At 41.9% G+C, this 72,089-nt stretch overlaps 4 protein-coding genes and 1 long non-coding RNA gene across 12 annotated transcripts; 2 read left to right on the top strand and 3 right to left on the bottom strand.

Annotated features, from left to right (window-relative positions):
- The first annotated feature begins 5,952 nt into the window (after positions 1-5,952).
- On the top strand, positions 5,953-16,242 carry adra1d (adrenoceptor alpha 1D). Its single transcript, XM_042105491.1, has 2 exons — positions 5,953-7,371; positions 14,642-16,242. The coding sequence occupies exons 1-2, from the start codon at positions 6,411-6,413 to the stop codon at positions 15,193-15,195; spliced, it is 1,515 nt and encodes a 504-aa protein (XP_041961425.1). The 5' UTR covers positions 5,953-6,410; the 3' UTR covers positions 15,196-16,242.
- Positions 16,243-18,157: 1,915 nt separating this feature from the next.
- LOC121719736 (5-hydroxytryptamine receptor 4) lies at positions 18,158-25,651 on the bottom strand. Of its 8 annotated transcripts, none has more exons than XM_042105507.1 (4): positions 25,205-25,651; positions 22,988-23,125; positions 21,706-21,827; positions 18,158-19,912 (listed from the first exon to the last, which is right to left on the bottom strand). In XM_042105507.1, the coding sequence occupies exon 4, from the start codon at positions 19,894-19,896 to the stop codon at positions 18,838-18,840; it is 1,059 nt and encodes a 352-aa protein (XP_041961441.1). In that variant the 5' UTR covers positions 19,897-19,912; positions 21,706-21,827; positions 22,988-23,125; positions 25,205-25,651; the 3' UTR covers positions 18,158-18,837. The 8 variants fall into 8 exon arrangements, 7 of the variants coding, with proteins under 7 accessions (XP_041961441.1, XP_041961449.1, XP_041961433.1 ...); XM_042105515.1 differs by having other exon boundaries at positions 21,716-21,827; XM_042105499.1 differs by lacking the exon at positions 21,706-21,827 and having other exon boundaries at positions 23,966-25,651.
- Positions 25,652-26,542: 891 nt separating this feature from the next.
- si:dkey-37g12.1 (atrial natriuretic peptide receptor 1) lies at positions 26,543-42,421 on the bottom strand. The gene is made up of 27 exons (XM_042056796.1): positions 42,310-42,421; positions 41,855-42,037; positions 41,298-41,419; positions 41,029-41,118; positions 39,801-39,946; positions 39,544-39,653; positions 39,281-39,427; positions 39,019-39,173; positions 38,770-38,905; positions 38,590-38,678; positions 37,986-38,124; positions 36,233-36,311; positions 35,720-35,819; positions 34,220-34,318; positions 33,913-33,990; positions 33,320-33,424; positions 33,096-33,167; positions 32,751-32,916; positions 32,383-32,535; positions 32,041-32,215; positions 29,969-30,112; positions 29,427-29,550; positions 28,271-28,339; positions 27,899-28,073; positions 27,659-27,757; positions 27,427-27,518; positions 26,543-26,921 (listed from the first exon to the last, which is right to left on the bottom strand). Exons 1-27 carry the CDS (start codon positions 42,329-42,331, stop codon positions 26,874-26,876), a joined length of 3,117 nt encoding a protein of 1,038 aa, XP_041912730.1. The 5' UTR covers positions 42,332-42,421; the 3' UTR covers positions 26,543-26,873.
- A 1,998-nt stretch (positions 42,422-44,419) lies between these two features.
- smox (spermine oxidase) lies at positions 44,420-57,825 on the bottom strand. Its single transcript, XM_042104890.1, has 7 exons — positions 57,713-57,825; positions 53,649-53,883; positions 53,157-53,383; positions 50,937-51,110; positions 49,406-50,114; positions 45,650-45,810; positions 44,420-44,996 (listed from the first exon to the last, which is right to left on the bottom strand). The coding sequence occupies exons 2-7, from the start codon at positions 53,854-53,856 to the stop codon at positions 44,844-44,846; spliced, it is 1,632 nt and encodes a 543-aa protein (XP_041960824.1). The 5' UTR covers positions 53,857-53,883; positions 57,713-57,825; the 3' UTR covers positions 44,420-44,843.
- On the top strand, positions 45,423-64,399 carry LOC121719378. Its single transcript, XR_006034258.1, has 3 exons — positions 45,423-45,437; positions 55,751-55,762; positions 64,219-64,399. It is a non-coding gene; the product is annotated as an uncharacterized LOC121719378 (long non-coding RNA).
- Positions 64,400-72,089: the final 7,690 nt, after the last annotated feature.

The following is a 72,089-nucleotide window of genomic DNA, read 5'->3' as shown; positions in this document are numbered from 1 at the left end:
AACCAACCACCACAAATGGAATTCAATTCTGTGGGAAACACTGTAACAGTTCTTTTCTATATGAACATGTATAAGTATACTTGTTTATTTGTGTGTGTGTCTGTGTGGGCCTGAATGAGGTGTGACATCTGCTATCCCAGCATGTGATGATTTGTACACACTCAGTGGAAGCGGATGTTGCCTGCAGAGAGGGATCTGTGAAACGTGTGACCCTGTGGACCACAGCGTCCCACAGAGGGCTGCTCTGGACCACTGGTGACCCAGCGAGCGGGACCCAGCTGCACATCTGACGACGTTTCGGCGCTGGGGGTGACATCACATGACACACGTCCAGGGATTTTCAAACATGCTCCTCCAATATGTTTTGATAACAAATAAGTCTCCATGGTGAAAGTGCATACATTATCTGCTAATTCCACAAAATGTGATTACATGTGATGTCAACTTTGATTGCTATCTGTTTATTTCAGCTTGTGTTGAGGAATTTCGTTGTAGCAACCAACGTTCCTAGTACGCTTTTTCTGTTAAAATTAAAAAAAAAAAAACGTTCTGTCACTCTACAAGGAGCTGAACTGAAAGCTCAGCTGGGTGGAGGGTTGAGGTGGCCACTGCAGCTTGCCGAGTCTTGCATACAACTGGAGGTTCTGTGGGGCCTAATTTTGACAGTTTGCTGCTGCAGCACTGATAGGGGCCTGACCTACTGGATGTCTGGGATGATCAGCCAGAGCCTTGCACTGAACTGTGAAAATAGGGCAGACAAGTAAGCAGTGGTGGAGGAAGTACTGAAACTCAGTACTGTACAAATACACAGAGAAATATTTACTTTAGTAAAAGTAAAAGTACCACAATGACAACCCTACTTAAGTAAAAGTAAAAAGTACCTGCTTTTAAATGTACTTTAAGTATTAAAAGTAAAAATATTTGCATAATGATTTATTCTCTTAATATCTATATTCTAAAAGGAAAAATCAGTATGGGCTGTGGCATTTTAATTAAGCTAGTTTTAGGTTATACTCGACTAGATAGTTTTAAGTTAATGCAATTGTGCTTACCATCTGTGGCGCAGTTTACATTCTGACCTACAATTCTAGAGACTGTAATTCTGGTTATCTACTAGGGTGATCTGCTGAGTAATATCATTCAGCAAACCACGAGAGCCTGAAGTTTAACGGGGTAGACAAGGGAAACGTCGGGTGGATCGTAATGCCAATTATGCTGATTGAACAGAAACGTTGCTGAGAAAGGTGTCTTTATGATTAAGTTCAGTTTCACTTGCGCAGACGCATAGACATTGAATGAGCGCTCACGTTACTACCCCCCAATTGTAGGCTATGCATCTTTATTTAATCACACACAATTAAGGAATATTTCCTAATCTGGAAAATGTTACGTTTTTTCCGGCCACCGGTTCATTAATAGTCTACCATTCATTTGTGCCGCAAATGATCAGACGTGTGACAGAAGCATGGGCATAGCCTGTAACTTCGCCTGATCCGCGGATAGCAATCTCATCGGAGAGGAGGCCCTAACGCTGCAGATAACAGACAGAGAAAGGCACAGAACACAGTTGCATGTACACTGTAGCCATGGGTCTGGTGAATATAGCCTACCGAATGCAGATGGCTACAAGCTCACGCTTTGCCTGGTCTAGACTAGAAGCTTATGTTTCTAAGAATGCACGTAGCGCTCCAGAATCTTTGGTAGCAACCCCCCGGTAAAACAAACGTGTTTGTCAGAGAGAAAAAAAAAACTGATCATAAAATGTATCGTAAAAAGGAACGATGGTGTTGTAGAAATGTAGTTGAGTAAAAGTACAGATAATTGCTGTAAAATGTAACGAAGTAAAAGTCAAAAGTATGCACTATAAATTTTACTTAAGTACAAATACGTGGAAAATTTACTTAAGTACAGTAACGAAGTATTTGTACTTCGTTACATTCCACCACTGCAAGTAAGTCACACAGTATACTACACAGTCTAGGTACAACCCAAAGGATAACTTTGACGATGCAAATGACAGTAAAATGGTCACACCTAGAAGCATGTAGTTTTATGACATATGACTCACTGGTCCAGATGTTTATGCCACTGACTGCAGACTTATGATCAGGTGTAATAGACTGATCCTGAAACGCAGCATTCAGTGCCAAGTGTTCAGCTCAACTCTGCTGACAAGATTCATGCCATGTCTCATCATAAAAGTGAGCTAATTTTCTCTGGCTGTTTTTCAAGTCCCAAATCATTAAACAAATAATAGATAAAAAACAATAAACATCTAGTGTACGTGCTTAGATCTCCTGCATCTGGAGGACCAGAGGGGCCGTTGGCAAATGTAAACATCAAGAGGCAGGATGCTGCACTTGTACTGAGCATAGCTGAGAATGTGCCTGGGATCTTGTCTAAGCCCCCAAAAGACACAGATCATCTATCAGAAAGGAAATACCAGGAATTACTCACACAAGGACACCCACAGTGGGCCGCAGGGAGTCAGTGAAGAAGAATCCAGGACACTCGACTGGATGTGTCGAAGGCATGTCTGTAATTTGCATATAAATCAGCCTCACCTACAGGATAGTCACTTGTGCTCTAAATACAGTAGGCCTTAAAAACTGAGAAGTTCTTTGATCCATGAATACATGCAGGAGTACAGCGCAGTTACAGATAACCACCGTACTTGAACTTGTGCCATGCCAGAGCAGGATGTCTTAAAGCAACATGTTGTAAGAATTGGCATTTACCCCTTTGGCATTAATTTCCAATGTGCAGGGTTCCATTAAAGTCTATTGGACTGCCCTGCTACATTGTAGCTGTAGCAGCTTCCACTCTTTTGGGAAGGATTTCCACAGGATTTTAGAGTGTCTATGGAATTTTTTGCACATTCATTCTAAAGAATATTTGTGAGGTCAGGCACTGATGTTAATATGAAGGCCTGGCTAACAATTTCTCTTGTAGTTCATCCCAAAGGTGTTTGAAGGCATATAGAAACCTGTTCTCAGTGGGCAAGGCACATTCTTCCACACCAAACCCACCCAACAATGTCTTTATGGACCTTAAATGGGATATCACTGAAGTTCCTGTGGGTGCAATGGCAGGCTTCTCAAAACTTTTGTCTATATAGTGTATTGTTCTCCCTATTATAAGTCAGTGTGCAATCAAAATCAGTTTGAAATAATTATTATTATGTTGACCTTGCTATTATTATATCTCCACGGTGTCTGAGCAAACACTCTCACTGTCACAACGATCTCAGGTATGCACACAGAGGCCGAATTACCCAATATATATGTCTACAATATTAGGGCTCTGTCATGGGAAACTAGATAAGATCAGGAAGCAGCGATTGTGGATTTGTAGCAGAGGCTTCCTCGGCCCTGTAATGCGCCAGGCTTTGGAGAATACAGAGGGCAGGCAGAGAAAACTGGTTTAGAAAAGGCCAAAAATATAGCTCATCTCCCCACACCGCTGTCACAGATTTAACTGATTTTAGGGGATACCCCTTAAGGCTTTTCAAATAGAAATGCAATAACTGAATGATTAGCGCGGGAAACATTTGAGGGCATCTTTGTATCATCTGTTTTAGATTGTCCGTGTCTGCTGCTACTGCAGCAGAAAATCACAGTCAAAATAAATAAATATGGAGAGATTTGCTTGTGGTGGTGGTTGTGGAGCGTGAAGGCTGTGTGTGTGTGTGTGTGTGTGTGTCGGGAGAAGGGGACTGTTAGGTAATTGAATGACAAATAAAAACATTACAGTTGATGTAGACATATATGCCATTCCCTTTCAAGTCATGCATTACAACAAACCTGAAGAAAATGTCATAAAACAGTGGAAACCAAATATAAGAAATTGAGTTAGTCTCCACATAAATCATACATTAACTAATATTGATAAATCAAACTGAGAGGTTTCGTTGGGGATGGAATAATGGTCACAACAACCACACAATAGAAGATCAATACAGACTGTCCACTGAGAGTGTGCATCAAGAGCTATAATATATGGGAAATGTCAAGCCGCTCTCAAGGTCAACACACTATATTCCACCAGATGGTGAAAGGCATTTTATATGTTTCCCATATACAACTTCTTGGTAAGGTCTGACCCATGGGTCATATGGACCCACTTCACACTCACCCCTGGCCTACACAGCTGACTATCCTCAAACAGATTGGACTCCAAATGGCAATGTCAGGATGAATCAGGCCCAGTTAGTCCTACCATCAGCCTCTCTTTTGTGCACTGAGCTCTTTCGTGTGCAGTCTGATGTGCGTCTTTAGGGGAGAGCAACATATGAGTGACCAAAGGGGGCTTATGTAACAACTCAAGTACTCATTTCCACAGGGGGTCTGAAACTCTTGGGTTTGATCTTCCTTTGTTGATGGAACTCGGTTCTGCAGCAGAAATGTGTGTAATGACCGCTGCAAGACCACATGTTCACACAAGAGTGCTGATCAGTAATTACTGAAATATGCTTTTCACAGTGTACTTTTTTATTGCCTTACATGGTTCATCAAGTACTGCTTTGACTTTCCAGAGTTTATCATATTGTTTGGTAGTTACAATAAATGAAATGTAATAGCAATGAATGTCCCTATAAGGCCACATACAGTATATTGTAGGCTATGCTGAATGTCTCTTGTGGAAATAATTTCTCAGATTATTTAGCCCTTCCTCAATTGACTAAAGGCAATGTGATCGAGGGAAATGTCAGAAGTAAAATGAAACTGATAGGACGTTTGATTGTTCTGATTCTAACAGATTTATTATCCTATGCAACTTGATGTTCTTAAACAAGTACACATTATTTCTGAGATGTGTTTTGTTAGTGATGGACCCAGAGTTCAAATTACACTAAGACAATCAGGGGGGTTGGATGTGTGTATTAAAAAGCAGTGTTTTCTTTTTCAACTCAAATGTCAGCAGTGTAATACACTTGTGTGTATTAAATGTACCGAACACCATGAGTCTAACTAAGGTATGCTGCATCAACACACACTCAAGTAAGCATGATTATTAATAGAGAATGAGTAGCCAACAGTAGGCATTTTTACTGACAAAATTGCATGTACATATTAGCTGCTAAATACACCATTTTAACGCAGTTTGGGAGGAACAGAAATGCAATGTACATTACAAAAGAACATATTGAATAGAGTGCATTCCCCCCAGACTGTTGTTTTTATCACTTTTTGGGGGGCCAGAGGGGTCAGGCCCCCGTAATTCGAACTATGGATGGGCCTAGGCTACTAGAGTTGATCTACCAAGTGTCATCCTTTTTAAAGACATTCCCTGAACATATGTATCATTCATGGTCTCAGAAATCCATTCACGATCACAGAAATCCTTTTAATTTGATAACGATCACCTCTCCCCTCCACTGAGGTCATCCGTGAGTGTTGCACTCGTCTCGAACATTAAATCTCTCTGTCCATCGAGGTCTCTTCATCAATTGCGCTGTTTTTTTAAGAGATTTGCGGTAAAACAGATTTTTTCAACAGGACTGTCAATCATTAAAACACTGGAAAACGGCCTATGCAGAGTGAATACTGTATATGGTATGACGATCATTCATGTAAACTAAATATTTGGCGAAGTAATGCTATAGAAACATCTACTGAATAATTCTTCATAATAATTAATACTTCTGCGTTCCAAAACCTTGGCGCACCATGCTGCTGTCCTCACTGCAACAGATCATTTGTAGGCTACATGGAAGCAACTATTAGGCTATACAGATTTCCCTCATCAACACGAAATTAAATGACAACTAAATAAGATTCAATAAAATTCAAAACTCTCGAAAATGTATCCTGAAAACGCGTACCTACAAAGCCACTTCGCCATACAATACAGAACAAGAAACACAGCTCTCTCCTGTGGACATTGTTGGAATGACAATAATTACACCACGCGTCATCGAATTCACTTGCAGCGGAGGAGGGGACCTTACTCAGTCAGACTCCAAACAAAGACTTTCTAATCCAGTTTCTCGTAAAATCACTGAAGATGCCACCAGTGGAGTATCAACAATCTTGCGTTGCGGTGGGCTTTAAATGAGCTATACAACTCCTAAAGCTTGAATTACGAGGATTGTGACTACCTCAAATGACAGAGCAACACTGATAAAGGTATGCCAAGAAATTACCTTTTAAAATGAATAAGAATGTTCATCAATTGTCAGCGAAGATCTTGAAACAGTTTTTTTTTCATTAATATTTTGAACACGCACAATGTTCTTGCCAAACTGCGAAGGAATTGCTTACTACAAATATTTAGCCTACTGTAAGAGGACGTCAGTGACTGCACATTTTTATATGTATAAATACGCAAGTATATGTTAAGGATGTCATGAACTGGCCAATATTTTATGCTGGAACACACCTTTAAAGTTTTCTGTATGGAGTTTCAAAATGACACATTCTAAGTTACGGAACGCCAGCAATGAAGAAATTTACTCAGTGGAAGCGGGCAACACAACCATTTTGGACCACTTCTATAATAACACCAGCAACAGTACCTGTAAGAACGTTACCCTGGAGAACGTTACCCTGGATGTTATCGGTGTTGGTGTCTTTCTGGCAGTATTCATTTTGGTGGCAATTATTGGAAACATATTGGTCATTCTTTCAGTTCTTTGCAATAGACACTTGCAGACTGTCACAAACTTCTTCATAGTAAACTTAGCCATTGCGGACTTACTCCTCAGCATTATTGTGTTGCCTTTCTCTGCATCCTTGGAGATCCTGGGATGCTGGGTCTTCGGCCGGGTTTTCTGCAACATCTGGGCAGCCGTGGACGTGTTGTGCTGCACCGCATCCATTTTAAGCCTTTGCATCATTTCTATAGATCGATACATTGGTGTGAAGCACTGTCTGAAGTATCCGACCATTATGACAGAGAGAAAAGCTGGAGTGATACTAATAGTGGTATGGGTGTCATCTATGGTCATTTCGATCGGTCCACTCCTGGGATGGAAGGAACCGCCACCTTTGGACGAGAGCATCTGCAAAATTACTGAGGAGCCGGGCTATGCCATCTTTTCCTCTTTGTTTTCGTTCTACCTCCCGCTCATGGTCATCCTGGTCATGTATTTCAGGGTGTATATAGTAGCCCGCAGGACAACCAAAAGTTTGGAAGCGGGCGTAAAACGGGAAAGAAATAAATCGATGGAAGTGGTCTTACGAATACACTGTCGGAGTGTGCCGGAGGACCCTGTCACGAGCGCAAAGGGTAAAAACCACCCGTTCCGAAGTTCACTTTCCGTGCGGTTGATGAAGTTTTCCAGGGAGAAAAAGGCTGCTAAAACTCTGGCCATTGTGGTTGGGATGTTCATCCTCTGTTGGCTGCCATTCTTCTTCGTTTTACCCGTTGGTAAGTTTTCATCCTGATTTTCTGATCTGATCTGAAGTTTCAAACACGTGAGCTCATGCAAGCCATGACAGATGCATCATATTCTTTCATTTAGGGTTCCTCGATTTAAAGATAACTGTTGCTAAAATGTAGTATGGTGTGACAATAAACTAAAAATGCAAATAGGCTAATGATTGATTTTACTCTTGGTGCAAGCATGTGTAAAATGTTCTGTGTTATTTCCAACCTAGTTTATACAGTATAGCTTTCTACAACAGGTTTAAAAAGCCTTTCTCATCACTGAAATCTGACTGGTAAAATATAATGCCAGCTATCACAGTACTATAATTTAACTGGTTTAATAGTTGTCAACTGTAGTGATTGTTAATAAATGTGCAGTACAGGACACTGCACTGACCAATAATGGACTACTGCGCAATCACATTTACTGGGAGAAATTGATGATGATCCAGGAATGGCATATTTAATGTGTGGTTCATATTAAAAGTGATAGAATGAATATGTGAATACAGATGCTATTTGGTAGGTATGGATTCTGATTATTTTACATTTCTTCATCCATCATACTTGTGCTTTGCATACACAATCCAGTGCAAAGTTGCCCTATAGTGTAAATCACCAGCATGAAGCAAAGGACATAAACATAAACAAGGCAATGTTGTGCTTCACACAACTAGCTATAGAAGCATCATGAGGTGACATTGGTTGATGGCTAAATGTCATGCAGATGTAGGGCTAACGAGGTCTAATCTCTCACATGTAAATGCATGAAGAAGTAAGCCTACACCTTGATGTATAATTTTATAACATCATCAACATTTCCACCCCTGGTCAAAATAACACAAAAATAAAACACCATTTCCTCAGACATTTACATATAAAGTAGATTAGCTTTTAGTTGTTAGTTACAGTATGCAAGATCAGTATAAGATATGAAATTCCATCTAAAATCAATCAAACAAACGTGTTAAACAAAATGTATCTTGTGACAAAAATGTCAGTAGCTTCTTATCAAATATTCAACAAAGTTTAAATGTTTAATCATAACTATTCTAAACTAACTCTTAACTGACTAATGATAACCCTAAACCCCAGCCTGACTTAAACACCAACGCTGCTGAAATCTAAGGCTCTTGGTATTCATCACTGTCATTGAGTGAGAGCATGTGCTTTTTGATCTACAGTATGATGGCTTCTTAAAATAGCACTAAAATCTAATATCGGCCCAAATTAATTCAACATTATAACATTATATTCAGGTGTCTATAATGAGCACAACAAGTGTATATGCCTGTAAAAGTATTTTCATAATCACCACCCCTCTTTTTTTCTCCATGCTGAAATATGTCAAAAGGCTCCTGCCATAACAGATATTTCCTTTGGTGAACACAGTTGTAACGGCACCCCTAGAGCTTAAAGATTACCGTAAGCGATCTCAATCCCTCTATTGCATTCACCCATAATCATATTCAACCCTTCAGAGTATGCTCTCTGTCTAGACTGACATTTGGCCAATGTTCACAGTTGGAGCACTCAAAACAAGCCCAAACACACTCTCCAATCAGAGCTAATTAACACAGGTGGGCTTTGCTGTGTGTGAAGCGTCATATACTTTGGCTAATGGAGTTGCAGGGCTGAGCATTCAAGGCATTTAATTCTTTGAGAGGGCCAATTTAGATATGCAACAACCCACACACACACACACACACACACACACACACACACACACACACACACACACACACACACACACACATACAAACACACACACACACACACCATTGCATTGTGAAAGGAATAGTTGCATGAAAGATGTAATGTAATCAAATTGTTCTACTTAGCTCATTTGTTTTTAGTTGTATGGGAATATATGAATTCAATGTACAGTATCATGGATAAATGTAGCTGTTGTTTTTGCACTATAAGTATGAGGTAGCCTAAACATAGTGGTTACATAATGGGTATCGGTAGTTGTTGTGTTAATTCACTGAAGGACTATATTAGGAAATGAAAGGCAGCTAAGATGAAAGCAAACATTTAGATGCTATTTCCTCATTTTGGGTACAAATGGAAGACCTGCTTTGAAAAATTATAAGTGTGAGGGTGTGCTTCTCTTGCCATTAGACAAAGCTCTCAGATAAGACTCATTAAAGGTAGACAGTCCATCACTGAAAATAAACGGTAAACAAAGAAAGCTGCCCTAATTCACACTGAGGTAGCACTGATGCTCCGAGTTCTGGGAATATAGTCCTTAAGGCTGGCTCTTGGAAAGATCTAAAATGTTTTAAAAACCAGCATTTTCCACAGTAAAGATAGTTGGTGTCACCTGTGGATTTGCTCACCGCAAATCTGTCTTCCTCTCTGTTATTAGCGATCATGCAGGACTCGAGCCCACAGTGCTTATGACCGTTCAGGCGAATGCCAACCAGGATTCATTGGTTGAAAACAGGAAGGGGGCCAGAAACATCACGGCACAGTGTGTTGGGTGCATTTTGTTTTGCTTGGTGATTCATAAAAACATTCATCATCTTTGAAGTTGTTTAATTCCTCTAGTGCTCCTAGTGCTTCCCTCCTCTGCAAGTTGTCTGAATGTAAACAGGCCCAGTCTTGACAGACATATGCAGCCCTCTACAATCAAGAAAAAGCCCTCCATTAGGCAAATTCCTGCCTTTTCTCCACTCACATGTGCATAGACCATTATGGTAAACCAGATAACATCTCCTGGCTCAGACTTCCATATGCCGTGGGTGAGGGGATCAGCCCCTGGCTTTCCCAAGAAGCCCTTCTGACCTCCAGTGCAGCATGCATGACTGCAGTAATGAGCACTGTAATTGAGCACAGTTAAAGAGAGGTGTTTTCCTTTTCCTGAAGCCCAGCAACATGCCCCCAATCAGCAGAATGGAGATGGCTCGGTTCCACACGTACAATATGGAGGGAGAGATGTGGATATCTATCACCTCTCTCTCTACCTCTCTCGATTCTCTTCTCTCCCTCGCTTTATCTCCGGACTGATGAGGAAGGAAGCACTACAAAACGATTGTCCAAGCTGTGGGGTTTCACAGCCACATGAAGACCTTGCAACAGGAATGTGTAATGACAGATAGCCTTGCACAAGGTTACATTGGCAGAACATCACCTTCTTTTTGGCACTGTTTGTTCATTTTACAGAGCTGTGCATCTTGAGAACAATAGTGTTTGTGTAAGAGTACTAGAAATGTACTCTTTACACAATGTGTAGCATGATTTTGTGTGTGTGTGTGTGTGTACACACACATATGTATTCTATGCTTCCTATTTGTTTATGCACTAAATCAGTAATAAAGTATGAGGGTAAACTGGGCTGGTAAAGAGGTTGAGTGCGTACGTGCATACACGTGCACACGTCAAGTGCAGGCATGGGGCTGATTCAGATGTATTACAAAGATAAATTGTGGTATGAAAACTGCATCATGGTCATAATTACATTGTAAATTAGTACTATAATTATACTCAGTAAGTTTAGGAAATGTTAAAATTCTGACTAATAGACTGAATGATAAAAATGCACAACAAGTTAGTCAAGTTAGTGAGTCAAAACAGCACACAGTCATACTTGCTCACATCACAACGGAGAGTAACAAATAGTGGCCTTTAAAGATTATAGTGTTGATATCGTATGAAATCTGCTACATCTCTTTGTCCTCCCAGGCTCATTTAACAGAACATCTCTCAGCATGCTGTTGTCGGAGAAGTCATACCAATGATTCATTTGTGTAATGTTGCTGTAAAATGCTTAGAGGAAGAGAGGGAGCAATACATAATCAGTGTGTGTAGAATATTGCGATGATATCTTCTATGACTCACTGATGACTCACACATTTCTCGGTGGATTCCTTCACGTTGCACTTTTTTCCCGTGGCGCATGACTAATATGTCTTCATGTGTTTTCCCATGCCACTTAGAATACCCCACTACTCTGTGGTAGGCAGACCCAGCCAAAGGAAACAATTAAGTCAGGCGAAAGCAAGGCCATGTTATTTTAAGGGCTTTTTTTCATTGATTCTGGAAATACGTTTGGTTAATAGAATTCAAGTGACCATAATAAAAATGAAATAAAAATACATAAAATGTGGTGTTTGGATATGTGATTTGTTCACCACTGACAGATAACAGGTCATGAAGACATAATCATTTGATATTTGAAGGGGAAACATTTTTGTAAGAAAACATTAACAGCAGCCTGTGCCCCTGCACTGCTGAATATAATATTATCTATAAACAACCGGTTCTCCAGTGACTGAGCCCTCTTGTGTTACACATTTTTTCGCCCCGTGAAATTTCCTCCTATGCTTCCTGTTTAATTGGATTCTCCATTAACTGAATTTCCTCTTTTTCTGCTTTCTCATTGTTTTAAGTAGCACATGGCAAAGCTCCTATCTCCACCTTAATAGCTTGGCTACGGGTATTTTTGAAGTAAGACCTCCTGGCTGATCCATTGCGCCACTGATCAAATCTAAATGTGGAATTTCGAAGCTGAGCTGCCTGTACTCTGCTGTAGTCTTTGTAGTCTTTCTGAGTCTCCCTGAGCCACTTCTGATCGTCATGCTGCACCCCCCCCCCCCCCCCGGACTCACGTACAGTAAGCTGGCTGGGAGTGTTCATCACAAACTGTCAGGAGACACAGAGCTGCAGCGGGCTTTGATCTCCTGGCTCTCTCGAAGGGCAGGGCAAAGAGGCCCGACGCCAGGGACTATTGTCCTGTTGGTCTTGGACCTCAGCACTTGCCTCGCCCCCTCAGTGGCTCTACAACAGAAGCCGCTGAGTCAGGAAAAGGGAAGGGAGAATGCAAAGATTCAAAGGGTAAAAAAATCCTCTCCAGAAATACGCCCGTTAAGCCTTGTGTGACAAAGAGACGTGGTGAGTTTAAGTGGTTGACAGGATATAAAAGTAGTCAGGCGTAAGTTGGGAGCAAGCAGAGCAGGCAGAGAAACTGGAGGGATCATGTGGCACTGGTGATGCATGTCAAACCTCCGTGTGAGTTAAGTGTGTGGATGTAGCAAGCAGTCCCATCCCACTTCACACACCATCCAGCGCTCCTCATAGCTGGCATGCCCCGGGTCATGTTACTGATCCTACACCTCTGTGAAGAGGCGCAGAGGGCAAGTGATGTTTACGAGCTGACTGACAGAATGACGGCCTGATTGACAGATTCTGTTGGTTTCTGTTGATGAAGAAGAGCACAGTAAAACTGCCATGTCGAGGATTTGAATGATGTGATCCAATCTTACAGAACACATTTCCTGTCCTCTCAAAGTATGGAAGTATGTCAACATCAAAGTATGTCATAAGCCTTTCATTGGAATGATATTTATTTTGTGTGCATAATGTGTTATTTCCCAAGCTGGCACCGTGGATTCTGTTTTCATCTATCTGCTGAGTCACAGTGAAGATTTAGTATACATCTGATAGAAGTAATCAGTCACAGCTCCTGATGCCTCCCTAATTAACTATGACACATCATTACCTCAATTAAGCGAGGGTGCTCAATTTAACAAGCTTATACTGAATAATGTATCAGCGGAGTCTAACAAGGGTAGGTGCTTTCCTCTCAGGAGCTTGAGCTCGCTTGAGAAAGTCACGTATTAAATACGGCTAAGAGTGTTAGGAAAGATGAAAGGCAAGTGGAACAGCAAGGGGTGGGGAAGCTGTCAGGGAAAAAAAGCGGTGGAGGGCACACACTGTTTACAATCAACAGCCTCTGTCCTTCACACCAAAAACAAACCTGCGTGCTCCCATTGGGTGTGTGGGTGATTCCACTTGTTTTTTAGCCTTGGGTAGATGGAGAGGGCCCCCGTGTCTGTGTTAAACTGAAGCATACACATGCTGGGTAGCCTTTTGTTCTGCTTAGAGGAAAGGGGAAATAAATAAACATACAGAACCCAAAGAAGATATGTAGGAAGGAATGCAACTTTTGAAATGTGTAATGTTGCTGTAAAAATAAAGCTTAAATATCACGAATCAAGAAAACAACACATTTGGCGGTTTATCCGTCAGATTATCAGGGCATATTACACTTTTTTTTTCACTTAGCAAGACTTTTTCTATTTTTCTGCCAAATATCCAGAGCTCTAGTGGTTTTGGAGATACGTAAACACCACAATTACTTTGCCACAGAGCATCTCCCTGTAGGAAAGTCGTTTTATCTCAGACAGACAATTACATCTAATTACAGGATCACTCTCTGGCCTGGAGTTGACTGGCCAGGCCCAAAGGCATTTCACTCATTTTCCAGAGTACCTTCCCAGCACTATGTTCAGGCCCCCACCCCACCCCACCTCACCCCACCCCACCCAGACCCATTGCAGCCACACAATTCTCTATTAATAGCAGCCTGGCTGATAGTAGCAACTCTGGGCCGGTGCTATGCCCAAAATTGCAGCCTGGTGTCCGAGGCGAGGAGATGACATCTGTTTCATGTGTGAGATAGTGTCACGCAAGTCCCCTGGCCTCTCTAAAGCGGAAGGAGGGAGGAGGACAGGCGAAGTGGCAGCATACGCTCTGGAGAGAGTGTGATTACATGAGCGTGTGTGTGTAGGTGTGTGTGTGAGAGAGAGAGAGAGAGAGAGAGAGAGAGAGAGAGAGAGAGAGAGACAGAGGGAGAGAGAAAGAGAGAGAGATAGAGGCTGAATGTCACTGACCAAAACAGTTATCTGAGCCCAGTGCATGCTTGATCCCTGAAGCCAGAATTCCTTCATTATTTTATCATTTGTTCATGTTTTTCGTTACTCTCTCTAGAACTGGGTAATGCTTAAAACTCAAGGGATGATTACACATTTAATGACTTTCCTAAACTCAAATGACTTTCCAAAGAATCTGCGGCCTGATAACTGACCTGTTATATAACACACTTGTGGTCTTCCCAGGTGCCTGAACAGAAAAAGAGTTTTGGAGAAAGATTCTCTTTTGTCAAATAAAAATCGAAAGAACAAAGTTGCTGGACATCTAATTAGTAATACTTCAGACTCTCTTCCAGTTAAAAACTTAACATTCATTTTTGGTTAGTGCTTCCAAATCCTTCATGTTGTCTCCATTTAAATATCAGTCTTGTACACTGCAGGAATTCTTAGCACTGCTATTTCCAAAAATCGGAGCAGTGTGGGAGCAAAGCTAGATTTCACAACAAATGTCATGATACTCAGGGAGAACTAATCTGCACTCTTGAGCAAGAGTGTTAATGATCAGTGTTTTGCCAGCATTAATGGGTCTTATCGTTGTCTCTACGCTATCGCAGGCTCCCTGTTCCCCAAGGTGAAGCCCTCTGAGATGGTGTTCAAAGTCATCTTCTGGCTGGGCTACTTCAACAGCTGCATCAACCCCATCATTTACCCGTGCTCCAGCAAGGAGTTCCAGCGCGCCTTCACGCGCCTGCTCCGCTGTCAGTGCCAGCGACGGAGGCGCGTCCTGCGCCGCTTCTATGACCAGCGCTGGCGCACGGCGGTCAGGGCCCCAGGGCGGGACCCGCGTGGGGAGTACCGGCCGCCGGGCTTCTCGGTCAGCGAGACGTGCAGCAGCTCTGTGTTCTCCTACCGCAGCAAGGGCCGCAGCTTCAGCGTGAGGGGCTGGAACCTCTTCCCACCGCTGCAGAAGTCCTCCTTCCACCTGAAGGAGAAGATGAACAACATCTCCAACAAGATCCGCAGTGGCCAAGGCCGGACCGCCACGCCAGCGCTAGGCAGGACTGAGATCGACACCGTCTCCATGGGCATCTATGACTGTACAGAGCAGAGCAGCTATCAGATATACGACCTCACTGACTGCTACAGCCTGAAGGAGACTGATATTTAAGCCATGGAAACTGCTGCTTTTGGGGGCTGCTTTTGAAGCTGATGCAGAGCCGTGAGACAAGTAGGCAAATGAGACTGATTTACAAACTTTGCCTTTAAATGTTCAGATAAACTATGTGTCTTTCAGAAAACTTCCCTCCTTGGTAAAGTCTTAAACCGGTCACTTTGATAAAAGCACAAGTGATATCAATGTGGTATCCATGATGGTGATGTATGTAAAATGTTGAAGCAAAATGTTGTTGCGATGTGTTCGTGGGTGAGCAGAGTGGGATTAGGATATGTTCAAATGAGAAAAACTGAATGTTTTTGTAAATGCTATCACCAATTTACACTGCCAAAATACAGTGTAAAAACTATCACCACTTGATGTAAAGACAGACTCTTGGCCTTTAAAGAGTTCCACCACTGACCAGTAACTTGACGGAGTGGAAATCATCTGTCTTTCCGCACAAAGCCAACTCTTTATGAAAAACAAACACAAACAACAAACTCTTGTGCATCAGACATAGACAAATCAACATGTGGCACACTGTGGACAGACATTTCAACACACAAGCTATGTTCTATTGGATAGAACCCTGCTATGTTCTATTGGATAGAACCCTGTGTCCACAAAGCCATTGGCGAGAGTGGTACTGTCCGTATGAAAGCTGAGCAACAGATTCATTTCTTGCATCAGTTACTCCTCAGTTATATCAAATTGCTAAATGATGCTTTCTATTTGTATTTCCAATGTCGTGATATCTGTCTGTGTCTGATATAAAGTGAAATAAATCAATCAAATTGTGCTTTTTAGTTTCTGTCTACCCAGTACCTGATGTCCCCAGTAGATGTCAGTAGTATTTTGCCACTTGATCTTTGCAGATGATAGCATTTCTTGTAACATCACATTAAACAGTGGATGACGTAAATCTAGTATTGTTAGATTGTCTTTGATAGCAGAACTCTAAAAAATCAAATATGCTATGGGTCTATGTTGTATGCCATTACCATCACACACACCCAAAGTACAGTATTATGATGAAATTAAATATTTACCATTTTGAAAGTGTCTATTTTTGCTCAATGGGAACCATATACATGTGATTTATAGTTGAACATGTAGTGAAGCCTTAAAACAGTTATCAAGTCAACCAACTGAAATATGTTGATCATTTGAATTCATAGTGCTTGGTGATAAAAAAGGAATGGTTCAAATGGCCCTCCAAAGTCTTCATGCAATTTAATCAACAGCAGCTGAGGTCCCCAGGCAAAACTTGTCTTTTAAAGTGCTCTTTTGACCTTAAAGTTAGCCATTTATTTTCCTGTTTATATCCCACTAGTCTTCAATCTGATGCAATTCTAATTGAAATCATAATGTTTGTTTGTAGCACCTTACAGCCTCAGCTGTAATCATCTACAGAGCATTGCCATGGTTGTTGCTCAATTTCTGCTCCATCATATTTTAATAGTGGGGCTTTTTTTATGAAGCACGCTGAGCATTTTAATCTGAAAACAGTTTAATCTAAAAAACACAACTTGTCAAAAGCTTGGACCTTTTGTTCCTGTCCCTCCCATTAGAGACATCTTGTCTATGCTTTGTGTTCTCTCATCATTATAGACATGAGTGAACTAGATAGGTCAAAAACACATGTGTTTATACTCCACGCTAAGACTTCCTGTCCAGCTCGCGTCCAAAAACACAGGAACACAGCAGGGCATGTCAGTCCATTTCCTGTAACGTAATGCAAGGGTCAAGTAAGCACACTGGAAACTAGAAAGTAGTCACACCCATGAAGCCGTTTCGCAGCAATCATTTGGAGAGTGGGCCAAACACAGTGATTCATGACCAAAACACAAACCGAATCTCTCAGCACATCTCTTGCCTTCTGATTTTGCCCTTTCAGCTACTCTTAGTCTCCCTTTCTCTCTTTCTATCATTTTGTCCTGCTGTCTTTCTTTCTTTTTCACTCTATCCTCCCTTTCTCCCTCCTATCCTCCTACCCTCTGTCCCTCTCTCTCTCTGTCTCCATCTCCGTCTGCCCCCCCCCCCCCCCCCCCCTCATTATTCCGGTCGGCTGGTCAGGCTGGTGCCAGTGTTTGACCCTGTCTCTCCAGTTTTAGACAAAAATAATTTCATAAGCATGAATAAGAGGGCTGTGTGTCAAATTCTATTTTTACAGAACTATTCCACCTCTCTAATGCTGTGTGAGGGCCAGCATGCACACGGGAGAAGTCTGCCCATCAGAGCGTGAAATGAGAGACACCTCTAGATCTGTTCTCAGTGGGACATCATGTGATGTTATGTGTTCTAAGGCTATGCATTAACGCAACACAACACATACCAATATACTATGATAAATATTTCAACTAATTTTGCCAGTATGGGGACAGATGAAATGACAAGGCTTTAACTTTTTTTATTTGTATAATTTTCTGTTGACACTTATAGTTACAACATATTGTTCACCAACAGACATGTATATGAAGTTTGTTAGCTATGTATGTACTGTAATTGCTTTTATGTCCTCACACTTTCACAGTGTAAGGATTCAATTACTATGTCCATGGCAAAAAAAGCTGATGAAAGAACTGGTATATTTTTTTGGCAAGCAACAAGTCTGAGGTCCTGATGATTAAGTCAGAAGTCAAGGAACAAGTAAGTCCGAGTTCTAAACCTTATTGTTCTTGTCCTAAACCCGAGTCAAGATTAGAATAGACTTATTTGCTCAGCAACATGCCTGTTCTCCTGGCCATGCTTATCCTATTAATTTCACAACCACAAAACCTTCACAAAAAATTGCACATCACATTGTATTTATATATTATTATTAACATCACAGTGCAATATATACTGTAGACAAAGGCATATGTCAATATAGGGTTGCCAAAGAAACAAAGTTGAACAAAGTTAAACAAATTTTCCATTTACATTTACTGTTATTTACTAATTATTTATGTACAGCAGATAAGGAGAATGGGGACATGCAATTTACTGTGAAATTGTATAGTTAGTGTCAAGTGTCTGTTTTTGCCACCAAAATGTAGTCAGACACATAAATCTGATAAACATTGCATACTAATGTTGGGTGGTGAAAACAAGTGAAGTGCAATTCCATACCAGTCATATTTATAACATGTCCAAAGCAGGGCTGTTGTGCCATGAGCACAGGGGATCACACAGATGGCACTCAAACCAGTCAGAAGCCAATGCAGTTTTTTTATGGGAACATTAAGACTTAAATGTTTTACTTAAATTAAAAAAACATATTAGCATTTGTTTTATTTGCACAGAGAACAGAAACAGGAAGCAAGAGAGCATGCATTTAGACATGAAGACCACCACCAAATGAGCACATTTAATTTCTTGCACTGCTTCAAACCAGACTGTTTGGAGGTTTAGGAAGACAAATTCATTTTCTAACCACAGTTGTTCAGAAAAACGGGTTTAGGCTAATAACATTGCTTGTTACTTTTGATAAAAAAATCCATTTGTGCAGGACACACCACCTTTACCTTAGAGTAGAAAAACTATTGTGACCTTGAAACCTAAACATTACCATTCCACAAAAGTCTGTCACAACATGTAACTGACAAAAGTGGCAAGGACACATCCTTCATAAGATTCATGTCAATAACAGTGTTGCCTTGATAGTGGCTGTATCTACTGATGGTCATTCCCGTCTTTTTTCGAGAGGGAGAGGTCCATACTGGGGTTGGATCCAGGCAGACAGATCCTGCAGCCCATGATCATGAAGAAGGCCCTGCGGAAGGACCTGTTGAAGAGCCCGTACAGAAATGGGTTCAGGGAGGAGTTCACATAGCCCAGCCACAGGAGCACGTCCCACACCACCCCTGCCGTGCTGTAGTCTATGAAAGGATCCACGATGTTGAGGGTGAAAAAGGGCAGCCAGAAGACCAAGAAGACGCCCATGATGATGCCCAGAGTCTTGGCTGCCTTCCGCTCCCGCCTCAGGGAGTTGCGGTGCCGCTGCTTCTTACTGGAGTCCCTGCCCACCCCGGCGGCCATCTGCGACTCCATGGCGCTGATCTGCATGGCCTGCCGCTTGGCCGCCTTGTAGATCTTCCAGTAGGCCACCAGCATGATGGCCATGGGGAAGTAGAAGGCCACCATAGAGGCCATGACGGCGTAGACGCGGTTCACCAGGAACACGCACACGTTCTCGGGCAGCGGGATGGCCACCCCGGCCTTGTGGAGGCCCAGGAGGATGGGCCCGAAGGAGATGAGCAGCGGCACAGCCCAGCACACCACGATGAGCAGGACCACGCGGCCAGGCGACATCTTGGAGGAGTAGACCAGCGGGTTGCACACGGCGTAGTAGCGGTCGAAGGCGATGCAGCTGAGGTGGAAGATGGAGGCGGTGCACAGCATGACGTCCAGGCTGGAGTGCAGCTGGCAGAAGGTGGCGCCGAAGTGCCAGCATCCCTCCACCGTGCGGACCATGCTGGAGGGCATCACCAGCAGCCCCACAAGGAAGTCCGCCACCGCCAGTGACATCACAAAACAGTTGGTGGGAGACTGGAGCTGCTTGAAATACGCAATGGCCAGGACCACCAGAAAGTTGCCCACCACTGTGCAGACGATGCCAGCTAAGAGGAAGGTGTAGAGGGCGATACGTGAGCTGGGGTTTCTCAAGATGGCACAGGATTCTGGCTCACCTGACACAGAGGCATTGAACTCCTCCTGCCAGGACACATTCATCTTGGTGTCTTTTGACCTGAGAGCAGACAAAAAACACAGAAACATTTGGACACAAATAATTATGTCACCACACAAATATTTTTTTAGAGTCTGAAAAGTGCTCTGAAAAGGGTCATTCATTTCAGACATACACAGGAAAGGAGTCATATTCCTTGTAGTATACAGTAGGCAGGCCGATCAAAAAGCCCAATTCACATAGCATGACGCGGGATTCAGCATCAATACAAAACAAGATCAAGTGCCTATGCCCCAGTGGTGTGCTAACATTTGCCTGAATGTCTAATCAAAGAGCCACAACAGAAGAAAAGCACATCGCCAATAAAACACATGTTGTGAGTATTTCACTGGGGTTATCAAGCAGGCACCTTCCTTCACTAGTGTTTCATTGAATTAGAACACTGATGGTGGGTTGGGACAGAGACAGAATCTATTGAGATTCTGTATTCATATATCCCAGTAAAGAAATTAACTGGTCTGGGCAAAGTGATTTTGTTGGCTCAAGTATTTGGTGAGATCAGAAGGCTGAGGCTCACCATGTTATGCAATACATGTTTTTAAGCTTTATCCTGACAAAGATCTAGTCAGTCCAGTGAGAAAAAGCAGACAGCTTAGAGTTTATCAACAGGGCACATAAACCCTAAGGCAGTTTTTTGCTGCAGGCAGTAGAGCACAAGCAAAACAATCAAACAACATGTCACTTGGTTCCTTGGAGTGTTTTTCAGTAGGCAGTGGGTTGGATCCAGCCAGTCTGGGAATCCGTTAAACAAAAGGAAAACACTCAGTCAGTCAGAGTGGCTCTGTCCTGAATTTGATTGGGATTTGTCGGTAAGCCCATATGTCCTTCCAGAATAGTCCGCTGAGTATACTTGTCATCAGCTTTGCTGATATGGACGAGGTGTCAAGCCAGCTGTCTTCCCCAAACCTGATGATAGAGCTCACCAGGATCCTTCCCCTCTTGTACTTATCACATGTACTCTTGAGTCATTTTAGAACCACTTCATTTTTTCGCCAGACAGAAATGACAGTAACCACTGGGACAATTTATATCATCATTTATGAAGGGAATGGGATTTAAACAACTGATGGTGGATTGTTGTTACTGAAGTTGTGATTTTGGTGTCCATCTGGTCATATCAATAAAAAGCGTATTGGGGCTTTGGTATGAATTCATCCAGAAATAAACAAAATAAATATGTTTTGTTAACAGCAGTTTACAGCAGTCAAATCCAGTGTGGCAGAAGCTGTTGGCTCTGTGAGAGAGGGTTGAGAGAGAGTGGCAGCTTTGGAACTCAGCCTGTAAGGGAACGGCAGGGCGAGGCCAGGATGATGGGAGATAAGAGCTGGCAAGTGTGACCGAGGAAGAAAACAAAACGGTCTTCCTTCAGTACCATTTGAATCTTAATTAATGCCAGCGGGACTGAGGCGAGTGATGCTCTCCACTGCTCCCTCAGACGGGCTCTGAGTGATCACTCTTCTCATCGCTCCCAGGCTGTGGTCGTGCAACAGACGATGGGTGTTTATGGTGCATGGTAATGGTGCGTTAACCTTTCTCTTATCCAAGTGATGAGAAGCATATGGATGTGGTAAAAAAAATCCGTCTTCCTGATTTGAAGACAAATTGCTCACATTCATGTAAAATAAATTTAGACAAAAATGAAAGTGGTTCACATTAGTTTATCTTGATGGCCACAGCAGAAAATAGCCATATGATTGCCCCCCAGTATGGTTCTTGCTCAAAGTATTATTAGACGCTGACATGAATACAATTACCAACCTCGTCTAAAATTCATATCAGACTAAAAAAATGACCTGACATAACCTGTCACTAGGATATGCTGGAATCCATTGTCTGATGAGAGAGAGTGAAGCTACACAGAGTCAGGACTTGGACAAGATACAAGCTGGAACGGTTTCAGCCTCAGGCTCTGAGTCTGAATAGAGAAGACAACGGATAACATACTTTAGATTATGTCTGTGCTCCTGAAATTATTGGAAAAATTGGCCCTTTGGCATACATAGAGGCACATAGACTCTAGACCGACCCCCCCCCCCCCCCCCCCCCCACACACACACACACACACACATACACACACACGAACACACACACACACACACACACACACACACACACACACACACACACACACACACACACACACACACACATACACAGTTCTTCCTTAGTTCCTGTTCCAGTCCCCTACACCTGACCACTCAGACACAGCAGGAGATTGTTAGTGACAGGCGGTAAAGACATACAGGATGATGACCTCAGACATAATGCACTGTGCTGCAGTTTAAGTGTATCTTTACTGGGCTGTGTTGGAGAATGTTTGACTCAATTCACCACACTGCATATTTATAAAACGTTTAGATTTGCTTTGTTTGAAAGCAGAGTTTAATCCCATGTCTGATTCATTTATTTGGCTTCATCTGACTGATACTAATGGATTTCTCCCTCTAATCTTCATTCAGAGGAGAAGGGCTTAGTCTCTACAGCAACTGCACACTCTTCCACCAATTCACCTTCTCCAATTCCAAAAGTAAACAGATAGTAGAGTCACTTAAACTATTTGTTTTGCCAGGAGACTGAAAGTATGTCTTGTTCCTGCTCTCAGTGAATGAGACAGACTACGCTGAAGTGGAGAAAATGAAGCACAGTTCACCAGCCTATCATGGGTATCCACTTACACTATTTCTATAGCATAGCATCACCTACAGACAAAAATCCTTACACCGAGAAAACGAGCCAGGAATCAGAGGTCAACTCACAGTTGAACTGACAGAGAACTATTATTCAGAACCAATTCAAATGTGTAAAGCCATTAGCCCTAACACTGAGCCATAAAGTTGAGTTGAGCTTTTACGAAGCACAGACAGAAAAATCAAATACATGGATTTTTTTAGAAAAGAAGCTATCAACATGATTTCAAAGAGCTACATCTGAATTTTCATTGGAATAGGTCTGCAAACATTACAGACATTTTAAACAAATCAGTCTCTCAGTTAATCAGTGTTAGCAAGTGTGTATCCATCTGTCATGATAAGATAAGATGAGGTGGCGTGATGGGATGAGTTGAGATCCACTCACCTCAGTACATCAATGAACGTCTAGATGCTTTATGTCTCCATAGTGTGACTGCGGTCCTCTTCCTCCATTGTCTGTGATAGCCACAGAGACGAATTAACCTGCCTGATGCAATCCTATCCATGGAATGGTAGGTGGATGCTGGCAAGGAGAGGAGATGCGAGTGTGTGTGTGTGTGTGTTGTGTGTAATTGTTGGTGAGTGTGTATGCCACTATTACATTAATTACATCTGAACCAGTCCTCTTCATGGAGCTTGTGGAGGGGGGTGAGGGGGGGCATGCATGATGGGCTTTGGGATGCAAATGAAGCACTGCTCTACTCATCCACATTGAATTAGTTTGTCTGCATCACTAATGGAACCATTAGAAGTCCTGTTCAGAGGACTAGCTTCATTGTAAACCTGAACAATGTCTTGTTATATGCCTGTTGGAGTTGTGCAATGTCAACATATATGATTGCATGAGATTCATTTAGTTCTGACAACTATTGTGATCTCCTTTTTAATCGTTAGTTGTTTTTTTTAAATATATGTATATGTACATAAGTGGACATAACAAGTACTGCATATAGTGCTTAGTATATCCACTTCTATTAAAGTTATGAATATCATTAAGAGATATGAAATTATGATTATTATTAATAATAATATACACTGCTCAAAAAAATTAAGGGAACACTTACAGTTGAAACCTTCCACCCTTTTCTCCATTCTCAAACTGCATTCACAGAGTGTCTGACAGTTGTTGCAAAATAAAATACTCGTCTCAAAAGTTTTACTTGTACTCAGAACCAAACAGTGTCAGAGTACTGATCCAGTGTATGATTGAAGTGTTCAGTGTATGACTGAAGTGTTCCCTTAATTTGTTTGAGCAGTATATACATACATATAGATACATGATGTAGATATATAGATAGATAGATGGATTCAAATATAGTTTGAAAATGTAACAATATGATCCAAAAGATTTCTTAAAGAATACCTTGTAGTTGGTAAGATGGGGTAAGAAGTACTTCTGAAACAGTACGGATTCCCTGCTGAAGTTGTTTCACTGTTTCAGCACACACAGTGGGCACTTACCAGGCTTCTGAGTGTTCCGTTACTTCAACAGCTCTTCTAGCATAAGATCCACTTCAACTCCTCTCATTTCTCAGTATATCATAACAGCTTTTAAAATACCGCAAGCTTCAGCTTATGGATCATCAGTTGCATGAGTGCAGAGGGTGTGTTTTGATTAGGCATGAGGGAGCGTTAATTAAACCCAACATGAAAGGGACCTCCACTGGCTGATTAGTGTCTCCTGACCCAGCATTCATTTAGAGCACATCTGGGTTTTTGAATAACAGGTGAGGAGATAGATTGCAGTGATTTGTTAAATTAATCAAGAATATAATCAAAACATTGCCCACAGAAATTGAATAGCCCTGATTTTCTAATTCAGTGAAGCCATATGCTCAGCTTTGCTTTATTCATTTATTCGCTTAGTAATTTAATTCACTTGTTTCTGAACACATAATGTTTTTATTCCCTTTGTAAAATAATACATAATCTGGCAAGACAACTAAGACTGCTGTATCTGCTTCAATTAACTGATTTTCTAATGACAGAAGATTGAGAAAAATATGTGCTTTACTTTAATCATACGTCAAGTAGCTTTTTTGGTTTCTCCTTATTAGTTCAGAATATTCTGACATAATTACGTCATTCTAGTTTCCTAACCTCCTTTGGTATTTTAAATATCACCTTAAATCTGAAATATTTCGATGACCAAATGATAAACTGTGAATTGGGTAAGCAGAGAAATTAATTAACCAAATGACTTGAATGGACTTGAAGTCGCATGGCATTGCATGAACGCAGTGTTCAGATGCCTGTCGCCTTGCCTGGGTTCAGTTGAGGTGAGGAGGCCAGTAGCTGTTTTGGCACCTGGGGGCGGCGCCAGCCCTCTGGATGGCTGGATGCAGCGGTCAGATGTGCAGCATGCTGAGAATCTGCCCCTCTTTATACTGTTCCATCTTTAAACCCCTTTTCTTGAATATCCTCGCTTGTGAAAGTGCATTTCTAACACAGCTTCATCTTATTATTTATTACGACTATTTTAAACACTGACAATATCCTTTAATCAGGATTTGCCTAAGTAGCTTGTCTGATCATAACTCGGCATGATCAAGCTACTGATGACAGCCATCTGTGGCTAAAGCCTCTAGAAAAAAAGACAAACCTTAATTGTTGCATGACCATCAATCCTTACAGCGAGACTGGATCTGACAACTGCTGAAGATTGATGGGCCTTGATGGAGCCAGTTCAAGAGGCCGAGAGCAGCACAGCCAAGCCTACACACTCTAGCCTCTCTCCAACCCTGAGAATCAACACCATGTCAACTACACCAAGTCAGACCAGGCTCCACTGCCTCTGCACCACTGGGTCATAGTAATGAGCAAAGATTCTAGAACAGAGAGAGCTCTGTTCTAGAATCTTTGGTAATGAGTATTTCAACAATAAGATGTGACAGGCTGTGCAGTCACAGAAAGGTAAGGCATGCTGGAGAACAACTGACTGCAGAACACCATGACACCATCTACTACCTCAGTTATGTCATGTATAACGTATGGTCATAGCATTTTCTCACCACAAAGGTGATGTGCTGAGTGACCAGGCTTGAGGTTTCAAAATGGCAATGCAGTGAATGTGTTTGGCATAAATGAAAGAGCATTGTGCAGACATAAAGCATCTATTTTACTATTTCATCCCTAAAGAGAGCAACTGTAGAAAAACAACTTAAGTAAATGTTTTTTTATATACATAACTGAGAGTGAATTATATTTAATAAGCCTGTAACCCTGAAAGTAGAAGGTCATGCACACTGTTGCATTCAACAGTGATTGTCAGGCAATATCAGGGCTTCAGTGTTAACATCATTCAATGCTGCTAAGTATTGTGGAGGGTACAACAAAACAAGGCAGGATAATGATCAGAAATGAATCTCTGGAACAACACCAGCATCTTTCCATAGAGCCACATGTTGTGTATGATTGCTCTTGTACTAATGACCTGTTACTCATGCTGTCTTCACTCAAAGCAAACAGCTAGCTACTCTGCTTGATTAAGAACGCTGATAACCAAACAATTGTTGTCTAAGACGTGAATTAGAGCAAGTGAACACATGAAAACTGGCACACATTTCAACAATGCAATCTGAGGATTTTATCTGGCTCCTCTTAAGTGGCTCTGAGAGGACGCAGCCATCAAAGCTTCCAGGGGCTGCCCTAGCAGCTGTGCACAAATGAACGGGTGGTAGCGCCACCACCAAAGCAGTCAACATGTTCCAACAACTTTTCCTAAATTAGTTTGTCATGATAGCTGGAGGGGCAATCAGTGGACATCAATCATTGATGCATAGTGCAGATAGGCAGTACACACGTTTTGTGATGGTAATGGACTAATGAGACTAACACAAATTTGAACTGTCTATTCATTATTGATTATAATGTTCTACTTGTTACTTTCAATTCACATTTTCTGTGTGGGTTTATGAGCACACGAATGTCTGACAAAGTTGATGTCTATTCCTTCATGTCTTTAATGAGCATGAAACAGAAATTGATCATTTCAAGGTGAACTGTAATTAGATTTTTATGCAATCAGGTGCACAGTAATCTCAAAGTGAAAGGGAGTAGGACAAATGTGTAATTTTCAGAACAGAGTAGAATCTCAGAACAGCTCTGAATCACTTCAATCTAGCAAAACATTCACTGGACCATTGCATTGTGCACCAAGCCTAATATAGATAACTAATGAAGTTGCTTTATAAGACATTAGGTCCCTGGAAAAAAGAAACAGGCCATTGCTTTCGATGGATAGAAAATGAAATTACGCTGGGAAAACATTTTTACTGGTCCTCTCCCAAAAGCCAGAATGTCCTCACAAGCCCTTTTCCCTGTAATGGAAACAAATTAAGAAATGAGTGCCGTGTAGAAACTTTGGAATTGCTTTCAATAAGAGTCTGTCAGTAAGACACTGAAAATGGCTGCTATTTTTACATCCACACCAGCTGTGCTCTATTCACTATAAATACCTACTGAATACAAAATCTTTCATTTTACCATGAAATAAATTGGCGTGCTATGTGCCATTATTACTGAGATGAGAAAAACACTAACTGAATGGGAAAATATCCTTATGCCACTATGTAACACTCATGTGAGCACATATTATTACAAAGCACTAGCCCAAACCATGAACCAATCTCTAATCCTATCCTAGTCATAACTATGCAGCACACTTCTTACAGCATGTGAAAATACATGAGATATATTGTACCTGTCAATATAACTATACACAGGGCACTTTAAGAGGGGCTTTCAAACTTCACTATGCAATAAATCCCACATAAAATGGGTGAACAGCATGACTGGATTGGAATACAGCACAGGCACAGGCACCTTCATGAGGATGTCTCCTCTCAGCTCACAGCGGAACGTCCCAAATGTGTCCAGGAGAGCCTTCGTGGAGCCGCTGATGTGGATCTTTAGCGCTAGAGTAAAGAAAAAAAAGTTAGCTGGATGGCACAGTCAACTTAGTCATTGTCAACTGTGCTATTATACTCTGCTGATGATCTGTTGAGTTAAATGAAATGGAGATAAAACAGCCGACACAAGTTGCAAATGAGCTTACGCAGACCGTGCGACTCCATCCTGGAGGCAGTGTTCACTGTGTCTCCGAATAAGCAATAGCGTGGCATCTTCAGGCCAACCACACCTGCTACACAGGGACCTGAAGCAGAATGACTGGAATAAATAAGAGGAAGGTTGCCTCAGCAATTACTCTAATGAATGCATCTTCATCTGCTTTAATTTTGAACATAACAATATGCATGATTACAGCAAAGGCACTGCAGTCTGAGGGGGGTGGTACCTGAGTGCAGCCCGATGCGGACCTTCATCTGCTGCCCCAGCACATGAGGACTCTGGTACTGGGCCATGCCCTGCACTATGGCTAATGACATTCCAGCTATTTCTTTAGCATGAGCATCTCCATTCCTAATAGGAAGACCAGAAACCACCATGTAGGCATCGCCAATGGTCTCAACCTACAGTATGGGTGAAACAGAGGTGAGCGTAAATGATCACAATGAAACCTATTCAATTATCTGTAAAGTGCAAAGCAGAGTGTTTTCATATGCTCTAAAGTGCCTTTTATGTGTGTTTTAAATGATATAGCAGCCCACTGTACCAGAGCATTTTGTTCATAATGATCACTGAATGTCTGAGACTGGAATTTTTTTACCTTGTAAACATCGTGGTTGTCAATGATGTTGTCAAAATATGTATATAAATCATTCAGTACATTCACGACCTGAAAAACAAAATGGACACACACACACACACACACTCACAAACATTAACATAAACACACACACACACACACACACACACACACACACACACACATGAACATAAACACACACACACACACACACACACACACACACACACACACACACACACACACACACACACACACTCACACACACACACTCACACACACACAGGCACGCACGCACGCACACACACACACACACACACTCATCAACTTTAAGTTGCCAACATTTTTCCAATGAGCCACAGCTGTGTCTCCACTCAAGGCACCAAAATAAACATGTGACAATGCATTATTTCCACTGAGGCCCCCAGTCACGCCTCTGAACTATGCACACCTGACACACAGAAGCTTGTCCACAACACACAGTGCTGAGAGGCCCTCACGCCACAGTGCCCAGAGACAGACACCCAGTAACCACCGCCACAGCACAGGAGCCAGGAGGAGGCTCAGTCCACCGCCACAGCACAGGAGCCAGGAGGAGGCTCAGTCCACCGTGCTGGGCCCTGGTCAGCAATGTCAGACACTTCACTGAAACCTCTAGGTGATAAATGATGAAAGGCGTTTAAAAAACTGTCCAAACTTAATTTAGAACCTGTCCAAATATATCACTTCTTTCTTTGCAACTCCATAAATCTGCCCATCTACCAATCTATCCTTTGCTCTTTGACGTATTGATCCATTAACAGCCATAGTATCATGTTCAGTGTTGTAGGTCATCCGGCAACACATACCTGTTGCCATGTAGCAAAACAACAACCACAGTTCAAAACAAACTCTCTTCCAATAGGGGAGCTCCTAAGTGCTCGTACAGTGAATAGGGCTTGGGTTACGGATAGACGTACTGTAGTTACCATGGTACACTACATGCATTCCGATAAACAACTCTCTGACTGAGTATGTGAGATACACAATAGCGTGTGTAACTACCAAAGAGGAGGATTCCTGTGTTACATCATGTTTGTTTGTGCCATGTTCCCTTGCTCTCTTTTTCTGCATTCTCTCACATCTCACATCTCTCTGCGCACCTCTCTCTGCCCCAGTAGCTGGGTAAGTCTGTCACCTGCATCGGTGTAAGAGTAGCAGACATGGCGGTGAAACCCTCAATGTCACTGAAATAAATAGTGACACAGTCATACGTCTCAGCCTGCACGGTCTTTCCAACGATTAGCTGCACAGCAACAGACCTAAAACAAAACACTTGTTTTAGAGACACAAAAATAAACATATCCAAGTTCTCTGATGTGCAAATGCCTGCTGTGTAAAACAGGGTTGCCCTCTGACCAAAGGCATCATGAAATCTTTTGCAACATATACCAACATCAAAGCAGACAAGGGGTACTCATGTATACAAATGTTTCATCGGAGAATCACTTGTATATGTGTACTTATGTACTTATATACAGTACATTCTTGTTGGAGTGCTAGAATGCATTTGTATACAGGTAGGAAGAGGACTATGGAAACAATAAAGAAAGTTAATACAAGAAGAAATACAACACTATTATGAGAGGAAAAGAGAGAGTGAAAAAGAGGGGCTTTAGAGAGGCAAGCATCTCATCTACATGGCAGATGACAGTGCCGGGTGCGCAGCTAATGTGTTACCGTGGCAACATCTGCGTGAGGAGGCTCTCGGCCCGCCTCTTCTCCTCCAGGAGCTGAGCGGTGCGCTCACTCACCACCTCCTCCAGGTTACACGCATACTGCTCCAGACGGGACAGCAAGTCATCCATGATGTGCTCACTGCCCCTGGAGCACACACACACACACACACACACACACACACACACACACACACACACACCCACACACACACACACACACATACACAATTTAGCCTTCAGCAATTTACAAAATGTAGTAAATGCAATATGACTCGATGATTTTAGCAGTGTTTCAGTGAGGTGGAAGTTAGTTTGACCTGATGAAGAGTCAACTAGAATGTTTATTTGTCAAAGGATAAAAGTGTTTCCACTGTGTGGCTTTATGTGCCAAACCATTAATACATCTAACCTATCGATATGAGCATGCAGTAGTAAGCATGTGCTGCGTCATGGACAGTAAGCATGTAACACTGACGTCCAGTTTACTGGGACACCCAACCAGTGGTACCCAGAGGAGCAAATGAAGATGAAATGCATCAAGGATTAGTAGTCATTTACATCAGTACGTGAAGGCACTCCAGGGGGTATGTGAGATTTTAAAATATACATATATTTAAAAAGTAGAATCCAAGCAAAAATACTTTTAAAACAATATTTAATATATATTAGATATTATTTATAGTTCAAGAGAGAACACTACAAATTAGTGTTTTGCATATTTATAGAGTTTTAAATGGTTCATTTTATAGTTTTAAATGGTTATATGGTCACTGTTTTCACTACATTAGTTTGAATCATTTGCAATAAATTTAGTCATGGATTATTAAAATTTAAAATGTTTTTTTTCAAAATGTTTGAATTTTGTATGTGTTTATCAGTTCCAAAGTTTAATAAATTAGACACTGATGGCACAGTGCTCTGTTTTAAGTCTTTTTTTCTCAACTAAAAATGCTTTGCGCTGATTAGGGGGTACTTGGCTAAAGAAATATTTCACAGGGGGTTGAGAACCACTGATTTACATGATGGTCTGTGGGAGAGGGGAATGTGGACCTCCTTCCCTCCTCCCTTTCCTGTCCTCCTCTGTCATCCTCTCATAGTCCTCCTCTTCCTCTTTCTTCTCCTGCCACTGTGTCATCCCTTCCACTGCCTCGCCCCTGCGACCTCCTCTTCCTCTCTTTTTATCTCCTGTCAGTGTTTCTCATTCTCTGCTTTCATAAGTGTGTGGTGTTGAATCTCTCAGAGGAATTAATGTGGGTGCTCCCGGAGGCTGACAGCTCCTCTCTCAGGGGACGGGTCTCACCGCTGAGCAACGTGTCAGCCATCTCCCCAGAGCCTGGTCACCACAGCGCCGTGTTTGTGTAGCTGATTAGGAGCTGTCATCGCTAAGTGTCACTAATGAGCTCGATGGCCTCTCGGCTGTGCGTCTCCACTGAAGTCTGTCACCTGCTACTCAGGAACAGGTATCCGCCAATCACCTGCTTTCAGTGTGTCAACTCAGAGAGGAGACACGAGCCAGCGCTCTGGGCTGCCATCAAAGGAGGTGGCAAGGTGGTGCACACAGGAATATGAGAGGTAAACACACAAACATGCACCCACGCATACCCTTACCATCTCTCTCTCTCTCACTCTCTCTCTCTCTCTCTCTCACTGACTCACTCTCACTCACTCTGAAGTAAGACTGTGTTATCTGTCTCGAGCAAACTCAAATAATAGGCCATTAATATTCTCCTGCCGACACATGATTGATGTAAGCTAAATAAAAACAAGGCTCAGCAATTGAATCTCTGAGACAATCAAATAATGGTTAAGCTGAAATAAACTGCTGTCTCTTTTGATAGCATTTTGCATCTCACAGTCCAGGCTGTACTGGTTTTCAATTCAAAATGCTTCTGTAAAAATGTATAAAGAAAGATGCATCTAAACTGCAGAGAAAGAGCCTGCATCTAAAGCCAAATCTATATGCAGCCCAACAGATTCAGTATCTGGTTTATTCTTATTTTTCCAGTAACTAGTTGGGCTGGAGTTGGATTTGCCTGCCTTTTCAAACCAGTTGAGTACTGGTATGGCACTGACCCAGTTGGGCTGAGCTTCTTGATGGTCACTCTGAGGGAGGAGAATTCAGGCCGGTCAGCAGGCCTCTCTCTCCAGCAGTTCTTAATGAGAGCCTCCATCTCCTCGGGGCACTCAACGCTGTCTATGTGAGGTCTCAGTGGGCTTCTGCCTCCGGCCCTCACCCTCTCCACTATGTCTGAGAGAGACAGAGCCCAGATAAAGATAAACACTGATGGAGAATGGGGTATTACACATCATTAATCATTACCTGCATCACATGCATATGCTACATCCTTACTGATTAATCACCAGGTAACATTAGACACTATGTGTGTGTATATGTGTGTGTGTGTGTGTGTATACCTATGGGCTTAAGACTGGTGTTTGGTATGTAGAAGGGCCCATGGCGGTACACAACTTCCTGAACAATGATGCTGAAGCTGTACACATCTCCCTTCTGGGTGCCATTAGCAGGCATCGTCTGCCTCAAAAGCTCTGGGGCCCTGTACAGCAGGGCTGGGAGAGAGGACACTGCTCTTGACAACTGCATATAACCTATATCCATACTATTCTTTAACTGCACTTATCGACAGATGTTTGCCATACAGACTTGAATTTTAAAAAGGTTTGAGGGTTCAGAATCTGGTGTACTCCAGGCATGCAGTGTTCACTGACACTAACAGTCACGTGGCCTAGAGATTTAAAGTGAGGTGGCCTGTGAGGGCTCTTACCCTGGTGGTATCCAGGGCTGTCAGGGGGAATGGTGGAGTTCACCCGTCTCAGGGGATTGATGCCAAAGTCAGTCACTTTCAGCACAAAGCGGCTGTCCACCACACAGTTCCTGGAGGTCAGATGCCCATGGGAGCGCAATGGGCTGCAGTGCAGGTAGTCCATCCCCTGAGAGAGAGGCACAATCACAGGCGTTCTAGACAGCCGTCTGCCAATACAGAGACATGCAACCCAGCAGTGAGTCATTCCAAAACAAACTGCAATTTAAGGCAGCTTGTCTCTCCCCACTTCCATAAAAGTAAGGGGAGAATCGGGGTGAATGACCGAATGTTGTGAGAGCTATATACCTTCACAATATCCAGCAGAAGGGAGTACTTAAAACTCCAGTCTAGCTTGATTGACTCGCTCTTTAAAATGTCCTGGGAGATGAAAGACACCACAAAAACAACCATTAGTCTAGTACATAAAATCACACAAGCATGTGAAGAGGGCTGAATTTAAGAGAGACTTGTAACTTGCCTTGGATAAGAGCATCGGTCAAATGAATGACCGAATAACTGAGGGTCCCTACCTGCAGACTTCCTTTGGGACAGTACTCAGTCAGGAGGAAGGGCTGGGGAGACTCTAGACAGGCCCCTATGAAACTGCAGATGTTTCGGTGCGTTAAATCCCTACACTGCACACACACACACACACACAAAATGGCAATTCAGGAAGGATACAAGATGCTTGTTCCACTGAAAGAGCATAACATTCTTTGGCTGGGGATATACTTGTTTTTTGACAAAACATTTGTGCACATTCACGTACATAAATGGCTGTGTTGTGAACGACACCTTGCCCAAGTACTATGCAAGCACTACACGTGCTACTGGATGACTCCACTAGAGGTCAGACCACAGAATTTTGACCTAGAGTCGTAAATAAATCCGGTCTCGCATGCTCATGTACTGCACCCATACTATTGGCCCCATAGCTCATGTGAATATTGCATCTCGCTGTCGCGAATTGGACACAGGATATGTGTGGCAGCCATGGTGTGCATGCGCTCGTGTACACGTTATTAAAAGCAAGTAGATCCCTGGCCTTAGTGCCAATAACAAGGATGAGGTGAGAAAAACACGTGGGTGCGATGTGTTGTGTGGGGTGTCCCCCGTGTCCCACCTGTCTGAGCTCCGTCTGCAGCTCGCTGCTCAGACTCACACTCCTCACGTGGAGCAGACGCAGTGCACACACATTCTCCTGAGAGCCACAGACACGTCACAGATGAGCTCAGAGGACTGCAATACCCACATCCACAAGACAGCACACCTCACAAGCTCTTAAATAACTACATAACAGACTTAGCTGAAATGCGGCAAAACAGAACACAGCCTATTATTATAGCCCATAGCCTATTAAATCTTTTAAAATAATGCCTGTTTCCATGGGAGGAAGTCTGTCTATCCAAAGGGCCAGGTGGTGCGCTCACTTTATAGACAGCAGGCCTGTGAGAGGAACAGTGGTCCTGCACATGGCCAATGATGGACTCCACAGACGCCTGCAAGGCTCTGGACCTCACGTAAGGAACCTTACAAAAGAAAGGCATAACACATGAAAACAACAACAACAAATCCCTTTAAATCTTCCAACTAACACATTGTGTTCTACCTTTGGTTTCATGAATGGATGAGTTTACATTGTGTCCTTGCTTGCTCTCTTGTGCTTACCAAAGAATTCCGAACGTTCAAGACCTAATGACCCATTAATGATAGTGTGGTTTTGGTGAAACTAGGGGTGCAGATCTGCTTACGCAGTTCCTACTTATCAACTATATGGCCATTTTTGGTCATAGTCAGGAGTGAATGGTATTAACCAAGATTCTAGAGCGCTAAGCTCTGGTCTAACATCTTTGGTATTAACTTATGCAGCCAAAGTGATGTATAAAAATATACCGCTGCTAATCCTCCACATCTTTCCATCGACAAATATTCTCTGAACTATTCCTTTATCTTTCACTGAGCAGCATATTGAGTAGGCAGGTATTCAGTGCTAATGATTTTGTTGCTTCACGCTAAGTATCCCTGTACGGGGTCATCCCTATGTTCCCCGGGTCCTATGTTCCCCGCTCAGGGTTAGGTTTAGGTTTAGGGTTAGGGTCCTATGTTCCCCGCTCGGGGTTAGGTTTAGGTTTAGGGTTAGGGTCCTATGTTCCCCGGGTCCTATGTTCCCCCGGTCCCATAGCCTACAAAGTGGGGAACATAGGACCCGGGGAACATAGGACCAGGGGAACATAGGTATGCTCCCCCCTGTACACCACCATTGAAAGTTATGATTAGAGTTCACTACACTCCATTTACCACCTCAAAACTCTCCATCGCATGCCTGCAGGTTAAAGAAATAATGTGTCACATGAATGTTAAGTTATTGGAGGCGAACAATGTAAATGAATGTAAATGTGGGTGGGTTTTTTTAACATCTAGATATTTATGAATATCATTTAATGACAGCTTTATTTATTTTAATATATAATTAAGTGGATACTTTATTGAATATATTTAGTTAACACTGTAACAATGGCACATACAGTCACAATGGACCATTAGTGTGCCCAAACCTGGATATATGGAGTGATTTATATCAACTTTTTGGGAAATCAGCTTATTAGCTGAGCTAGATAAAAGGACACATACCCTTCTCTTCTCTATGTGTGCAACAACACAGTCTGCCATTGTTTACCTATTTTAGCATAATTCACTGGAAGTGGGTTACACCAGTTAGCCTATACTGTAGCTTCCTTTTAGCTATAAAAGGCTAATATAGCCTAGCTATAGGCTAACTGGTGTAACCATAGACAGTAGAAGATACCCACTTCCAGAAAATAAGCACATTTCCAAGAAGTTGGCATAGTCCTTTAAGGCCTGAAGAGGGGACCTAAAGATGCTAAAGAGTGTATGAGGGGTGTTGGGAGCACAGCCCTTGTGAGCCCCACCTTAGCTGCTGTGGCAGGGGAATGCAGCTCCATCAGGCTCACTTCACCAGGGCTGACCCTCCACAGCATCATGGACGCCTCCTCCTGAAGCCTGTACTTCCTGCAGAGAGAGCAGGAGTGAACCAGGAGTGCAGTGAAGGATATGCAGTGATTGCATATGACTTCAATTACAAAGGAAGGTAATGAATTTTTAGGACATTCTCAAAAAGTGAGACTTTTCGAAATAGGAAAAACTGTCAAAGTTAAAATGAGAATGAATTTGATTTCATGGCACATATGCTAAATCATATTCAAATTGAACACCTTCGTGCTTTTTTTCAATTACCAATTGCTAATCTGCCTAGATAGATAGATAGATAGATAGATACTTTATTGATCCCCAGGGGAAATTCTATTAACATAATATAAAATTCCTCCCAACATGGGGATCTTGTGGCTATGAGGATCATGGAGTGTCCCTTTTCAAGAATTAGAGCAAATAATAAACCAGTGAAAGCATATGTGCTATCTCACCTGTACAGTATACAGACAGCAAGAATCCCCGCTGTCAGTAAGCCAGATATCAGCCCCACAGCAATAGCAAATTTTCTGTCTGTGGTGAAGATGAAATAACTCAGTCATTTAGATATATGGTTTAAGCACTCATCCAAAGTCACTGGCCTTAATGTGAAAGGGTGTGGAATGTGGCAGATGTTTTTAATTACAAATCTATGGGGAGAAAAAATGAAATATTATCCCAACGAAAAGTCAGTTGAAATTTAGAGAACACTCAGAATGACAATGACAACCCCAGCCAACAAAAGACAAAATAACAGTGTTGTAATCTCCTGAAGGATATTATTAGATATCATCAGCAAGGACTTCAATAAAGGCCTGCCCTAAAACACATATCAGCACAGAGAGTGATTTTGGTCTGGCAGGCACCAGTGAATAATTCATAGTGGCTTCAGTCAGTGTTGGCTGTTCTATCTTTTCTTTCTTAAGGGGGGTCTGGGACAGAGTTGTAATGAGCTCCGTGACCCCAGTGCTGACCCCAAAAACACAGGTGTGTGGTGTGTCCGTGCAGGAGAGCATGCATTACAGTGGTCAACCACATGCCCAACACACATCTTGTGGAACAACAGCTCCCCCTACTGTCTCCCTTTTAACACTGCAGAAGTTTTTCAAATGTGACGGATTTGTTTCAAACATTAAAAGCCACATTAGTTGTTACTTTGATATGCTATTGTAGGCCACGGAATACCCGGTGTTTCTGCAATTGCGCTCACTTTTGCGCGCTCTCTCTCTCTCCTCTCTCTGTCTCTCTCTCTCTCTAAACATCACATGTAATACATAAAATACACAAAATGTATAGCATTCAATATTTCATATGCGTCAATGGCTTCATCATCTGTTCCTACCAATTACCACAACAATTCATTCATAGAGTCAAGTAGAATTCCTCCTAGGCTGCTGCAGTGAAGAATAGTGTGGAAATGACATTATTGCCAATAATGCTACAATGGCAGAACAAAAAATCATAACTCAACATTTTTACCATTTTTAAAAATTAAACTGCACCTGTCCCTCACTTTTGAGTCCTTACCACAACTCGAACAAAATAGTAAAAATAGAAACATTTTCAAAGCAAAACAAAATAGTTTTTAAGCAACAGAAATGAGCAAGAGTGCAGATGGCAAACATGTTTGTTGATCTTTGCATTCTGTTCTAAATGGGATAAGATGTGTGCATCTGAATTTGCTAAGCACATTTACCTTAATCTTTTTGCTCACCTTTGTGTTGTGCTGTTTTAAATGTGGAGTCAAGTGACAGAAAGGCAATTGTGATATGATAACCAATCAGCTCACAACAATGGCTGTGTCTGCCTACAGGTTATGAGATGCTAGGCCTACGTAGATAAATGTGCTGACATTAGTGGGATGTTATCCTAGATTTCCCCGTAGGGAAATGATGTTGTAGGTCTTCACCCTGCTGGTTCATAAGAGTTTGACTGATTATTCTACTGGGATCATGCTGATGTTGCCAGCTCAAACATTACACACTAATTTATCACTGTGGCATGTAGAACAAGGATTCAGTGGCTCTTACTGCAGTGTTCAGAATGAAATGGCAGTGTCAGTCAAACACTCCAGAGTCGAGAACATTATCTTAAAGATTTGAAAAGATAAATCAACCAAAATGTTTATCAGCCAACACAAACCACTCATTCTGCCTTCTGATTCCTACTATGATAGTGTAGTTATGTAGTCAGTGACAGTGGCAGTACCAGTGTAGATGCAGAGCTCCCCTCTGAACCCACACTGAGGTGTGTCCTTGGGCGGGTTTGTCTGGCTCCCAGGCCACAGAATATGGACCCCTCTCACTGCCTCATAGACCTTCTTTGTCCCAGAGTAGTTAGCAACCACCTGCACAGGGGGAGAATCACCACTCAAGCAAGGACAAATCAAACATGAAATTCATTACTCAGCAATGTCCTGAGGGGTTAAGGCTATATAGCTATATAGTAGGCTATATAGGCTATACTATAAGGCTATATAGCTAGTGCCATAGGGGGTGCCATGCCCAACAGACCTTTGGTGTCAATATTAGGCTACAGTATGTAACACTGTGATGTGCGTTGTCCATAGACAAGATACATATGTTACATTGGTTTGCATTTGTATATTGAATGCATTTTGTAGAACAGAACATATTCTGTATATGGAAGGTCGGATGCACCTTATAGTGTCAACCCTTAACCTAAAATCAGAGTATGTTTTCCTCAGGTTTAGGAAACAGCAATTGACCATGGCAAGTAAATTCACATCTAATTCTGCTATACAGGGCTGGAATTTAGACATAAGAAGATTAATTTCTTTCTGGAAACTCACTTTAAATTCTCCACTGCCTTCCATATGTTTCATCATGTATGCAGATTCACGGTCACCATTTGAATCAATTGTCACATCTCCTTGGATACCTGTGTTGAAAGCAATTGAATGTTCAACATAAGTTAAATTTTGACCTCAAATTTATTAAGAGCAATATTCCTCTTATCCCAGCGAGCTGACCGGTAATTGTCCTGTTCCACATTTTGCGGGTAATATTGAAGCCATCGTATGGGTTTCCACTTTCTGCCAAGCTTTCGTTTAGTGCCTGTGCATACAGCCACACTGTATCATGTGCAATAGCAGCCAAAACAGACACCTGTTGTAAATCATGTAAAAAAAAAAATCAAATAGACAACAGCAACATTCCCTATGAAGCATCAAGTTCATATCTTTCATTACCTTCAAAATCATATTTTGTAGGTTACCAACCTCTTCTTCTTCAGAGTACAGGTAGCCAAAGTCCTCTTTGGCCCTTAGTTTGACCTTCTCATTAAACTCCTTGTATTTGTCATTGCTGGGCTTGTAGAGGGAGAGGAGGAAAAGGGCCTGGTAAGCTTGCTTGGCCATAGAATCATATGCGTCTCCTGAAACAAAGGTTCAGAAAGATGCACATTTCTGGATGTGTGCTTTATGACATTGATGTGTATATATGGGAATATGTATGATAATGTTTATGCATGTGCAACAAAACCTCGCTCCCAGTCAAAGTTGCCAAACAGGTCTTCATGCTTGTATGGTTCGAAGCAGAAGAAGACATACTCCCCATGGGTGAGGCCTTTTCTATGGGCTTCTATGAGAACCCTCCGCACAACATTTCCTTGAGCTGAAATCACAATGACTGCACACAAAGGGGAAAAAAGCATGAGCACCTCTGACATCATCCCACACCATGCAGAGCCAAAGCAACAAGGGTCTGATTGTGTGGTGATGATGTTGATGACAGAGTTCACAAACTCCTGGTAACTTCGGCCATCTCTGCCAGAGCCTGAGCATAGGTGTGGGAGGAATTCCCTCTCAGCTCCAGGGATTTGGCAATTGTGATGTTGCTGATCTCTGCCTGGTACCTTTGGCAAACACACAACAAATCCAGAAATCTTTGCATGAGACCAGGTGCCTATCAAATTGACAGTGTAAACGTAAAAGTCTCTGTCCACCCAGAACATATAATTGGGATGAAACCCCTCAGCTGGATCCAGGTTCATTCTCCCTACCTGATCCCCTCTGCAGGGATAGTCCAAACAGTGTCGTTTTCATGGATGATCCCGATTCGTCGCCAGCCAAATTCCTTACAGATCTCAACAAAGAAGGAGCCCATCTTTGTGAAGGGCCCAAACACCCTCGTGAGAGTGGGGTAAGCCTGTAGCTCAGAGGGTGAGAAGTGAATAATTGCTGTGCTGAAGGGCAGAGAGACAAAGCTTAAAGACACACTATGATAAGATTTTCACCTTTATGAAGCCAATATGATGGTAAACGAACTTGTTACAGGCGAATCATTCACCTAGCATAGCTATACAGCATAGACGTAGCGAGTCCCTACCGAGGAAAACCAGCCATGCAACTTCTAAGAGTGGCACCCCGCCAAAACTCGCAAGAATCTGAAACATTACCTTATCAGTAGATAGCTCTTTGGAGATAGTTTTTGCCTGTTGTTAATCCTTCATCTTCACAACAAAAGCATTTGCATTGTGTACAGGAGCGGGAAGTCCCTGTACACAATGCAAATGCTTTTGTGTACACAATGCAAATGCTTTTGTATGTACAAAAGCATTTGCATTGTGTACAGGAGGGATAAGTCACAAGAAGTTTGCTATTTACAATAGCAGAGTAACATATAAATATATCACGACTGTAAACTCATCAAAAATACCTAAACCTGCATAGTATACCTTTAATACCTGATTAATGATTTACTACACACTTTAAAAGGTCCAAATGTCTTGTATTCAGCTCATGATAAGATTATTCTGGCCATTAAAGTGATAGATAGTGACCCAAATTTGCCAGCCTGTAAGTTATTCCACAACAAAGTGAATAGGGTGGATTTTTTCTTCCTATTGTAGCAACCAACTGCTACGCAAGTGGTCGGCATCTCTCAGTCAGTGTTTCGATAATAAAATTCAATTTTGAAGATATTTGTCACAGTAAGCCTATATGTAACATATGTAACCTGGCTGTATGTCTATCGCTCTGCCTACCACGCTGCCTACCACTCCAGTTGTAAACAAACGGTCGCATGACATTATGACGTAGGTGCAAAACCTTACTAGGCTGTATAAATTCAAACAGCTTGCATCACGAAGGGTAGATGTTTAGCCTTTAAGTCATTTTCAACTTCTGTGACACATGCAATACAATTACCCTATCATTTCATGTCCATTTTATTCATCATTTCAATGATATTTTCATTATATTTTTCTGTATAGTGTTTTTATAATCCACCTCTTTGTCCAGAAACTGCTGTTCTGCACACACAGGGCTGACTACAGCGATATTCCAAAAAGCAGCCAGTTTGGAGGTCACTGCACAAACCTGGGACAGAACAGTAATTAGTTGGCATTTAGTCCACAATGCCTTACATTTCACGGCACTAAAGACAGGCCTACTATACCAGAAGCCACTGTTAAAGTACTGTGCACTGACCTACATTTAACAATGTGTTGGCTTTGCCATGTGAGGGCATGGGTGGAATGAACAGGAAAAACACACACCTGTGAACAGGCAGGGCCAATGAGGGCAGCGTAGTTGTGTTTGTGCTGAAGCTCCACTATTTTCCCAGGACCTGTCAAATCATTGCATTCATCGTCCACATACTGGTAGTCCAGTTGATGACCTGGAGGACAAAAGGACTCTTTTTCGTAAGTGCTTGATTTCAAAGGAAGTCCTTACCTACAGTACAAGTACACATAGAAATCCAATATATAGGCCTACCTAAAAATGAACACGTGGCACAAACCCTCGGTTAAAAAGCATATAAAAAATTACCAAACACTGTACCAAACAATGTATCTCCCACATTTTGGATAAAAAACAGATACATTTCGACCCGACAGGGTCTTCTTCAGGCAACATGAATTTCAGACGTTGAAACATTGCTGTTTTTGTTTTAAAATGGTAGTAGATCCATTCTTTACTAGGCTATTGTTTACTATGAGTACACTCTTAAACAAATGAGTTGAAAACAACACAACTTGCATTGTTTTTAACACATCTCTGTCCAGATATGTACAAATGTCTGTCCTCACTGCCGTAGCCTTAGGCGACTGACCTGGCAGTATGTCTGGCCTGCTGTTGATGGTATCTATGGCGATGAGCGCTCCCGCCCCCATGCGCCCCACGCTGAAGGGTATGGAGGTGTTGGGCATAGACAGCAGCAGGGTGAACTTTGAGCTGGAACTCAGTTGCACACACAACAGTAGAAGGAGAATTGTTTTGAAGACAAATCCCAGAGCTGTAAGACAAGCAGCACAGAAACCAACAAGCAAACGCATGTTCCGTACATAAGCTTGGCATTGCGTGAGAGAACGTGGCATTAAGAGAGAAGTAACAGAAGTTCCAACAAATCGCTTTGATACAATAGTATTTTCTGGGATAAAAATCAGTCACAACAATGACTTTTCTCAGAATATGACTTTTTCACTGTCAAGGCAAGATTAAATATATTACACAGCAAAATACAAATTTTGCAAGACTAAAATGATGAAATAAATGCTTTCTGCTTACCAGTCATGATTTGAGAAGACATGTAAAAATTTCATTCATCAGGAGAATTTCTCATATAAGAAGACAGTATCAGAACTTCAAGGGCAGAAACAAACGTGGTATGGTGTTCAGTGCAAAAGTACTGTACAAGTAGAGAGTCCTGCCCTCTGCATATGTTATAAACTGTAGGTGCTCCATTGACCCTCAAAAACCCCCAGTCCCCCTGGGGACCGATTTGGAACTGTTGTGGCTGTTTATCAAATTAATGGGGTAAACAGTGATAGCTAAGACTCTGGGAACACAGGCTTGTTTCTGAGGGGAAAAAGGGGGGAAAATAACTGTTTGTCTGTCTGAATGTTTAGATCTTTACTTCCTGTTTTTTTGTCACCTAGAAGCTCAAAAGTTCACTGTGTAATAAACTAATTACATCCTTTAGACAATGTGAGCTCATTGGTACAGCATTATATGAAATATCTCATCACAGCGCTCTCCAGAACCTTTTTTTTTTATTTACGTGAACAGGCAGGCTTCCAGTGCATATCAACACAAAGTGAACATGAAGTGATAAATATATCAAATATTTGTGCTTTAATAAGAAAGCAGCAGTGAGTTGGGCTCAACATTGGTGGAAAAAATGCATCGTGGGAAATGCTACTTTCTAGGTCTTCCGGCCAATGAAAGCTCCTGGTTTTGATAAATTAAATAAAGCAACACTTGATTCCATGATGGAGACTAATGATGTCTGGACAGTGTAAGGACAACATTAATTTTCTGGGGCACTAGGATATCCTCTCTCTAAATTCACTATCTTTATGTTTATGTTGAAGCTCAGCATTTAGTATGTAGCTTATTATCCCTCTCTCTGCAGCTGGACTTCTTGCACGTAGGCAAAGCCTTAACAACTCTCCACACCAGACACCAGCACGAGCATCTCATCTGATGCTGCATTCAGGCCCCACTGAATGAAAAACATGGAAATGTACACAAACATACATAATTAGTATAGAATCAGGTTTCAGTGGCTGGTGTCAATGACCTCTGCTCTGGTATATACAGTATGTAGGTCATCTGATACTTGTCAGTAGGTCTGATGGTGGGAGGGAGGGGTTTGTGTTCTGCAGTGAGGTTGTATTAGCAGGGATGTGAACTACAGAACAATTTACTGGAGAACATTACATTTGACACTGAATGCTGTAATATAATGATACATTTTCCACAGGGATAAAATAACAAGATCAATTTCCAGTGGCTGTGACTGAAACATTCATGGTTGTAACAGACTGTACTAATGCTCTCACTAATGCCACTTTTCTTGAGCATCAAACATGTAGTTCAGCTGTACTCAGAGCAGATTTAGGACCCATCAGATCATCAGGGATCAATACCTCTTTTATAGTGATGAGAAACACCTTAGACAGTCTGTAAATGGCTTTTGTGTTTTAGGTGTGAGTAAGCTTGGTGTATGTTTTTCAAGGGTTCATGTGTTAATCTTCACTTAACTGTGAATGGTGGATTTAATTGGTAAGTCTGACCTCCAAGAGACTGCACTTCAACCGCTTCACCACAGGAGGGCAGACCACTCACAGTACTTCAGTCTCAGTCAGATGAGGACAGGACATGCTCAGACATCAACACCACCAGCAGTGCTGGGACTTATGAGGTAGTTAGTTCAGTGTCAGAACAGCAGTGTTGAGAACCAGGACAGGAATCTACAGGAATCTAATCTGTTTCGGAATGATTATGCTGACAGCATTCCGCTCTGTGACACACACAAACTACTCTAGCTGGTTTAATTTCAGTGCTAATGATGAGAATCATTGAGCTTTGGCTGTAGGCTTCTAGGAGCAAGCATATGGGTGCAGCAGCAAGGACAACCCTCTTTTTGAAAGGGAAGAAAGATTGACACCAGAGGTGTTAATTTGTGTGAATGCAGGCTTAAAGAGATGGAATGATACGAGGAAAGAATGTGACAAAAAAACATATTGATCTCTTACTCTCACAGCAATCTTGACTTGTGATGCAAGGTAAAACAATGGCATTATATGGAATATGGGAAATTATAGTAGTCTTTACAGAGGATAAAATCTAAATCCCAATTTTTTGGCAAACAGACAGACTCGGCAGCTTAATGCAACGGGGACAGGGCATCCTCTTTATCAGCAATGTTGGGGCCAGTACAAGAGGGAGAAAGCACACAACCTCTCACATTAATATACAGTTTAATTTAGTCCTGTTGTTGCTTCATTGACATGACATTTAATACAGAAGGCACTTACAAAAGGTTAAATTATAGATGTGTTATAAACATATCAATTTCTTGATTTAAAAAATCCGCTAAGAACAAAATGGCAGCAACTTGGCAGGTTCTTAATGTACATATCAAAGTGAAATCTACAGACCTAAAATCTACATACAATAAAAACATGATTTTAAAACAATTGTCATTTTAATGCCCCTACAAGTTTTTTTTAACACATATATATATAATTTAAGTAATTTTAAGTACAGAAAGCATAAAAAAACAGAAAGGTAGTTTCACTAGTCAGTGGTTCATTTTACATATTAGGCTTTGTGGTTTCTGCATTGTATAAGTCCTGGTACATCTCAATCAGGCGAGAGGCTTCCCTCTGGCCTGACAGCAAAGCACCATGGGTAGTGGAATAGTATTTTCTGTGCGTGGCCTCACCAGCAAACAGCACCTGCAGAGGCTGTACAAACACAGCAGGGAGAAGAGTGGAACGGGGAGGGAGGGCAAAGGAGAGAATATTGAGGAGCAGTTGATTATCAGGAGCAAGGCAAAGAGATGTGTAGGAAAAGCAAAACGAATCCTCAGAGAAAAGAGAGGGGGGTTGTTTTCAGTTAAGGATGACTAAGTTTGTATTCTGTTACATATGAAGTACAACATCCACTAAGCTATTTTCAGCTTAAGCACCTCTAGAGGAAGGCTGCTTTGCGCTTTTTTGTGAGGTCAGGCTGTTCCTTTCAGAACCGTAATAGGCCACAGTGCGTTCCCACCTCGGCAGGAAGCCACAGACCTGGGCCGCCTCTCGACTCAGGTTACAGGCGTTCCACTGGCAGCCAGACCAGCATCCCAGACCCACCACACTATCTGACCCCCTTAGACATACTTAGCAGGCCCTCGTATGGATGTCAACAACAGCCTTCCTCTCATGGCTCAATGACAGACATGTAAACATCAACAAACACCAGCCAGAGTGTTTCTTCACAGTAGCTTCTTTCAAAAACTATTTTTTGCCAGTCTTTCCAAGGAGAAATGTACTCTCACACTCTATAGGTTAATCTTTTCTGACACTCTTTGAGTTGTTTGTGTCCTTTATAAAGTGTTCATGGTGGTGCTTACCGGAGCCTTGGTGCTTTTGGCGTAAGGCAGTGGCATGGCCAGCCTCTCCACGTCTCCGCCGCTGGAGCCGACGCGGGTGAAGGAGTACGAGCCCCGGATGTAGGGCTTACTGCCCCAGGATGAGCGCAGGATTCGCCGCGGCTTCGGAATGTTGGGGTTCCCTATTGGGGTTCAAAGAGGGGGAAGAGTGCAAAGCATGCGGTCAGAGTCCAAGTCCAAGTTCGAGTCAGGGCACATGAGGCAAAGTCAGTTGCTGATCACAGTAATGGCTATGTGTGCATGGAGAGAGATTAGGGCCTCTCTCATTTCAATTATTTTTCTATCATGTTTGGCACATCCCACATCCCACTATTCTGCTGAGATTTCAACCATGCAGCTGTCTCCCTCCCTCCCTCCTCTCTCTCTCTAACAGTGGAGGAGGGGGATCTTGCGGAGCAGTAGAGAGCATCGCAGGTGTCCCTTCTACTCCGTCCAAGCGAGAGACTGTCTGCCAAGACCCAGTACTTGGCCAAGAAACTCCCTCATAGCCAGACAAGAGCCTAGTAGCAATATTGCCATAAATTTCATCACACACACACACATATACACACTCATGCACACACACAAACACAAACACTTCACTTTAATGAACAAAGCTGCCTGCTAATAAACACGCTAGAAACCAAGCAGAGAGCTCTTTCAGCTTGCCTGGAGAATAGGGCATGTTATCAGGTCAACATATCAATGGCCTGAGCATGCATCAGGAGCCCTCAACTCAACCAGTCCATGACCTATCTTGTGGATCCCATTACCCAGTCCGCCTCCAGCTCTGAGATGATATTTAGTAACTGCTCAAAGAGGCTTCCAACTCGTATCCGATCTCAACGATTACTCTTTGGATCAACCGAGCTCAGCCATCCAGCTCCCTCTCTGAGTCAAGATGGGTAAAGAAGGGGCAGTCAGCTCATAAGGAGCCATTGTACTGATGGATGCATTAGAGGCAGGGCTGTTTCATCACACACCTGTCTCTCCACTCTCTGCCCAGGTGAAGTGAATGTGAACAGAGAACCATGGGCAGGCAGTAATCCAAATCCAATTTCAGGCCACTAATTAAGTGCAGCCCCACTGGCAGGGGGAGTCGTGGGCCGGGCCAAAGGGGATAGCAGTGATGAGTCGGCCCCAGAGGAGGATTACAGCGGCCTGACCTACATCACAGACAGCATGCCACTGCACTACAGACCACTCTGACCGCCTAAGCCTCGTGTCAGTGGCAGGCTGACTCCCTGGCCTCTCCATTTAATAAAGACAATGAGCGGGGGGGGGGGGGGGAAGGAGAGGCACAGGACCTTCACTTCTAACCAAGTGATGCCCAGGGGCTTTCACTGCTGACCTGCATGCTAAGCTATGAGCTTCCCTAAAGCCATTACTTTACAGTAACCTTCCTCAGCTCTTTATGCTTCCATATGTGGAGCATTCTCTCTTCACAGTGATGTATAAAGCCCATTCACAAAGGAAGAAGGGCATGCCTGTTGATGGGTGCCTGCCTGCTCTGAGGGGGAGATAATCTGATAATCTAGTCACCACCCTGACTCCAGTCACATCTGGTCTCTTTCACAGTTACAGCACTCTTGGACAACCTCATCCATTTCTACGGTTTCAACGTGAGACAATTACAAAACCTAAATGAGAATTCTCACCATATCTGAATTATTGCGTTGTGGTCGTATGCCTCGCGCAGATGTCAATGTCTGGATGACATACATGTGTGTGGAGTTGCAAGGAATCTAACCAGTTGAAGTTTTAGTCATATGTTCATAACAAATTTGAAGCACGTGCCTCAAGGCATTCTTGAGATATACCTGTAGCGTTCACACGAATGGAACTTGGGACTTCATAGTCACAGTGACCTTAAACTTTTACCTTTGACCTTCAAAGTCCAATTGAACATTCCTACCAAATTTGAAGCACGTGCCTTGTGGAGTTGAGATATTGAGATATCAAGTTCACGAGATTGGGATGGACAGACGTAAAAACGACGGACAACTGCAAAACATTTCACTGGTGTATTCACTAGCACAGAGGCATGAAAACATATGCATGCATACAGCAGAACTGTGACTAATGGTTTATGTAACCGTGTTATGCCCAAGGCAACGGCTATAGCAAAGAATGAAAGCATGCATTTCAAATAGAATTTGATGTTTTCTGGGAGTTTTACAGCCTGCATGACAAACTGGGAACCTGATAAGAACACATTAGGATTAGGATATTCATTAGCAAGGTAAACCAGCGTTTCACCCCGGTCTAGTAAACAAAGTTCTGAGTGAGTCATATGTGTATAGATACGTCCTGAGGCATTTAGTAATACATGACTCAACCTGCAAATACGCTTTGCTTCATGTGCTAAAAGGCCTCTCTGCCTTGAGAGGCTGCGATGACATCATTTCCTCTATCTAGAGGCCCACGAGTGGAATTACACCAACATGACTCACCCACTGTGCCGTCCACCATCTCAGACAACTCCTCAGCTCACTATTGTACATTGTGGGATAATTTTTTATTTTTCTCATTGAATGTTTAGTATGCCTTATATACATGCAGTGAAATCTAATTGCCATCTTCTTACTCTGACTCTTGTGTTTTCTGAAACTCCTATGTTGGAATGTTTTGACTTAGGAAAGTTAAGATAACCCCTGTGTCACCGAACTGTGGGTAACCCTCAGGATGGGGGGTCGTAAACATTTCTTATCTCTGTTAAAATACCAGATGGTTGAGTGATCACTGGTGGGTGACAACTTGTGATTTTCCGTGGGTGTGGGGTAAGGGTATAAGAGTTGGCTTCACCCACAGATGTGTGGGCTTGTTACTTTGACATTTCATGTGGGTAACATGCTCCCGGCGTCGTGAATAAAGCTGCAGTCTCACACCAGTTGTCTTGGATTAATTTTGACCACAACATTTCAATGGTGGTCTGCAGTGAAAGGTTGTGGAAGATTGCAGCTTGGTTTTTGTTTATAGCGAATATCGACCTGGAGTATCTATCATATTATTATATGGATAGCTACCACCTGTTTTGTACATGTAAACCGTTCATAGTGGAGAAAATAAATACAATTTATTTATTTATTATATATATATATATATATATATATATATATATATTAGTAATATGTAATAATAATATATATTCATGTCAACCTTAATGAGTATTGCTTTTTAAGATGTCTTTTTTTATTGTGTACTGCAGTGCTGGTGCTGGCAGTGATCTATACTGGTGTATCCATGGGAATGTTTTACTGCATAAGGACATGATGAATGACATGATGAAGGACCTGTCACTGGTTGACAGGTAGATTGAATAATTAGCTTAGAGTATATAAGATACAATAAAACATCAGCATATCTGAACAGCTAAAACCACTATGTGGATATAGTAATTTGATCCCTGTGTATGTCATCTTCTAATGTGAAATGTGAGAGTGTCATGGTGTTGTTGAGGGAACATTTGAAATGCCATTGAGATGGTTGACATTTACAACCTCAGAGACAGTACATGTACAGCTGACTGGCTGCTTCACTCAATAAATAAGATATTAGGTAAACTCCATTGGAATTAAACAACGCGAGTAGTCACTTGCCCCTTGTCTGTTTCACAACACTTATGCCTATAAGTAACCATTAAAGAGCTGGTCCGGCAAAACTAACCCTGGAACACACAATATCAGAAGTAGAAGACCCCTTCTGTCCCCTTTGAGAGCAGTGTGCTGCCCCTCTGACCTGTGAAGGTGCGCAGCAGCTCGGTGCAGGTTTCGGCCACGGTCTCGTCGTCACAGCGCTCCATGAGCAGCGCCTCCTCGCCGCAGATCCAGCCGCTGAGCATGTAGCCGTAGCGCTCGGGCGGGTACAGCACGTCGAAGCTGCAGATCTTGCGGTACCAGAGCTCCTGCGGGTAGGACAGCTGCTCCAGCTGCGCCTCGTCCTCCCACACAAACTGGATGCTGTTGCACTCGGGGCTCCAGAAGGGCTCGTCGAACTCCAGGAAGATCTTGTCGGTGGTGCTGATGCCCAGCTTCTCGATGGCCTGCACCTTGTCGCGGGGCAGGCCGGGCGAGAAGAGCGTCTCGTGGCTCTTCTTCAGCACGCCCAGCGAAGCCGTGACGATGATGTGGTCAGCGGGGAGGCGTTCGCCGTCCTCACACTCCACGTGTGCGGGCGCCTGGCTGGGCCAGCAGTCCCGGTTGTGGTCATGCTCGTGCTCGTCCTGGGTGATCTCCTCGGCCTGCTGGAAGCTGTAGTTCCAGTGGATGCGGCGGACAGGCTTGCCCCGGCGGACCATGCGGGACGGAATGTCCTGGGCCAACAGCTCCACCACCTGCATGAAGCCGCCGGGAATGACGTGGTGGGCACCCGGGATCTCCGTCCACTCACCAAACTCACTGAGCGAGACCTCGTCCATACTGGGGGAACTGCTTTCACAGCTTTCCACCTGCATGCACACACACACACACACACATTTCAAACATGTGTGATACTTATGATTTTACTCAAATTACTTATCGACACAACCACTGGATAAACAAAGAACCATGATGTTTAGGGTGCTTACTAGAAAATGGATGTTTATATCACAGGATGCTTTACTGTTAGTAGAGAGACAAAAAAACAGACATGGAAGAAAACTGCACGTAAACACGATGAACAACATTAATCGCACATCCCTGTTTACATATTTATCCCGATGGACAATCTGAACAATATGCAGCACCTTCCTGTTGCTGTTGCTGCTCATCACTAAACATGCCCAGAGGAACTACAGTGGCTTACTAAAGAAGCTGCTCTCGTCACATTCACTGGTATTTATTTACAAGACCAAATAGCAGAACTACTCACAAGTATGTGTGATTAAAAAAGTAAAAAGACTCATGATGCAACATGCATTCTCAGATGTTGGACAAAGGTTAGATTTTTTTTTTTAAAAGGGAGAGTCAGTGAAACTATGGGGGCGAATGCAAATTGAGGTAATTGCTCTAGTTGATCGTGCTCTGACATCCTGGGTGTGTAATATAAGGGAGGAATTCCTCTCCTAAATCCTTTCATATTAACCGATCAACTCCTTTTCAATGCCGGTATTAGACTTACAGGAAGTGACATCAGAGCTTCAATATTTCTCATGCTTGTAAACAAAAAGCATTTTTTCCTAGCATGACACAGGTAGGCATGACACAGCTTGTCATCCTTTTCTTCCATAGTGTGACTGATCAATATAAAATATTGTATATAAGCTTCAGTTTTAGAGAGTGAGCGTCACCTTGAGGTACTGTTGTAGCATGGAGAGCTTGAGCTTCTTGGTGCTCTCTGAGTCGTCAGGGTCCAGCATGATCTTCCTCCGCACAACATCACGTGTGAAGATCCCCACACTGTTCTGACTCTCAGCCCCAACAGGCTTCCCATTCTGGAAGAACTCCTGAGTCAGCTCATACACCTGACACACACACACACACACAGACAAAAAAAAACTGTGAGAAAGAGAGCAGGAGAATGAAAGAAAACGCAATAAAATTCCTTTACTCTACTCCTTTACTTTCCAAATATTGATCAATGACTGATATCAAGAAAAAACATACCACAAACTGTACACTGAAAACAAAGCACACATTGTTCACAAGAGAAGACTGAAAGCATGTGCAAAGGTAAAACAAGATTTGAAATTCCTGATTTAAGCACGACCAGCTTTCACAACCCAGATCAGGCTTTGCAGACCTGTAAACAAGTAGCAAAGCTGGGTGGGTCGAACACACATTATTCTCAATGACACACCAATCTGACCTCTACAGCTATGCTGTTCGCCTCATGAAAATCTCATGGCTGATTGAGTCACAGCTGAAAAGTGTTCAGCGTGGCTGTAACCCACTGTGGGAACATGATTTGGAGAGTGGTAATGCTGAGCTGAAAACTGAGAAATTCAGTTTCTGGGGCAAGTATGGTTGTCACGTGAGGTGGTCACGAGACTGATTGAGCAAGCTGTTCCATGGAAAATAAGTAAGGCCAGAGGTCACTATAAGTCAGACGATGTGGTCGGAAAAAAAAAGGGATCTGAAGCTAGATATTAGCGGAGTTTAGGCATTTTTCTCACAGAACACACCAAAAGTGAAAAGGCAAAAACTTTTACCAGTGACTTTTCAGCAATTTGTCAAGTTCTGATTTCCATTTTTAATCAACCCGTCATGCTGATATAATTGATATTCCCTGCAATTGTATATTCCATCTAATTCATATTCTCATTACATCTACCATACACAAAACAAGGTTGTCAGTTTCAACTGGTTAAGTAATCACAAAATATGTTTAACTGCCATTGTGACATATTGCACAGCATATGCACGAAGATAAGTTAAGATAAGTAAGGTATAATAGACACGTATTTCCACTAAAGTCTGACACCAATAATGTACATGCTTTATGAAATATATACTGTAGATGGTGAAGATATGCTGGGTCTTGATCATGCAGTAATAACACCATGATTTTCTTTGTGCATGGAATAACAGGGGTTATGACATCAAAAGGATTGACCCAGCACCATAGGTGACCCCATCTGTAGGCATGGATGCCACTGGATGATCACAGTTACCTACAGTAAAGTAAGTGGGCCACATGCAACATCCTGTGCTCCGGGGATGGCATTAAAGCGTTCTAAATTCTGCAGTGCATCACAGCAGATGCGTCAGCGGATGTCAAAGCGAGATAAGACAGAGGGCACAGCAGTGCCCAGTCAGGCCCTGGCTACATGGTGCCAGCGGGAGCAGGTGAGGTGCCATGGGCACGAGTTTCAAAGGCCTGGACAAAACACAGACCCAGTACTTATTTGTAAAACAATTGACATGAAAGGATGAAACTGTGTGCTGATGTTAGCCAAAAGTCTGTGATGAGTTGCTGCAAACGTCAACTAAGTTTCAACAGTTCTCTTTTAAAATAGATATGAACTCAAAAGATGTTAAAAGACATTTGCAACATACATTTAGGCCAACACAACTATGCAGTACCCTCAAGACCAACACACACCGGCGGCAAGTGACGCCAAACTTTAGAACTCCATTACCTTTAACAGAGCAGAGCCCACTGGTGGCGTCTGACACGCACCGATGCCAACATTTAGAAAATGTTTCTATCTGTTAAGTGTCAAATCCATAGATGCGAATGACATCGCCAGTGTGCGATGGCCTTCAGAAGACAGTGATGATTGCAGAGCTAAGTTAATGGCACAGCCTGCATTTCTATTTCAGTTCACTTTTTGTTCGTCACATTGCTCCCTACAGTCCCCTAGTTGTCCGTTCAGTGTGTGTACTGACACATTGAATTGGTGTTTATACAGTCCAGTTGAGCTCCAATATCAACAGTGTTTCACCAGAATCACAGACTGCAACTTTGAACAGCAGCAACAGATTCACTTCCCACTGTATAAGGGAACATGCCTCAACCAAACTGTATCAAGTGTTCTTATGCACTGATAACTGGTGAACACCCTAACCTCGTTGTAAAGGTCACTGAACTCCTCCACCAGGTCCTTGGGGATCCTCTTGCCATTGTTGATCTGGTAGTGTGCCACCCCGTTTTTGGCATAGAGGCTGATGCGGCCAACACTCCTCTCCTCGTCCGTGGTGTGCTCCAGGAGACCGCTGTCCTTCGCAAGGTGGTACACTGGGTTGCCATTGGCGCCATGGATCCAGGTAGCTCCGAGTTCTAGAATTGCGTTACCTGTGTGAAATGTGTTGCATTTCATTTAGCAAACAAACTGTAATACAGCAGTTATTCGCAAGTACTGCAACACTATTATCTCTATGGCCAGTAGAAACTCAACATTGGCCGTTTACCTTAAAACAAGGTGTAAATGAGTCTTACAGCCAAGCAAAAACAAGGGAAGATTATATGGAGGATGATACCTTAATGACTACAAATCTAAAACAAATAAGGCACTAATAAGTTCTTCTGGCACTATCTGCTTTTATTGATGTTCCCTTACCGTGCTGAATACTTTGCACTCTGCCCCCAATTCGGTCAGACGCCTCTAGGACCGTGACATTGGTGAAGCCGTTCTCCAGTAGGGTTTTGGTAGTAGCGAGGCCGGCCAAACCAGCGCCAATCACTACTATTCGTGGTTGTCGATGTCGTCGTAAGCCACTACTAAGGGGATCATCAGTGCTGTCTGAAGATATTTCACAACTTTGCATGCCGTCCAAGCTCCTCTTCTAGTGCGTCTGAAGAGGAGACAAAGAAGAGGGGAGATGAACACAAACAATACAATGTTTTGCTTTCTTGTCAATGCGCTTTACCACATGCACAAACAAATGTATTTAACGGTAAGTGCTTGCTTCAGTGGGTCAGACTCACTCCACTGACTCTAGTCTATATTTCAAAGGGCCGCAGAGCACACAAGCCCCCTTTTCCAAACAAAGCCTTTATGACATCGATACATTCTGACACTCCAGATTAAGCGATTTAGTGCTTGGCTTCACTCAGACTGTGTGGGCCTGTTCCTGTTAGGCCATTGCCCTGCCAACACCATAAGTGGAACTTCCAATGCAACAGCAGCCTCTTCAGGAGCACAAACCAATGCATCAAAACATAATCCATCCCATCCACATACAAATGTGCAACAACATACTATAGTGTATTTCAGTAGTGCATTTTTAGTATTTTCAAGTGAATTTCTGCTGAAGAAACAAAAATGTCCAATTATTTGTTTCCAGGACTAAACCTTAAGCCAGTCTGCATCTATTTGTTTTTCCAGAACTCTTTCAGATTATTTTGCCACCTTGTTTGAGTTTTCCAGGACATGAATTAAATGTACTATCACTTTGCTGCCACCATGTTCAGAAAACTGGATGTCAAAAACATGAGGACATGTCCTTGTAGGCTGCAACCTGTAAACTACACACATTATGGCTGAAAGAACTGATGTGGAAAATATAATCTTTCTTCCAAACAAAGTAACAAAATAACAAAGCACAAGACATAAATGACAGGAAGGCTCTCCCCCCTATTTATCCTAACAAGCTGAAACAAGCTCTCTCTCTCTTTCTCTCTCTCATTCATACACAACTGAGCAGGAGAGAAGGCATCTTTGACAATTCACAGGCAACAGAGCACAGAGGTTCATGGTAAGAGAAAAGGAGAAGAGACATAGTGAGCTTAACTAAGACTAAACATGTCTCCGTAGGCCCCTTCGATCATTAGAGAGGTCTCCGTAGGCCCGTCAGAGAGGTCCACACATGCCACTCTTCCCTGCCTACCCCTATCCTGCCGCTGAGCCCAAACCATCACCACGGCAACACTGGACACATGGCAGCACACACAGACATATGGCATGGAGCCTTGCCGAACTCGCTCTCTCTCTCGAAAAGACATACTGGACTATTAGATGGATGCATTAAATTAATAAACAGGCTTATGACCATAAGCTGGTCTATGTGTAGCTGTTTACGGTATCATCACTAAATGGACAGTCCTGAGCATAACTTAAAGATAAGGGCTTTGTCTAATCCTTCCAGAGCACTTCATCATAAATCAACAATTAGCAGATCAACACTTCAAGCTCATAATGAAAAAATACTTAAGTACACATTGTAATGTTCTCCTCCAGGCTAGCTATTTCAGCCCCTTGGTGTAAAGTTTCTGGAGCCAGAAAAACCAGTCTTTGGTGTTAAACAAACCCAAGTTTCAACAAATCCAGGTAGAAGGAGATTACCTTACATGATAACAACAAAAATTAACCACCTGAGGGATCGTAAGAATAATAATACTTGGATTTTCCATTTGCAATACTGTCATTTATTCATGCTCACTGGCAACCTTATTCAGGCTGACCCACCACCAACCATGAATTATGAATTTCTAGAACCAAGGCTTTGGACGAAAAAGTCAAACACGAGACCCATTTCTAATAACAATAATCCTCTATATGCGACTGTCCTCATAGGCTGAGCGTGCATCATGTACATCATGAGTAGCAATCAAGAGTCAGTTCTAGTCAGGTGGTAAGTGCTAGGATCAGCAAGACCAGTTGTAAGTAGTGCTACGAGAGTAGTTATCTGAAGAGCTGGGTCTTCAGGAGTTTTTTTGAAGATGGAGAGGGAGGTCCCTGCTCTAGTAAGAACTGGTAGTGACTGAGTTCCATCTCAAAGGCACGCTTGAGGTTAAACAGACTAGAATATGTAACAGTTAACAGACACCTGTAACATTTAACAGACACCTTTGGAAACACTAACAGGATATGCTCTGCTACCCTCTCTCTCTGACTCTCTGGGCCAAGTTCTGCTGTACCGGTTCACTCCAGAGTCCTGACTCTGGACAGCATCTCATCTGGGACCAGGCAGAAGACAACCACTTTTTACAAAGTATGTGGAAGGAGTTGTTTAATATAAAAAAAGGTACGTTTCCGTCATTCTATTCATTCCTGCAAGGCAAAATCTGAGTATACAAGGAAGGCCATGGCAGACCAGGAAAGGGAAATAACAAAAGAGATAAAGAAACAGCATATTTCCTTTTATTCTTCTCCACTGACACCCTACAAGGTAAAATACCTAAAATAGACCCAATTTATGTCCCAGAAACATTCGTAGGGCACCACTAAAGCTTTTTTGAAGAGGTCTTGACTCTTGACCCATGGTCAGTATTGGCTGAAAAAAATAATGTCATCCTAATATTTGCCCATTACAGACTTTTATGGAATGATCAGTTGTCATCAGAACCATTAGGCTATCTTTTCTATTAGTAGCATAATGGTTTTTAAGGTAGGCTAGGCTACAACTGCCGGGTTTGGCCACATATAATTAAATGTTTTGCAATCGGCTCCCTGCATACTGTGTACAGTAAATGAGTAAAGAGTATTATCTCTCTCTCTCTTGCTCTCTCCAGATTAGGGGGGTGGAGTGGGGGGCTAGCATGACCTAGAAACTACAACCTACATACTCCATACGCCCTTTATATAGGCTACTCTGGCTAGAGTAGACAAAGAGTGGGCTATTGTTGGTTTATCAGAGTAGTAATGGATTCTCTCTTTTATGGCATCCAGAAATGCAGTCATCGTGTGCTTATGGGCGAAATAAACTGAAAATCCCCTCATATCCCACCGACACTGTTGTTCTAGGTAGTTTGTGTGTTTCCCGGCCCAACACCCCACTCCAGTTAGTCTAAACCTCGCATGAGGGTGCGACTGGTGCGATGTCATAGTGAGGTCGTCACCTGTGTGAGCGCGAGGATGACTGTGTGGGGTTGCCTAGTCTATGACAAAACTTAGCGGATCCATAATTAATATAGCACAGTCGCTTAAGAGTAGAACTATGCCTAATTATAGGCTATGAGATGTGCATAAGTAAATCTCAATAGATAGCGGTCATAATTGCAGATATACCACTGTGGCAAATTGAACCATATGAACTAAGGACGTTTAACATTTTGGAAACAGTAGGCTAGGAAGATACCGCTTCAGTCAAAGAAATCTATATGCTTACTTCTCCAAGTTCGCAAAATAGGCACAAGAGGTAGTATCGCCTATAAAGTCGAGTCATCACAACTGCCACGTAAGTTGTGTTAGTACAGAGCAACCCAGATTTAGACAATTCAGTTTAATTAATTTGGTTAGCATGACAGAAATGCCATGGACGAATAACCCTTTGTCTTCACAAACGCAGGAATAAAGAAGCACATCAGCAATAAAGAAGCACATCAGCAATAATTATTTTCACAGCCGGTGAGTCGTGTAAAGTTTTCATTGAGTCTGTCAGAACCTTCGCAGTCAGTCAGTCAATCTTCACAGTAAAATAAGTGGAAAACGTATACATAAGCCCATTGAAACTTAATTACTGCCTTGGCGTAAGCTGCTCATCTCCAAAATCGTAATTTTATTTAACACACGATATTTAGTTGCATAAATAATGGCAAGACCTAACCCTCTCAGCTTGGAATACACCAGGCTATTTGATGTTTACATGGGGTATCAGTTAATACAGAAACATTCTAGGCGACCATGACACTAACACGGCACGTTCTTAAGTAACATAAAAATGACTGTAAAACGGCTGTTACCTGACTCTGTTAGTCCTCAGCTTTACACGTGAGTGTGGCTCTCGTCCTTTTGTGTTTTCCTTGTCTCCGGCTGCGCTTTGTATTTATGTGTGCCTTGGAACCAGAAGCAGCCAGTTCCCTATTGCCGCTGCCTCCTTATTGAATAATTATGAGATGTGGTGACGTGTACGGATAAGACCAACCCAGTGCATAGCCTGGGCTGAGCTGTGAATCTCTTAAGAGCTGTGTCAAGTGAATTACCAACCGGTACTGGTGCGCCCAGCAGCGCCTGCCACATCAGAACTTCTTTATCCGAAAGTTCATCAGAGAGTTCTGTAGAGTAGGATATTCGGTTTATCGGTGTCAAGTGACAGAGCCTAATTATATCAGCCAGTACTTGCAGGGTATTGTAGTTTTGATCCTTTGTGTTGTAATCGAAGTTTTAACAGACCCAAGCAAAAGGTATCACTAAAAAATATGAATGCGTAATCACAACGTGCCATACTCTCGTATAGCTACTGTCTTTAGACACATGATAGGACTATCTGCTTGCTTTATTGTAGTGTTGCATATTTGTAACAGTGTTGCATTTGGAAAGGTGTTCTACGTGGCTGGATGTATTCCTGGCACAAACACATTTTGTCATATTTTAGCATGTAGCCTACACATTCTGCATACGTTACGAAGATAAAAAAAGACATCAGGCTACCTAGCTTTATGATGTAATTGCATTGTAATGACTAGCCAACGTGATATTGTTATCACGTTGTATTGTTATTGGCATGTTAAATCGCTCAGAATATGCTTTAAAAGTGTTAAGATTTCTACTTTCAATAACTGTTCATTAATTGAGCATAGCCTACTGTACACATGGTCAAAGGTCTCTAAGAAGACAACCTGGTTTATGGTTACCTTTGACTTAATAAGTCCCAGGTAATTTTCAAATAACTTTTTCTTTTTCCCACTCTTTGTAAGATATTTTAGGTCTACGATTTACCATAACAATAGTGAGTAGATTTGATCACCAGGAGGGAACACCCTGAGAGATGTCATCATGAAATCAGTCATCAACACTCTAATTTGGGCAACTGACCACGTCCCTTCCTGCCCTTGTGTTGGGATTGTTGAATTGACACTGAAAAAATACAATAAGCTAATCTTTTTTAGCAGCACAAAAACATTTGTCTGACTCCATCTTTTTGTTTTTTTCCAATACAAACACACACATACCCGCACAGAAACACACACACACACACACACACAGACATAGGCCTACTCGAGATGAAAACAAAGAAATTACATTTTAAAAACAGGTGACCAAAGACATGAAATCTTTGATCAAACAAATAGAATGATGGTTTTTTTTTATATATATATATATATATATATATATATATATATATATATATATATATATATATATTCACATACAGTTTCAACAATGACAAAAATATCAAAAAGATATAATGTGAGCCAGAGATGATTTTGAGACTCAATAGCAGTAATGGGCTAAATACACTGAACTTTTACTGTTTTCATAGAAATAGTTCAAGATGGGAAAACGGCAGTTAAGGAAAGGAAAATGGCAGCTAAGGTTTCATGGCATTTACAGTAGCTTTTTCCATGTGTAATCACGCCATATTTACTGGGAAGGGGTCCTGTGTTTTTTTTTTTCAGTGCCATGTGATCAGATCAGACCACCCCCGAATGGCAGGGTTGTTGGGGAACACAAGAGGATTACCATTTGTTAGGAACATTCCACATATTCAGACTTTGAAACAGTCATGCATGGACTGGCTAATTAAGACAACATGCATAAAGTAACCCAAGGTCCAAGATAAGGTGTTTTGCCAGTAAATGGCCATTGAAATAATGTCTAACCCAATGAGTCATGAGTCTTAACCCAAAACATTTCCTTGGGAAATATATAGAAATATTTAAGTCAACTCTGAGAGTCACAATTTACCGCTTTGCTCATCTTAAAATATAATGCATTTGATTTGATTTAGGATAGCACAATACAGAGCAGCAATACTTGCCGGCCATCAGAAGGGGAATTACCACTCCCTTACCTTAAGGACATATCTGTCATCAGAAAAGTTTATAAAGAGATCATTCAAAAAGGTATAAGATGAGGTCAGCTTTGACTCACCAACATGTTTAGGTTCAGGGTACATTTTGTTTAGCATATACTTGTAAAAGATTAACCTGTTGAGGAGTACTGTCACAAATATGTGATCAGATGCAGCTGGGCCCCTGGGAGTACGATCACAAATATGTGATTAGAACGTTTTCGAAAAAGGTTCTATAACATGACGCAACAATTACCCTCAGGGACTTTTCTGCCATTAAACAATTTTAAGAACACTGAAACTATAGAACGTTTGCGTAGAATTCTAGAAGGAGCCAGGAAAATAATTCACTCTCTGGGGAACGGCATTGTCTTAAAGAATTCACTCCTCAACAGGTTAAAATGGGCCATAGATAGATGAATAAACTGATTGTGTAATGAGGAGAAATGATCTCCCTGTATTTTCAATTAGACACATCACTCTCACTGGCTCAGCCCTTTTCTAACCCAACATTCCTGTGAGTGGAAGAGCTGACTGACGGTCTGAGGTGAAGGAGCACTGCCTGGGTTTGAAGCTTGGCAATGGAAAAAGAGGGTGGAGTGGCATGCATGGGCATGCTCTTCAGGAAGAGTCAGAAACAGGTGGCTGAGGGTAGCTTGTGGGGCTGCATCCTAATGAGTGGGCTCAGATGGCACGGCACGGCACTGAGGGGACGAGCAACCAAAAATACACCCTGTTCCATTCTGGTAAACCATCACTAGAAAGTTAAGAGCAGAATGGAAAGTTCTGTAACAGTGCAACTTTGCCGAGGTGTAAAGTGATGATAAGGCATGTATCATTGACTGGACATCTGTGGGGCAAACCCATAGTGGCTGATGCAAGGAACCCACAATACAGATCAGATGTCAGGGGAAACCCTCTGTGCTGGTCAAGAATGCATGGTGAAGTGGTGATTCCTGTTACCACCCCCACCCCCCGGTCATTTTCACACTTGTCTAAATACCATGTCCATCTTTGTGAAACACTTATAGGCAAAGACTTTCACCATGTCAGAAAACTGTCAATCACCACTTCCTCCAAAATTCATGAATACCTTGACTCTAAGGTCAATATACATCACCATCAAAACTCTGGTGCAAATTTAGCAGACATTTAGATACTCTGTTCAAAACAGTTAACTTTTAATTTCACCTGGACACACACATGAAACTAGACACTAGAAATAAAAAAGATAACATGGATTTTAGTGGACATATGTGTGGATCTGTTAAAAATGTTCATATTTGCATTGAAATGTGCATGTTTATAGGCAAGACATTACTGAAAAGCCTTTTATACTATTATAGCCCAGTTATGAGCTTTCAACGTAACAAACTGACCCAAGAATGCAACACCAGTCAATCAACAGTAAAGGTCAAGAAATTAGTACACAATTTTGTCCAAAGCAACGTGTACCATAAGGGACTGGCCAGGATTAAACCCTAGGCCATCTGCTTGCTGCTGAGCTAACATCAACTGTAACATCCATTCCACAAAAAATGGTGGTATCTTTGATATTGTTACTAGCAAACAGATACAATAATAATAATAATAATAATAAACAATACAAACTTGCGTATACAAGGAATTTGGTCTCTGCATTTATCCCATCCGTGAATTAGTGAGACAGAGCACACAGTGAGCACACAGTAAGGTGAAGCACACACTAACCCGGAGCAGTGAAGGGGGGGAACAGTATGAAGAGTTCTGCATTTAGCACCAAACGTTAACTGATGTCCTCAGGCATGTGTTTGTACACAGTATGAAGAGTTTTGGGAAAGTGGACATAGCATTGTGAGTATGAAAATAATTGGGGGGAATAAGAACCATGAAAGAAAGCAACACAAGGAGCCTTATGATGTGGTGCTCAAACCACCATTATCCTGGATCACAGGCCACTGTGCAGAACAAGACACTTCACAGGCCACTGTGCAGAACAAGACACTTTGTCCCATAAATCAGTTGAGGTTGCAAGTGGAAAGATAAGGAATTGTACATGCAAGACATTTTTTTTCCTGTGCTTTACCCATAGCTGTACATACCTCATGCTGTCTTCCTGATCCAGCACCTTACATCACCTTTCTCTTGTAAATCAATAGCACGTGAGAAGTGATAATGGGTTCAGTTGGCTCCAACGTGAATGAATGTCTCACAGAATGTGCTGTTTAAGACATCATGCCTGAGGGGAGTAATGTGCATCAACTATTTGAAGGCAGTGTTGGTGGGTCTTATTTTAGCAGATGCATACAAGCTTTGAGTTTTCTCTGATCATGAACACATACGCTTCAGCCTTCTGATCATCTGACTAACATAGCCTAAGGAGACTCAGGCTCGGTTAGACCTAAGCTAGGCTAACCCAACGAACCAGAGGAAAGGGGCTACCCATTCCTTTGGTAAAACAAGCTTAACCAATATGAAACAGTTACATAATCCAAGGTCACCAACATACTCCCAGCTCTTTATTGGTGTTCACTTGCCTCTAATTCACACGTGTTATCTTAATGTTGCAGAGTGCATTAGAGCAGAGAGTCGAACTGTTATGTATGTGGCACGTGGAGAGGCATGAGAGGCTGAAAGCGTGGAGGCCAGCAGATTCACTGGCCACGGCGGGTGACAATGAGCTGCTGGACCAGTAGAATGGACTCTCTGTCTGTTCCGGTAGTGGCTTGCATAGATGCCACATTGTGAGTCTGACCAGCCCTGGGTACACAGTAGACCCAAGTACCACAACCCCCCCACCACCCAACCCCCCACCCCAGCCCAAGCCCACCCTAATGGAATGCCCATGCGCCTCCATGCAACACAACAAAAGATGGGGAAAGAAAGTGTCTTTTGATCAACTTGGAGGGGCGGGGCCAGCCAGAGGAAGTGGTAGGAGGGCTGGTGTCAGCCAGCAACAACCAGCTTTTATGAGGCCCCTTTCAGTAATGCCTTCCCTGGGTTGCCCTCGTGGCCAATGAGCAAGTTGCTTTTCAGTGTAGCGCCACCAGGGCCTCGTGCAGGGGAGAGCAGATGGATTGGCTACTGCCTTTGATGGCTGTGTGGCATTACATAAGAACTGGCCGGACTGGAGGAAACCTGGGACAATAGAATGAAGCTGTACCCTGTCTTACTTTGACCACAGCCTTACAAAAAGTAGATGAGGAGTGTTTCAGACACTGGACACTTAGAGGGCACTGTAATTCCCCATGTGCAAGTCAATTCATCTGAATTTTACTTCAAAGGTATAATTGTGTGTGGAGTAATTTAAAGTCAAGTCTCTCGTTAGGCTTTGATGTAAATAACATGCTTGAAACCACTCTATTTTTAAGTCGCAGCAGTTTAATGTGTAGGCTAAACTTGATACTGCTGACGTGGTGAGAGGAGATGAGGATCTAAAGCAAAGGGCCACTTCCTGTCTGCATGGTGTACAGCCATTTGTTTTGGGAATCCATCTATAATTAAACAGCCAAATTTGTGAAGGGAAGTAGTATGGGGTGAAATACTCAAGGGTTTACCTTATTGGGAAGGGGGTAAGATTCTGAATAAGGGGGCTCAGAAAAATAGTGTGTAGACATACTCTGGTCATAGAATTAGAGAGAGAGAGAGAGAGAGAGAGAGAGATACTGAGTTAACTAGGATTAGGGAGGAAGTGCTGGACAGATGGAGCTGGAATGCAAAGACAGAAGGGACAGCTGCAATGCAGACTGCTTACTGCTTTCCCAACCCTAAACAACACAACAGGCACCCCACTACTATTTGGGAGCAATATTGAATTAAAAAGTGTGTGGCAACTGTGGCTTGAACAGAGATCAAAATTAAGCAGGATGACAAGCAAGATACACGCATCACTGTTCAGTATCAAAGACTGTAAATCTGTTAATAAATCTAATTAACCCAGTCACTTGGGAAACATGTTAAAATTCCTATAAAAAATCAAATTCACAGTCTACAAAGAGAGAAGTTAAATGAATGGAAACAAACCTTTAAAAAGCATACAAATCTTACCCCCCCCCCCCCCAACACACACACACACAGTCTTGTAGACTCAGTGAAATGTTCTTCTTTGCACACTGCACACTGTTTCTTTCTCTTTCATCCCCATCTTGTCAGTGCACCCCAAATCAGACCGCCTCTTGCACAACCCTCTTGGCTAGAAGTCACCCCAAATTGATGAATTGACTCCGAGTTCTGTAACCAAGTGCAACACTAACTTCCAGGCATGAATGCTACATTTCAGCATGTCTGCTGGCTGCTTGCTCGCCTGGTTTTAAGCAGCTTACATAAGAAGGGCTTAGAATTGGGTGACCAAAATTGCTGTTTAAACCTAAATAACACTCCAAAAGAATTGCAATGACCACTTTCACAAAATTACATTTATGTGTTGTTTACCTATATACAGTGAAGTAAAACACACACTTACAGTGCTATAAAAAGTATTAGTAGTATATTATCATGAACTATCTGTCAAAATAAGCCCCGCCCCCTGAAATGTCATAAATCACGTCATAACCACGCCTCCTTTTTATGCAAATTAGCCATGTGGTTGTCACCACGTGTTGTTTGTTATTGTTATTGTTTTGTGAGTCATGTGACAGTCATGTGACTGGTGTCAAACCCCTGGGCAGCCATATTGGATGTAAAGTCATGTGTCTGTTGTCAAACAATGCCACGCCCCCCTTGACATCCATATTGGATGTAGTGTCATGTGACTGATGTCATACCCCTGGGCGTCCCTATTGGCCGCCAAACCCACATGTGTGTTTTGTGGATAATGGGGGATCAGATAAACTTTGTAAGAGTTGTATATGTTTAGTGGTAAATGGGGATAGATATAAAGTGTGCTGCTAGCCCAGAGGAAAGAAAATGTTAAAATGAGAGCTCCTCTCTTTCTCAGTTGTTTCTCCTAGACAATAATGAGATCACAGTGATATAAAAATGAGATTATTGCTTTTGTCTCCCGCTTCTCAGGTTTGTCTCTGGAGCAAAAGAGTTAAGTTATCTCAGTGTAGACTCCCTTTAATATACAAATGAGATCTCGTCAATTTTTTAAATAATGCTCAGTGTTGTCTAATTTATACATCTCATATTTTACTCAGGCTGATCCACCAGAGAGCTCTCTCTGTAAACTCATGCAATTCTCATTTCAGATCATTTTGGTAAATCTCAGATTAGGCTCCATCAGTTCTGTAAAAGAGATCTCTTCACAAGCTTGAACCGTTCTCATTCTAGTCATCTCAGTTTAGTCCTTCGTAGACTAGGATTTGGGGTGGCACCTGGGGTGGCCAATCGAATCTCAAGGGTGGCCTGTGCCACCCGGAGCCACCCCTCTGGCTCTGCCCCTGTATATATATTATACATACATACATATACATAGCCTAAACATTATGATGCTCCGGACCTTTGCTTGAGGAAATTTTCTGTAACGACCTCGCTGAAGATTAATTGAATACCCCTGGTGTATACTGTATTTTCTGTATTTTGTTTTTGTTCTTGACAATTGTCAGTGTCTCTTGAGTGATCAGAGCTAAATGTTTTGGGCTAATTTAGATGTAATATTGAGTCATTGTCTTTGATTTACCGGATTGACCCTAAAGCACTCCTTGTTTACAAATCACTTAAAGGACGAATTGATCCATAGCTCTTGTTGGAAATCACTGTGTGCTGTTCATAGGAAAAAGAAAATGTGGTGCCACCCCAAATCCTAGTCTACGATTGGCCATTAACATGGTGTAAGGCGGGACCTTTCTTGATGCACTGGCAGCAGTGTGAAGTGTCAGACGTCAGAAATGTAAGTGGCAAACACACTTGCCTTTATTGGCCTGCGGCACAATTGAACTGCGGAACGAAAGGTTTCCCCGATCAGGAAATACTCCTTAATACGCAACTTTGTGTAGGCTAACAGAGGTAGCCTAAATATCGTGCCTATGACGATGACAGCTTTAAAAAAAAAAACATTTATTTCACTTGTCTCGCTGGATTGAAGGCAGAATGTGGGCTGTTGCGCAAATAGATGAATGAGGGTCGGGAGATTCCGTTAACAAAAACCTAAAGTTTTGCTAACATTTTCTCCATTATTATCGTAAAATATATCTCCATGCAGGGCAGGGCTGGTTCTAACCTAGGCTAGGCTACTATATTTGGGTGGGCTGGTAGAAATTTTGGATGGGCAACATAGCAAAGCTGTCAAATTGGATCAAAACTAACATAAACACAAAACAAACACAAAACAATCAGTACTACCTAGCTTGAGTTGCTGCAGCCAACAGCCAGGGATAGGCAGTATGTCTGATACATGTATGTAAAATACAAAATAGTATGTGGTCATTTTTATTTTATTTAGTTGGAAAAAAATGGCATCATATTTTGTATCAAAATACTTTTGGGTTTTGTAGGTTTAAAAATAGTGCCAAATTATTTTGGTAAAACCAATAACCTACTTTTGGTGATGTGATTATAAAAGTGCAAAACAATGAATGCAGCACTGGTGCTGACTTGTAATTTGCCCAGAGTTGTTGTGATCAGAATATTGAGATTCAGGTAGATAAGTTTCTTGAGAACTTTAGTCATCCAATTCAAACACATGGAACCGGTTATGTGGTTGCCCTGCAAGAAGTTGCACCATGTGCAATGTGCACAATGTTTGCACACATCCACAATACACTCCTTCATACCAACCTCAAGTTTCTCAAGAAACTGATGATTAATCATCTAATCGGAAGACATGGAACCGGTTATGGTTGCCCTGCAACAAGTTACCCCACGTGAAAATGTAATTAATAATTTGCCCAGACTTTTTGTGATCATAATATTGAGATTCAGGAAGATGAAATTGCTCACATACACAATACACTCCTTCATACCAACCTCAAGTTTCTTGAGAAAATAAACAAATAGACAAAAAAGCAGGTCAAATTATTGTAACAGCTACAAAAATAGATGGCCATAGAGTGGGGGAAATGTCTTGGATGAGTATATTTTGTATATCTTCATTTACAGTAATATAATAAAATTGATTATATTTTAATGTCCCCATGATGGATTTTTTTTTAGAACAGCATAGCCCAGTGACAGACAACTTAGATAATTAACTTTAATATGTTTGTATTAAATTTTATTCAAGTACAAAGACATTTTATGTGAGAGTAAGGTATTTGTGTTTTTTTGTCCTTAAATTTATGAGTATGGTGTTTGCATCTGGTTTCCCTAATGTATTTGTGCTAATTTCACATCTTGAGCCTGTTTCTGTTTATCTGGATGTTTTGCCTCATGCCACCCTTGAATCAGTGCCTCACTAGTGCCACCCTTGTTAAAAATGTCTAGAATCGCCACTGTGTATATATAATATTAGGATGGATGGATGGAGCCTAGTTGTAGATAGATAGATAGATAGATAGATAGATAGATAGATACTTTATTGATCCCCAAGGGGAAATTCAAGAAGATTGTAGGCCTAGGCCTAATGTTTAATGTGAAATAAAATAAGTAGCCTAAAAGGCAACATTCGAAATGAGGAGAAATAAGGCAAGATAAGAGTGATTGGGGAGAAAAACTGAGTAGCCTTGGCTATTTTAAAGATCTTAACGTGAGCTTAAAATAAAATTTGAGCTGAGACAAGGCTGGTTCCTTGAACCCATTAATCAGCAAGTTTAATTTATTTTTTTTAGTTTTTTTTTATGTTGACCCGAAATCCTGGAAACCCAGGAACATCACGTTGTTGGGCAGTGAATGCATGTCGGCTTAACTAGATTGTGGTGGATCAATCATATTGCCTTCTTAAATCGTAAAATATTCTGTGGTCTCAGTTCACTGTTGAATGGGCCTAGCCTACCCTATGCTTGCTCAATATGCTTTGTCTAGTAGAGGTGCTTCAAATTGGCGCTTTTAAAAATCGCCTGTCTCAGAATAGAAGAGGTCGAGGGCAATTCTGTGCAAAACTGTCACATCCATATTTAGCCTAGTTGGCGTTATGGACGTGACAGTTTTGCGTGGTATTGCCCCCGTATCGTTATATAAAGCTCTGTTCTCGCTGTCTAGCTTCCTCCTCTTTGAGCAATCGATGATTTGAAAATAACTTACTTACCGTTAACTTAGATATCCATCTGATTGTTTCTCGTCCCGTCTCCTCTCCTCGCTCGTTTCAGGCTATCAGTCTCTTCCCCATAGTAGGCTACTTTACTCACTGACTCGACTTTATCAGAATTCACAGATTTCACTGGCTGAGTAGCAGCAAGCGAAATGATGGTTCATGAAGCTCCTGAAGTAAATGCTGTTATCCTAACCAACGAAACATTTAGCGCAGCTTTGAAATCTTACGTGAAAATCTAAATTAGGCTATTATGGTCTGGGTCCGGATAGGATCACGTCACGGTCCGGACTCGGATCGCGGTCCACCATTTGGTGATCCCTGGTATACACCATACAACAAATATTGTTGGTGAGTTAATCATTTTGGCCATGTCATTTTTTTTACTTTTGATGTATGTTCAGCCCATCTGTAAAATATCTTCATAAAACCTAGTGGAAATTTCGCCTCTATCATTTCTATGACAATGTGATTTTGTAGCTTTCGTAGCTACACAGTTTAATGTTAACTGTATAAAGGTTGAATAATTTTAGTGCAATAGAGGCCTACCCTTTATAAAAAGCCCACCAATAATGCTCACCACAATTGGAAATAATTTAAAATAAGAGAAAATTACCCCAGCTTCATGGATGTTTTGGAACCTCCAGCCCTCGTAACAAAAGCCTTCTTGACCTTTGCGGATTCCACAGCTGTCCATCCGCAGAGCGTTCCACAGTGCATAACGTAGGCTGCAAATAAAAAGCAAAATCAATCTATCAGTGTGGTAATAATAGCTCTGAAACTGACACTTGCAGTCATTGATTTTGATTAGCTGAAACGTGTTCCTTTCTGTTGTAATTCCCAAGTTACACAAAGTTACACAAGGTTACACATCCTTGTGTACACATCCCTACGCAAAGAATGGTAAAAAATGAAGTTGTTACAAGCTGTGGCCAATGTTCCATTGTGTGACAGTCTACAAGAACTATTTATTGGTGTAGGGGTGTCTTTATAAAACCATCAACTGTGCATAAGTTAAGACAACCAGAGGAATACAATAAATCATCTGTTGGAAATTGATCTTAATGCCTCAATTAAAAAATTAGGAAAAAATCCAACCTTTAAACACACCAATATTCTTTGTGAATGAACCAGGTATCGTAAATTAATAAATGTTATTCCTTAAAATACAGGGGGCATAAGTAAGGAACCCCCTATGTTAAAATCCCATAGAGGCAGGCAGATTTTTATTTTTAAAGGCCAGTTATTGAATGGACTCAGGATACTATGCATCCTGATAATGTTCCCTTGGCCTTTGTCATTAAAAGATAGATAGATAACCCCACATCACATACCCTTCACCATACCTAGATATATCATGGTTTTATATTAGGCTAATAGCTGGTTTGATTTGCATGCTACAGATTCTATTAATTGCAAAAGAAATGTTGACTGGTAAGTTATTCATGACTGCAGATGCTGACTTGCCTATTTCACGATCCCTCGACCGCAGCAACGCTACTTCCTAGTTTACCTGGGTTACAAGAATGCCCTTTCACTCCTGTTACAATATGCTGTAATTTATAGCAGGTTAAACAAAAGTGAGAACATATTGTGGGGGAAAATATACTTACCATTTTGGTACGCTGTTTGTTCAGCAATTTGATCTGATGGTCTAGCGTAGTCTTCCAGAGCTGCCGGCCTCTTTTCAGTGGAATTGAGCTGGAACCAGTTTAAACCAGTGGCAATAACGTTAGCTTTGTCATCTTGACTGACATCCCAAAGACATTTTAAAATTCCGTGCATTTTGGCTACAGCATGGCTTAACACCATTCAAAACATACAGACTAAAGCTGTATAAGGCAAAGTAAGCTAGCAACGTTAAATTGTCTAACGTTAGCTTTATATACAAGCGGCACAGCCAGTGATGTAACTTACAAGTAGCTAACATTAACTAGCTAGCTAACTTTCTGTGCTGCTTCGTCAGGTTGTTCAATGATATATTGAGTCTAAAAATATGCAAGAACGTTAGCAAATTACCAAAATGTTAATGTACCTTCTCTGAGTTTTCGTGGTGGCAAGTTCTGCACAATCCTTCATACCCACACACCGTTTCAATTGGTTTCACTGGGCGCCAAATCTAGACTGCATTTTCTGGTAGGAGTCTTCTGCACGCGAGTTTGTCACGTCCGACCATCATAGACCTCTGGAGTCTAACTTGATTTCTCTAACTTGCTAACAAGTCGCAAGTTAGCTCTGGGGTAGCAAAAATCAAATTGTGCCGCCTTCACGTACCATTGATTATAATATCTACTCGAAGGTTGAAGACAAAAGTGCGTTCAGGAAAACGTCTGCCTCTCCGATTTCGTCGTCTCCCTGGCCTGCGCGAGAATTTAACAGGTGATCTCCTTGTATGGGCATAGATGGTAGCTTTTTTGTAGGCGAACTTCAGAGGTCTGTCAGAGCATCGTCATGTGTGGTGGTCACATCACATGGTTAGGCCTACTGTTTGCAAATGTGAACTTGAAAATATGTGCAATTAAAACAAATAAGCCAATGAAAATCATTTGAGAATTGTTGTACAACAGCTAGCGCTCTTACAGATCAGACTAATTTATAAAACAAATAGTTCTGGATGAGCATTACATTAGTTCACTTAGAGAGCTCTCTGATGGATAAGCCTGAGCAAAATATGAGATATATAAACTGAGCAAGTCTGAGTATTGTATAAGCCTTTGCTGAGATCTCTTTTGTAAATCAAAAAAGGACTAAACTGAGATGACTAGAATGAGAACGGTTCAAGCTTGTGAAGAGATCTCTTTTACAGAACTGATGGAGCCTAATCTGAGATTTACCAAAATGATCTGAAATGAGAATTGCATGAGTTTACAGAGAGAGCTCTCTGGTGGATCAGCCTGAGTAAAATATGAGATGTATAAATTAGACAACACTGAGCATTATTTAAAAAATTGATGAGATCTCATTTGTATATTAAAGGGAGTCTACACTGAGATAACTTAACTCTTTTGCTCCAGAGACAAACCTGAGAAGCGGGAGACAAAAGCAATAATCTCATTTTTACATCACTGTGATCTCATTATTGTCTAGGAGAAACAACTGAGAAAGAGAGGAGCTCTCATTTTAACATTTTCTTTCCTCTGGGCTAGCAGCACACTTTATATCTATCCCCATTTACCACTAAACATATACAACTCTTACAAAGTTTATCTGATCCCCCATTATCCACAAAACACACATGTGGGTTTGGCGGCCAATATGGACGCCCAGGGGTATGACATCAATCACATGACTGTCACATGACACTACATCCAATATGGATGTCAAGGGGGGCGTGGCATTGTTTGACAACAGACACATGACTTTACATCCAATATGGCTGCCCAGGGGTTTGACACCAGTCACATGACTGTCACATGACTCACAAAACAATAACAATAACAAACAACACGTGGTGACAACCACATGGCTAATTTGCATAAAATGAGGCGTGGTTATGATGTGATTTATGACATTTCAGGGGGCGGGGCTTATTTTTGACAGATAGTTCATGATAATATACTACTAGTATTTACCCCCCTTGGATACAGGGCCGGTTCTAGCCTACTACATTTGGGTGGGCTGGTAGAAATTTTGGGTGGGCAACATAGCAAAACACTCAAATTGGATCAAAATTGACATAAACACAAAACAAAAACATAAAAAATCTGTACTACCTAGCTTGAGTTGCTGCAGCCAACAGACAGTATTTCTGATACATGTATATAATAAGTAATAAGTATTTCAAATACAAAATAGTATGTTGTCATTTGTATATTATTTAGCCGAAGAAAATGGCTTCGTATTTTGTATCAAAATACTTTATAGGTGTGTATTTTTGTACTTTAAAATATTCCAAATACCAAATATTTTTGGTAAAACAAATAGCCAATAGAGTACCGAAGCCATGATGTAGCGTTGCCAAGGCAGCAATTTCACTGGATCTAAACAAATCAATCTACCATTAGAAATCACCATAGCGGTGGCTTTCCTAATCTATTTCAATAATTTTAGATAGATAGATAGATAGATAGATAGATATACTTTATTGATCCCTAGGGGAAATTCAAGGTCACAGTAGCATACAGACAAGACACACACACATTCAATAACAGCAGAAAAAGTAATTAAAAGTGTAGGTGCCAAATGTCTGTCATCAAATTTATGTTTAATTAATAATTCATTT

Source organism: Alosa sapidissima, chromosome 1 (assembly GCF_018492685.1).
Source record: "Alosa sapidissima isolate fAloSap1 chromosome 1, fAloSap1.pri, whole genome shotgun sequence".
Lineage (NCBI taxonomy): Eukaryota > Metazoa > Chordata > Actinopteri > Clupeiformes > Clupeidae > Alosa > Alosa sapidissima.
The sequence above is the reverse complement of the archived record's forward strand: the minus strand, read 5'-3'. Positions and strand labels throughout refer to the sequence as shown.

Excerpts from the sequence above, each read along its gene's own strand:
- si:dkey-37g12.1 (XM_042056796.1), bottom strand. The coding sequence starts at position 42,331 with ATGTCTTCTCAAATCATGACTG. Across the intron at positions 38,906-39,018 it reads TGTACTCTGAAGAAGAAGAG|GTGTCTGTTTTGGCTGCTAT; the intron begins GTTGGTAACCTA and ends GATTTACAACAG. Across the intron at positions 38,125-38,589 it reads AAGGCAGTGGAGAATTTAAA|GTGGTTGCTAACTACTCTGG; the intron begins GTGAGTTTCCAG and ends CCCCCTGTGCAG.
- smox (XM_042104890.1), bottom strand. The coding sequence starts at position 53,856 with ATGCAAAGTTGTGAAATATCTTCAGACAGCACTGATGATCCCCTTAGT. Across the intron at positions 53,384-53,648 it reads AGTGCAAAGTATTCAGCACG|GTAACGCAATTCTAGAACTC; the intron begins GTAAGGGAACAT and ends CATTTCACACAG. Across the intron at positions 50,115-50,936 it reads TGCTACAACAGTACCTCAAG|GTGGAAAGCTGTGAAAGCAG; the intron begins GTGACGCTCACT and ends GTGTGCATGCAG.
- adra1d (XM_042105491.1), top strand. The coding sequence starts at position 6,411 with ATGACACATTCTAAGTTACGGAACGCCAGCAATGAAGAAATTTACTCA. Across the intron at positions 7,372-14,641 it reads CTTCTTCGTTTTACCCGTTG|GCTCCCTGTTCCCCAAGGTG; the intron begins GTAAGTTTTCAT and ends ACGCTATCGCAG.
- LOC121719736 (XM_042105492.1), bottom strand. The coding sequence starts at position 25,224 with ATGGTCATGCAACAATTAAG. Across the intron at positions 19,913-25,204 it reads ATGGTCATGCAACAATTAAG|GTCAAAAGACACCAAGATGA; the intron begins GTTTGTCTTTTT and ends GTCTGCTCTCAG.